The 71,494-nt window shown below is 46.5% G+C and overlaps 1 protein-coding gene and 2 long non-coding RNA genes across 3 annotated transcripts in view; 2 read left to right on the plus strand and 1 right to left on the minus strand.

Annotated features, from left to right (window-relative positions):
* Positions 1-1,351: 1,351 nt before the first annotated feature.
* LOC129644468 (basic proline-rich protein-like) lies at positions 1,352-45,952 on the minus strand (the record flags this gene model as incomplete). Its single annotated transcript, XM_055570094.1, has 8 exons — positions 1,352-1,505; positions 3,173-3,310; positions 5,193-5,296; positions 6,339-6,377; positions 7,188-7,328; positions 43,583-44,619; positions 44,845-45,435; positions 45,571-45,952. Coding segments are annotated over 8 exons (2,586 nt in total), but the record flags the coding sequence as incomplete, so codon positions are not given.
* Positions 45,953-49,675: 3,723 nt separating this feature from the next.
* On the plus strand, positions 49,676-54,728 carry LOC129644869 (uncharacterized). Its single transcript, XR_008711023.1, has 3 exons — positions 49,676-49,811; positions 53,866-54,028; positions 54,555-54,728. It is a non-coding gene; the product is annotated as an uncharacterized LOC129644869 (long non-coding RNA).
* A 4,944-nt stretch (positions 54,729-59,672) lies between these two features.
* The window catches only part of LOC129644870 (uncharacterized), a 24,139-nt gene continuing 12,317 nt past the window's right edge, over positions 59,673-71,494 (plus strand). Inside the window, exon 1 of the long non-coding RNA XR_008711024.1 lies at positions 59,673-59,897. This is a non-coding gene — a long non-coding RNA (uncharacterized LOC129644870). The remainder of the gene's footprint in view (positions 59,898-71,494) is intronic.

Raw genomic sequence — 71,494 nt, forward strand, 5'->3', positions numbered from 1 at the left:
CCTGAAAAGGCAGGCCATTGCCATGCACCTCTGCTGTGCAGCAGATGGAAACCAGAGACACGTCCTCTGCTCCGTCAGTACCAGTTTGCCAGAAGGAACCAGCACCCTTCCAGTTGCACATTCCTGGGGGTCTGGGCAGGGCCCCCTTTTAAGATGAAAACTGCTCCTCCACGGAGGTGACTCTTGCCTGCTGCCTTTCCTCAAGCCAGCAGCTGGTCTACAGTTGTCCAGTTGCCCGCCTGGGTTCCAGGCTGATGGGGCGGCTGGATAGATAGGAAGCTCCCTGGCAGCCTCCTGACCAACTGGCCACGGCCCAGCACCTCCCTCCTGACTCAGCGTGACTGGAGTGTAGATTTTGGTGAGTGAAGGCCATGCACCAAACTCTTGCGTGGCAACCAGGGACCACCCAGCCCTGAACAGTTGGCTCACCAGGTTTCAGGGAAGGTTATTTTCATGCACGGATTTGTTTTTCCTGGCACTGGGATGGCCACGTGCTTCAGGGCAGTGACTTGAGGCGCCTCTGTGAGCTCTATTTACACAGTGAGGGGAGAGAGATACACTTTTTTGTGTCAACAGAAGGATGCTTGGGAACAGAACCGTTTATAACCCGTTAAACGGCCTGTCCCCACAGACGCCGGGCCCCTCCTGTGTGCGCATAATGTGTACAATATGTGGAGCGCTTTGGGCGGGCCGGCAGCACGCGCTGGCCAAGCACTTCTGTTCTGTATAACCCTCTGCGGCAGGGCCAGCTGATTCATACCAGGGAGAGGCTTGCATGCCTTGGCGCCCAGAGAATCCCAGAATCCCCAGGAAGTAAGGGGGATCCCCGGGAAGTGAGGAGGATCCCGAAAGTCCTTAGCTCGTGATTCCCTTTAAAGAATCACCTCCTCCCACCAAGTGTGTCCAGTCTGAGCATTTTAGAACACCTCCAGGCCATGGACTCAGCTATTCTTTGTGGGTTTGCTCAGCTTGTAGAAAGCTCTCTTGGAATAGTCGAAGTCTGTCCTCTAAATACCCACATTCCCCTACAACCCTTTGGGGGTCAGATGAGTTGCAAGTCCCTCTCCAGGACTGTGCTGAGGAAGACAGTTCTCTCCATCTGGGGATCTGGGTTGAACTGCCTGAGTCTCTTCAGCTGTTTCTCCTCCCATCTGGTTCTGATTCCACCACCATCTATCTGAGCCCCATTTGATTCCCTGGAAATGTGGGTTCCAGAGAGGGCCTGGGAGAGTCCCCACAATCTCTGAGAGGCAGGCGGGCCCCTCTACAGAGAGAGAGGAAGAGGGGTTGGCTCCAGGTCCCCTCAGGTCACATGCTGGAGATCCACTGGGGTCCCACTTCTCCCCTGTTCTCAGGCTGCGAGTGTCCACTCTGCCAGCACGTGGGGCCCTGGAAAGAGCATTCCATGGGTCTCGGAGCTGATGGTTGAGGAAGGCCTGGGTCTGCCGACCAGCTGCTCATACTCTCCCCGTCCTTCATCTCCCTTCGTGTGGGAAATGCAAGTTCTAAACCAGATCAATAAGATGTTAGTGACAACAAGAAACCCTCATTTGAGCATGTGCCTCAGGCTTACTCTCTAAGGCTCCAGCCACCTGGAGCTGGGCACAGCGGGGCTTCCCACCCTAGTGCAGCCAGGACACTGAAATCCAGGGGGTGACACGATGTGGTCATCCCACAGGGAGATAGCAACACTGCCCAGGAAGAGAGACCAGATTAAATGCGTCTCCCTGCCCTCAAGCAGCTCAGCCTAGCAGGAGAGCTAGGCTAGGATGTCACAAGCAGACATCCAAAGACTTGGGCATGGGGTGGGGTGGGAGGAGGCCTCAGGTTGGACCCCTTCTCCGCTCCACGAAGCCCCCTTTAGTTCACTAGGCAGTGGTCTAGGGTAAGGGCTGGGTGCTGTGGTCCCCAGGCTGCAATGTTCTGGGTCAGAGACCAGGGCCCGGCTGTGCCCTGCCAGGGCCTGGGGTGAGCCGACCGAGGGTGGTGGCGGGGGCCTGCTCTGCCACTCTCTTAGATGCCCGGAAGCCTGAGGGCATGACGACTGGCTGCTTTCCCAGAAAATACAGTTCAGTTCGTTGTCTGCCTGGCCTGTCCTTGAGCCCAGGCCCAGCTCTGTCCCATGGCGGCAATCAACAGTGAGCCGCCCCTGCTACTGGAACCCAGGGAGGAGAATAGGCTCCCAGAGCCTGAGAGACCCTCCTTGTGGGACCCTGGGCTCACCTCTCCAGCTCTGCTCTGCAGGCGAGGTGTCAGTGGAAGCTGAGTCTCCAATCCAGACCTCTGGGGCCTTCCCTGGGAACTGGGGATTTCGAGGGCTGGTTGCTGCTGCATTCAGAGCAGCGGGCCAGCCTCTGGAGAACTCAGAGGAAGGACTTTGTTTTCAGGGAAGGAGAGAGGGCAGGGGTCGCCTCCCATTCCTTGATGAGTGAGTGGCCCCTTTCCAGCCTGTCTCTGCCAGGGCGGGGGCATGGGGTCGATGGCGCTGGAATGACTCCCTGCCACCCCCACCCCTCAGTCTTTGAGCAATGGGCTTAGCACAGCTTGTGGTTGGTCATCCAGAGGAGACTTTCTGTGCCCTAGATCTGACCACAGTGAGCAGAGGGCGTTTTTCTGCTGGGAACAGTGGGGTAGGCCTGCTGATGGAAGGGAGGGCTGACTCTGAGATGTGCGAGTTTAAAAACACAGGGTGATCTTGTAGGAAAGTGGGAGCGGGGGTTGGGGGTTTAATCAAGTTACCTGTAGATATGGAAGTTCTTATGATTGAGGGGCAAGGAAAAGAACGCTCAATTTTCAAGATGGTGCGATGTTTGTGTGAGGGATGGGGGTGGAGAGGGGTGGGCAGTGGGCAAGGAGGTGGCCATGTCTCCCTCTTTGAGGCTTCTGCACTGACCAAGACCCATGAAAGGGAGAATGAAAAGACCTGATTTCTAGTCCCAGCTCTGCCAAAGACAGACTGAGCCTGACTCAATGTTCTCATCTGTGAAATGGGTTGTTAAAAATGTGCGGCCTGAAAAATCACCAAGCGGTGGCAATTGGATGTGAAGCTTTTTCAACTGTGAGGTGCTGTAGATTGGGACTGATGTTGCCGTCATCGGAGAGACCTGGTGAAGGAGCCCCACCTTTGGGGACAGGGATGGGGAGGGGGAGGGGCAGTTGAATGGGCACTCACATCATTCCTTCCCCGCTAGGAGGAGCACTTGGCACTTCCAGAGGGTGGATTGTCTGTGTGGCTGGATGAGGGGGTGGAGGGGAGCAGAGTCCGCCCTGCTCCCCGCTCTTCCCGCCCCCACCATCGCCGCAGGCTTCCCTTAGGGCAAACGTCCATCAGAGCAGGACCTTCCGCCTCCCTCTGCCCGCTCCCCACCCCGCCCTAGCACTGGCAGGGTTTCAGATACCCGGGGCGGTGGGGGTCGGGGATGGGGGAGAGGGGGAAGCCTGGCCGCCAGGAAGGGTGGGGCTGCCAGGCAGGCACCGCCCAGCTGCAGTGTGACCCCGCCAGTCCCGGAAACTCTCCAAACCCAGGACCTCAACGGACGTCCGGCAACTCAGAGGGGAGGCAGCAGGGCCTGCCAGGACGGAGGGCGTGTGGGACGCCTCTGAGGTCCCGTTGAGAAAGGAAGAGCTGTGTTTTATCCTACTCTAGAGTCAGAAGGCTGTGTGATGTCCTCCCAGTGTTAACAGAAGTAGCTGGGCGGCCTCCAGAAATGCTTTTCATCCCCAGATGCTGGCATTGGGTGGTGCACATATCCTGGATTTATTAATTTTTAAAAAGTTGCCACTTGTTGAAGAGTGTTTATCATGTGCTGGGCACTTGCTCAGCTTGTTCCCTACATGGATCCTTCACCAGCTCAGGGAGACACAATGACGTTATCATTGTGCCCTTTTCTTTCTTTCTTTTTTTTTTTTTTTTTTTTATTTTTTTCCCATCCTGAACCCTCTTCCCTCCTCCCTCCCCATTCCATCCCTCTGGGTCGTCCCAGTGCACCAGCCCGAAGCATCCAGTATCGTGCATCGAACCTGGACTGGCAACTCATTTCATACATGATATTTTACATGTTTCAATGCCATCATTGTGCCCTTTTCATGGATGAGGAAACTGAAGCTCAAGGGCAAGGGTTACTTGCTCAAGGTCACAGAAATACTAATTACTGGAGTCTGGATTCAAAACCAGGTAGGTCTGGCTGATTTCAGACCCCAGTTTCTTAATTTTCCTAGAAGGCAGGAACCGAAGTTCATACACCCTTGTGGAACACCTAGTACCTGACAGGTACCCAATAAAGATGCATTGAATAGTGCTTGACACATTTTGGGGGGTCTGATTCTCTCCATTATAGTCTGATGAAATGACAGACTGGGCAAAAGTACCTGTCTCAGCGACAAGCATACAGTTGGTCCACATACATCTAAAGGTAAGACCCAGCTTTTCTCCTTTCTACATGCGATATCTGTGCTCATGAATAATATTTTCAGAGAACACAGCCTCCCCGTGGGTCTCTGCCCAGGCAAGGCTATTAAAAGTCCCCATTAGACCTCGCCTTAGCGAGTGAAGGGCTTTGGGAGTGGGGTTGGGGGAGGTAAAGGAAGAGGCTGTGACTCTCTTCTCTTGGAGTCCCAGATGTCGGGAGTCTGGCAGGGGGGAGGAAAGACACCTGCTTTCTTTGCTGATGCCGCTGAGGGAGCCCTTCTGTCTGCCTGGATGGAGGTAGCCTGGAGGCTTCTGGACCTAGAAGCTTGGCTTGCACAGAGCTCTGAGAGGCTGGGCCTCGCTGTCTGGCCCAGGTGTGTGAGATGTGATGACTGTGTCCTGCAGTGAAGGATGCTGGGTGAGTCGGGTCTTGTGAAAGAGGAAGGGGCCTGTGGTGGGCCAGGTAAGCTGACTCCAGGTCCTCTCGTCCCCCCGAGGTTCACTTGGCCTGCTTCCTCATTCCCTGCCTCCTGGCCTGCCTGTCTTCAACTCTCCTTGAAGTGGTCAGGATAGTACTGTTCCATACTTCCAACAGTTCAAGCCTTTCCGGCTGGGTCTTATCCAATCCACATTGACGTGGAATCAGAGTCCAGGCAGAAAACATAACCTATTCCAGAAACCTCAGCCGAGGGAAACCAGTTATAAAGGCATTGGAAGAGATGAAAGGGCAGATGTGGGTGAAAGCTGGCCTTGAGAGTAGCAGCCACGGGAAAAAAAACGACACCATGCCTGGTGGAAGTCTGGAGCAGAGAGAGTGTTTCCAGAACCCAGGGAGAGCCAGAGTCCTGGCGGAGGTTCCCTGGCAGGAATGGGGACCCCAGAGGTGATCTGCCAGATAGAGGGAGAGGGTGTGGGGAGAAAGCTCTGGTTTTTACCCTCCTCTTCCTCGTAGTCTCCTGATTGGTTGGGACTTGAGCAAATGCAGCCTGTAGGGGTCAGTCCCCCGTGAGGGAGGGCAGAGGAAGTGTGGAGGGGAGGGCAGACGGGCAAATGACCTCCTTACCTCCAGCTTGTCAGACCTTCGGAAAAGAACACATCTTTCCAAGCAGTAATCAGGAGCGTCAGCCCTGGAGAGTCAACTTGCCTCTGGAAGTAGTCCCAGATCCAGTGATGGTTACTGCAGTTAGTGGTGATGCCCAAGTGTTATCCCTGCTGGGAGTGAGCCAGGGAAAAGGAGGATTTGTGTGGGTGTGTGTGTGTGTGTGCGCGCGTGGTAGATCTGTCTCCTTACCTTTTTCAAAGGATAGGAGTACCTCCGTGCTTTTAATAGAGCACCAGTTTTCATGTTAGGTCATAATAGCAGTCTCTGGGGCAGAAAGCTCCATGGCAGGCCGTGAGGCAGACGAACATGCCTATTAGGAAGAGGCACTGGCCTCAGGAACAGGATACCTGAGGCTAAGTCTCAGCTCAGACAAGTCGCTTACCATCTTTGAACCTCAGGCTCTGTGTCTTTCAGAAGGGGACTGTACATTTTACAGGGTTCTGCAGAAATGCAGGACAACATGTATGTGTGGGGGTTTGTAGACTACAGCGGGCTTGGGTAGAAAAGCCTGTGCCTGGGACACACACCATCACAGGAGAGTTGCTTTGTCTGCTTGTGGATTTGATGAGTCCCCGTGGAGTGGGCGCCTAAAACCCTCGTTTTATAATCGCAGAGTCAAAAAGATCATTGCAGTCAGCTTGTCCAAGCTCTCTCCTAAAGGAGAGTCAGTTCTCCAGAGTTCTTGGAGATGATCCTTCCTACTTTTCCTCCTTCCTGCTTTCTCTCCTTCTCTCTTTGCATTTCTCTCCCAGCACCCCACCCCCCCACCCGCCTGTTTTTCTCATTCCCTCTTCCTTCCTCTCTTCCACAAATATTTGGAGCACTTACTCTCTGGCAGGCAGTGCGCTGGATGCTGGATGCTGGATCCTGCAGCAGGAATGGAGACAGAAGTGCTCATGGAGCTTACGGTCTAACACTTGAAAGTCTGCAAACAATGTCTGTTGAATACCTCTAGTCACAGGATACAGGATGCTTACTACTTTAGAAGACAGTCTATTTTGTGGGTTCATTTCCCCTTATTTAAACCAAATTCTGCCTCCACGGAATGCTTGTTCTGATCTTTGGAACTAGAGAGAACAAGTCTAACCCCATTTCCTATGTCACCGCCCTTAAAATGTGGGAAAATAAACATTGAACACTCAGAAAATATTCGCACTCTCCAGTTTCCACTTGTGAAGGGGGAGCTGATTCTCCGTGAAGTTAAATTGCTTAAGGGCATGAGGTCAGAGGCAGGGTGGGCTATCACCTGGGTGCTTGGGCCTGGTTCCCAGGCCACCTGGGGCAGAGGGAAGCTGTGTGGTGGAGACTCACAGAGGGACGCAGACGGAAGTGCGCAGGTGGCCAAGGAGGGGGGCGCATGTGAAGCAAGGGGGTCGGTCAGTGTGGAGGGTGCGGTGTGTGTGAGGCATGCTCTGGCTGGCTGCCTAGGACAAGCCTGAGCTCCAGCGTTTCTGGGCTGATTCACTGCTTCCTCTCTCCCCAAAGGAATCCCCTTTATAGCTCTCCAGGCCGGACCCCTGGATCCCTGGGAATGCTGTCTGACAGCTGTGTGAGTGCAGCCGTGGCTCCTGAACCGGGTGCCAGCTGGGCGTGCTCTGGGAGCCACCGCTTGGGATGTCAGAGGCGAGCTGCTGCAGCCGCCCTGCCCTTCCGTCAGCAGGAAGCCCAGCCGCATACACTTGGACAGGAAGCCCCGGCGCTGGCCAGCTGAGCAAGCTCTGGTTTCTCCTGAGTCTGAGGCTTTGGCCCAGCACAGAGGGAGGCGAGCCAGGTGCTGCGGCTGGGCGGCACTGACAGCTCCGCGGGCTCCACCTCGGACTGGGGATATGGGTTCAAGGGTGTGAGCAGAAGAGCATCATGGAAGCTGGGCCAGAGGAGTTGCTTCCTGGAGGAAGGGTGAGGGAGTGGGAACACAGTGTCTAGCAGAGTTGGGCCAGCTGGCTGAGGATCTGCAAAGACTTTTGTGATGGTTCCAGACAGAACGTGTTCCCTTGGGTTCAGACCTCCAACATCAACTCACACCAGCTCCAACCTCCGGGCTGCCTCCACCTCCAAGGAAACACAGGATCATCTCTTGGGGTGGGATGTCCACACATTCCCAGCTTGAAAATGACTCCTCTCGGGGAAAATTCTTTTGTAATATAGCAAGCTGCATTCTGAGTGAATTAATAAAATATGGAGTGTGCTCAGCTGGGGACAAAAGCAATTTCACATTCAAGGCTGATAATTTTGCTTCTGAGTGCTACATGTGAGGATCTTCAAGGCAGTCTATGTGTGCATACAACCACCCCAAGGACCCCCAGAATTTGCAGAGTGCTTCAGTTTTTCACAAGTCACTCAGGGACTTTCACCCCCACATTTGGGTTTTACTACCTGATAGGCCAGTAAGAGATAACTGATATCTGAGGATCAGGAGGTAAGTAGATCGGCTCAAGGTCCGGAAGCCCAGCAACGGCAGAGCCAGAAGCACTCCATAACTTCTGATGCTCTGGAAAGCGACCTAGACAATTACTTTCCAGGGGCCTGAGCATCTCCTACCCTGCCCTGGACTGTGTGCCTTCAAGCACAGGCACACGGTGGGTTGGGTGGTGCTCCAGGCTGGAATCTGTTCCTGATAGCCTGTGGCTTTGTCAAAACCTCCTCCTGGGTGAATCGTGTCTGTGGCTTTAGTTGCTGTCCTTGGCATCTCCACAACTTTTAATTTGTGCCATTTTATTTAATTTTTTAAAAATATTTTTCGATGTGGGCCATTTTTAAAGTCTTTATTGAATTTGTTACAATATTATTTCTGTTTCATGTTTCTTTATTATTATTATTATTATTGGTCATGAGGCATGTGGGATCTTAGTTCCCTGACTAGGGACCAAACCCTCGCCCCCTGCATTGGAAGGTGAAGTCTTAGCCACTGAATCACCAGGGAAGTCCCTATGCCATTTTAATAATCTGCTGCTGCTAAGTCGCTTCAGTCGTGTCCGACTCTGTGCGACCCCATAGACAGCAGCCCACCAGGCCCGCCTGTCCCTGGGATTCTCTAGGCAAGAACACTGGAGTGGGTTGCCATTTCCTTCTCCAATGCATGAAAGTGAAAAGTGAAAGTGAAGTCGCTCAGTCGTGTCCAACTCTTCGCGACCCCATGGACTGCAGCCCACTAGGCTCCTCCGTCCATGGGATTTTCCAGGCAAGAGTACTGGAGTGGGGTGCCATTGCCTTCTCTGTTTTAATAATCTAGATTTCATCTATAGTTGATGCCTCTGTGATTCTGATTCTAGACCAGAGGTAGGCAATTTTTTTCTAAAAAGTGCTAGATAGCAAATACTTTAAGTTTGTGGTCCATTTGGTCTCTGTTGTAGCTGCTCAATTTCACAGTTGATGCAGAAGCAACATAGACATGTCAACAAATAGGGTGGCTATGTTCCAATAAAACTTTATTCGCAAAAACAGGAAGTGAGCTGGATTTGGTAGCTAAACTGTAGTTGGCTGACCTCTGCTTTAGAGCTTCTTGAAGACAAAGGCTCATTTGTTCATATACAACCACAACCGCTCTCCCCGCTCTCTGCACCCACGTTGTGTTGACTATGTTTATATGTTTATACTTTGAGCTTAATAGGAATTCAGTGTTAATTCAGTGAATGAATACATGAATGAGTTTCAAATGAAACCATTATAGAACTTGTTAGATTTCCATTCAGATCCTCGTCTGGAAGCAATATGATATTGTTGAGTCTAAGTTCATTGGGAAGAAGGGCTTCCCTGGTGGCTGAGATGGTAAAGAATTTGCCTGCCAATGCAGGAAATGCAGGTTCGATCCCTGGGTTGGGAAGATCCCTTGGAGAAAGGAATGGCTACCCACTCCAGTATTCTTGCCTGGGAAATCCCATGGGCAGAGAAGCCTGGTGAGCTACAGTCCATGGGGTCTTAAAGAGCAGACACAACTGAGTAACTAACGCTTTCACTTTCATTGGGAGGAATTTGAAGGCTCTGGTTTCAACACCAATTCTGCGACTTTCTAGCTGTTAAAACTTGGGCATGTCAGCTACTCTATCTCAGTCTCAGGTTGCCCATATGAGATATAGGATGATAACTACCTCAAAGCATTGTTGTGGGATAAACAGAAAGCATGGAAAGCTGGGGACCCAGTGTTGAACAGACAGCAAGTGCTGAAGAAATTGTGACAGTCGCTCCTAGAAGGAGGTGGTGTTACCGCTGGGAGCCCAGCTGGGCCTCAGCACCCACCTCTGACACAGGAGAGGACATTGTGAGAGTAAGTAGAAGGATATCCCTTGGCCTGGAAAAAGTAGGGTCATGTAGACCCAGACAGTTTTACAGAGGTCTCCCATGTGGCCCTCCCATAAGCATCCTAAACTCACTGTCTAGAACAGACCTCCTCATCTTTATCCTCCACTTCCTAAGCTGCTCTATTTTTTTAAAGTCTTTGCTGAATTTGTTGCAATATTGTTTCTGTTTTATATTTTAGGGTTTTGGCTGCATGTGGGATGGAATCCTCACTCCCTGCCCTGAAAGGCAAGTCTTAACCACTGGACGGCCAAGGAAGCCAAGCTGCTCTTCTGTCTCCATCTCTCCAGATCCCAAGTCAGAAATCTGCAGGTCATCGGCAGATGAGGCTTGCTCCCTCCTATCCCAAGACCAGCAGCCACCAAAGAGCCACCCTCCCCTCCTCCTGATACCCCTCCTGTCACAGTCTTACACCTATGCAGTTGCGGTAGCTGCTTCCAGTGACTCACAGCTCTATGCATTCAACCACTATGCTGTTATGTTTATGCTTCAAAATACACACTAACCTTGTCCCGCTCAGCTTCTAAAATCTCCAATGCCTCCCCATTCATAGTAGACCAAAGTCCAGTTTCTTAGCCAGAGTTGTTCTCCACTGATCTCTGTTCGTCTCTCCAGCTTCATCCCTTAGCATCCTTTGCTTGCCATGCCACTTGTCCTAGCCTCACAGATGAACTTCACTCTATTCATTCGCCTCTTTTGTATTTTTATGTTGTTATACCTTCTCATACCCCAGAATTCCCATCCTCTCCAAAATGTCACAAATCAGGCATTAAATACTATCCTGCAGCCCTAGAGTTTTTAAACACTGTATTTAAAGGTACTTCACTCAGTTCTAGTTAGGAACTTAGCTCTGGGAAAATTTGTGCCAATGGTATATTAAAGTGTGATATATAAGTTCCCTCTTTCTCCAGTGGTCATGTATGGATGTGAGAATTGGACTGTGAAGAAAGCTGAGTGCTGAAGAATTGATGCTTTTGAACTGTGGTGTTGGAGAAGACTCTTGAGAGTCCCTTGGACTGTAAGAAGATCCAACCAGTCCATTCTGAAGGAGATCAGCCCTGGGTGTTCATTAGAAGGACTGATGCTAAAGCTGAAACTCCAGTCCTTTGGCCACCTCATGTGAAGAGTTGACTCATTGGAAAAGACTCTGATGCTGGGAAGGATTGGGGCAGGAGGAGAAGGGGACGACAGGATGAGATGGCTGGATGGCATCACTGACTCAATGGACGTGAGTCTGAGTGAACTCTGGGAGTTGGTGATGGACAGGGAGGCCTGGCGTGCTGCGATTCATGGGGTCGCAAAGAGTCAGACACAACTGAGCGACTGAACTGAACTGAGTTAATTGAAAGGGAACTTATATATCAGATGCCTTCTGTCTAGAAGCGTCCCTGGTACATCCAGAAAAGAAATGTGCTGGCATTGGACTTATGGATCAGCTCTCTTAACAGTAAACGCGAGGCTTCCAACCCAGTAGAATGATGATGCAGCCGGTGCTAGGTGAGTGCTATGTGACTAAACTGTTCTTCCAGAGTTCCTCTGGTGTCACAGAGGGCTCCTCCCAGCAACAAAAGAACCTGTCACTGTGACCAATCATGAATTCAGCACTGTAACGGAGTGGCCTTCCCCCACATCCTCTGCTTTAGCTCCCCTCTGAAGTACCTAGATAACAGTATTTGATGCACATTTCCTGAGTTGTGTGGCAGATATGAAAACCCCCCACTGCATGGAAGATGTTGACTACTTGACTATCCTGAGCACACAGCCCCAGGCTTCCTGGAGCCTAAGGACGGATAAGGTTAACCTTGTGACCCCACCGTGTTCCTTCATCATCAGCCCGTCAGACACGTGCGCAAACTGATTTTGAGACCACTCTCCCTCACTTGGCCTTTAAATATGCAGTGCTGAAACCCTGTGGGGAGCTCAGGGATTTTTACAGCGTGAGCCACCTGTCTTGCGGTGCCCTGCAGTAAACCTTTCTCTGCTCCAAACTCTGACATTTCAGTTTGTTTGCCCTCACTGTGCGTTAGTCACATGAACTTGCGCTAACAGCATGATCAGCAGCTGGTTCTTGGTCTCCTACAACTTCAAAGCCTGGCGAGCTTGGAATGAAGGATGAGGCCTCCAGGGTACAGGATATGGAAGGGTGAAAAATCACATGGACGTTCTCCTTGACTTTCTGCTGATGGGTGATAGCAGCTCTCCTCAACCTTGGAAATGGCCTCAAGTGGAAACACCCAGGACTGGTCCATATTGGTCCTCTCTGGACCTCTCTGCTCCACCCCAGCTCTATCCCTGGTCTTACCTGCTACCCACTCGGGGCTTATTGGAATCCTCTTGCCTCTCTTGCTCCCCTAAGAATAGGGAACCAGGACACGGTGCCTCACACGGTGTTGATGGGACTTTGAGCCCCATCTGTTTGCACCCCAGGGTAGCCTAGTGGCATTTCCAGAGGCACAAAGGTATTTTCTTTTACAGAGCAATGTAAAAAGGCATAATTCTTCTCAGACATCAGCAAAGCAGAAAACTTGGGTAAATGAATTGAAATCTTTTTCTTAAAAATAAGAGAAGAACAGTTGTTTTTGCTTAAAATATGCTGTTACTAACCTCTCTAATATAGAATTCCTTTTTGGTTTAGAAGTAGTGAAGTGTAATGGATGGAGAATGACATGGAAAAATTTCTCTTAATCATCTCATCTCTATCTTATAAAATGCTCCTTTTGGATGCTAACTCACCTATACCCTAGGACTGTTAGGAAAAACATTGCTGGTTGGAATTTCTACAGTGCTTTGAACTGTTAGTAAGAAAGAACTGTGAGAGGCATGTCTGGGTTTTAGAAACTTGAAATATTGAAACCTCAGCTTATTAAACAAATGGATAGATTTAGACATGGTAAAATAATCTACAACATTGAAAAGATGAATATCACAATGCATTTAAAATGTGATTAGATTTACTGAGGTTTAACAGCATTTTAAGTGAACCTTCTGTGGTAAAAGCAGTTACAGGACTTCTCAATATTGTATTGATTAGGATTTGGTTTGTGTTTAAGCAAGGTAGTTTGTTTCTCTTTCATGTAAAAGTTTTGGTGGGTGGTCTGAGTTGATGTCACCTCCCTAGTATCAGAGATCCAGATTTATTCATTCATTTCATCAGTCAGTCAGTTAGTCAGCAAAATTTGTTTAGCACCAATTAGGTACTGGCATTATAGAAATAGAGGAAGGGAAAAAAAGGCCCAACAAAAATCTTTGCCATCGTGGACTTTACATTTTGTTGTTCTCTTGGGCATGGCCTTGACTTTATTGCCTGACATGGCAATATCTTTGCATTCTAGGCAGCAGTCTAGAGGAAGGAATGAAGAAGGAGGCAAAGAACGCACCTGTGTAATCTCTTAAGAAAGGATCTTGGAAGCCACATGACTCTTTTCCCTACATTTCATGCAATGATTAGTCACGTAGTCCCACCTAACTGCAAGGGAAGCTGGGAAATGTAGTCTTAATTTCAGCTGACTACCATATGTCCAGGTGAAAGTCTATTATTAAGGAAGAAGGGGAGATAAATAATGGTGGAGGCAAGGGACTACAGGTATCTCCCACAAATAAGACTTGTAATTAAAAAATTCATTTTATTTAATTTGATGTGTTCAAAATATTATTTTTCCAGCATGCAGCAAATTATTTCACATTCTTTTGTTTTGTTGCTCATCTTTGAAATCTGGTGTCTTTCTTACATCACTTGCATTCTCTCCTTCACTCATCTACATCTCAGTTTAGATCAGAACATTGCAAGTGTTCATAGCCACATTGGATAATGCATTCCTGGAGCCTGGCAACTTGAAATGTGGACCATGGTTCAGCAGCATCCACAACACTGGGAAGCTTGTTAGAAATGAAGACTCTCAGGCCCCACTCCAGACCTGCTCAATTAGAATCTAAGATCCCCATCTGACTGGTGTGCATATCAAAGTATGATAGGCACTGTTCTGTAATGCTTCCATGAGAACCTATTGGCAGTTTCCATGAGAACCTAATAAAAAGTCTAGAGAAAAGAGAAACCACTCCCAGTGAACTCTCTGGAATCAAGTGTGAGAACTGGTCAGGCACCATCTCTCCTTTTTCTGATCCCATTAGACTGTTAATTAGACCTTCTTAGAAGGGACACTTTTAAAGATGTTACATTTAAATTAAATTAATTTTATTAATTGACCAAGGGAGAGACGTTAAAGAGCAAACATAGTATTGTTGGGTTATGAGTGGATTTAATTTTCAAGGGTATCCTCCAATGCCATGAGCACAGCTTTAAAATACATTAGATTTCTCTCAAGCTTGTTGCCTGATTTTTTTCCCACAGCTTTGCTGCTAAGATGCTTCAGTCGTGTCCGACTCTGTGCGACCCCATAGACAGCAGCCCACCAGGCCCGCCTGTCCCTGGGATTCTCTAGGCAAGAACACTGGAGTGGGTTGCCATTTCCTTCTCTAATGCATGAAAGTGAAAAGTGAAAGTGAAGTCGCTCAGTCATGTCCGACTCTTAGCGACCCCATGGACTGCAGCCTACCAGGATCGTCCATCCATGGGATTTTCCAGGCAAGAGTACTGGAGTGGGGTGCCATTGCCTTCTCTTTATTGAGATACAATTCACAGGCTATACAAGTCACAGATTTCAATTGCATATTTTTTGTATATTCACAGAGTTGTGCAACCATCACCAAAGCCAATTTCAGAACACTTTCATCATCTTTAAAAGAAATCCTATACCTCTCGGCCATTACTCCCCATTTCCTGCTAGCCCTAGGCAATCAGTAGTTCACTTTATGTCATGATAGATCTGCCTATCGGAACAGTTCATATAAAGAAGCATACCATCTATAGTCTTTGGTGACTAGGACTTTTCACTTAACAGTGTTTTCAAGGTTCATCTATATTGTAGACGTGTGTGCCCACTTGCCAAATCTCTTCAGTTGTGTCTGACTCCTTGAGACCCCATGGACTGTAGCCCACCAGGCTCCTCTGTCCATTGAATTCTCCAGGCAAGAATACTGGAGTGGGTTGCCATGTCCTCCTCCAGGGGATCTTCCTGACCCAGGGATCGAACCCTCATCTCTTACATCTCTTGCATTGGCAGGCAGTCTCTTTACCTCTAAGCCACCAGGGAAGCCCCATATTGTAGATGTATTGGTACTTTATTCCTTTTTGTGGCTGAATAATATTCCATGGCATGGATATATCACATTTTCTTTATCCATTCACAAATTTGTAAAGTGTTAATACAAAGCCAGCAAAAAGGGGGAAAACAGTAAGTAAATCTCAAGGAAGTAACAGCTCCTACAGGGTTCAGAGTCATAGAGAATCAGAATGAAAAAGAACCTTAAAAATCACTCAGTTCTTTCTTTTCCATGTGGAAAACCTGAGACCCAGGGTAGGAAAGCCATTTGCCCAGGGTCCTTCAATATCAGGGTTTGAGCTGGAATGAGGTCCAGGTTGTCCTGACTCCAAGTCCCTGGCACCACCTGTATCCAGGGTCTCGGGGTTCCTCTCCAAGGTGGGAACGGTAGTCCCTAGTGACAGCAGGGAAAGGCACAAGTCTTCTGTCTCAGTCTTGGTCTCTATTTTAGAGAACTGTTCTGAATTCAGAGCCCCAAGGTGGGTTTGAAGTTACTTCTGGAGAGCTGTTTAGCAGCACTGGTACTAGGAAGTTTGTCTGATATTCTAGAACTCTCTCCACTGCACCTTCAGCCACTTCTCTCAATCATCAGAAAGAATGTATGAAAAATGCAGGAACCAAGTGCATCAAAGCTGGAACAGACCTCGCATCATCCGCTCAGGCATGAGCCTGTGATGTGGGGCGTGGAAGTCTGTTCCCTTTCAGCCTCCATCAAGGAGACGGGGCCATGGCTTTCACCTATTTGGGGATTCTAAATTAGGAAGACTGCATGCTGGGTAGTCAAAAACAACAGGTGTCCACAACCGTTATAAATCTAGTGTTCTCAAATGAGAAATAAATGGGAAGCTCTCTTCCAGCAAACAATGCCAGGGTTGGGAACTGACATGGGGGCAGCAGGAAGGTATTTGAAACAAGCCTGAGTATCCTTCTAGGGGCACATGTTCCCTTCTGACTGTCTCTCAGAGAGACAAAGGCAAGTTGAGTGGCCGACCAGGGTCCAACGGGTGATGAACCCACAAAGAGCCAAGACTCTGGGTCATGTGAGGAACAGCAGAGGTAACACAGGCCATTTAACCCTGAGAAGAGTCAGGCTCTGGAGAACTGGGAGAGTGTATTCTCCTGTCTTTAAATATTGGTGGAGCTCCCAACGAGTCAAGGTGGTTGGGGGAGGGGGTGGGCAAGACTAGAATTGAGAAGCGGGAGCGTACAAGGAGGCAGGTTTCAGTTTGGTGTGAAGATGTTTCTAGCAACCAGAAGTGACCACCAAGTGACAAGAGTGATTCCAAAGGTGGGGACCTCTCCTCCCCAGAAGTCTTCAAGCTGGGACATAGGAGGTCAGTGGATTAGCCTCTAAGATTGTGCTGTCCAATGCGGTAGCCACCAGCCACATGTGGCTTTTGAGTACATATAGAAATGATGGGCTTTATATAGAAAAGGGGACATACAGAAAATGATGGGCTTTTGAGCACATATAGAAATGATGACCTTTTGGATATATTGGCCAAGGCCAGAAGGCTGCCCCCTGCAGACACAGGTTCTTCTTCCAAACTTACCCCATTAGGTGAATCCTCCTCCTCAGGAGAAAAGGGAGGCAGGGGTGCATTTCTCCCAGTGCTACCAGAGTCAAAAGGGGTGGAGGGATGAAGGTTAGGTGCGCCCAGGCTTATAAGTCCCGTGTAAGCCAGTGTCTAGTGTTGTGTGATGGAAAGAGACTGGGGTTATGGATTAGATGCCCGGTAGACCAACCTGTGTAACCTGTGTCTTCCCACTGGTGCCAGCAATGCCCACGTGGGCAAGAATGGTGACTGCGCACGTAAGGGCATGTGGCCTTGCTGAGTGCAAGCTCAGGCCTTGATGCCACATAACTATTGTTCGAGTCCTCGACCCCACACTCGGTGTCTCACCTGTGACATCCAACACTGGTTTTCGGGGCTGGGCTTTTGTCTGTCTCTTAGCTGCTGGTCTTGTGTCTGAATTCTAGAACTGTGTGATTTCAGAGCTGTTAGAGCTCCCAAATACCATCCTGGCGTGCTGCAGATTAGGTAACTGGTCTGTAAGAGGGGAAGTGAGGTGGCAGCGAGGAAGAGGGCTGCAATGGGGGTTGTCCGTGACATGTGTGACTTCTCCACCCCGCCCCCACCCTGTCACCACCACTTCCTAGACCTAGTAATTCAGGAAGGCAGTCTGTCTGACCAAAAGGCAGGAAGTCCGGGCCACTCCCATCCCGGTGGCAGCCGGTTCTATTTTCAGGCCATCAGGGACCACACGCCCTCCAGGCCTGTGATACAAGCCCGGACTGCTCACTTTGGTTCTAGGATCTGCCGCATTCGGTCTGTTAGTTGTTTATGTTTTTCTTGCATTTTATATCTCTCTGACAACCTCAGGTCATCTCAGGTTCTCATGGATGTCTTCCAGACCCAGCATCTGGGAAGACACAAGGAGATATTTTCGGGATTTTTGTTATCATACTTTTCCCATTTACTTTATAGTTCATTGCGTACGTGCTAAGTCGCTTCTGTCACATCTGACTGTGTGACGCTGTGAACTGTAGCCCACCAGGCTCCTCTGTCCATGGGATTCTCCAGGCAAGGATACTGGAGTGGGTTGCCATGCTCTCCTCCAGTGAATCTTCCTGATCTAGGGATCGAACCCTCACCTCTTACATGTCCTGCATTTGCAGGCGGGTTCTTTACTACCAGCACCACCTGGGAAGTCCCTTATTGTTCATTAAATGCAACATATTAAGTTTAATATTTTAATGCAAATCTATTTCCAACTCCAAGAACTGATAATAAAATAACTTATTTTTTTCTGAAAATACCTTTAAAAACAAATCATTCATGATGTAGTCAATGGAGTACATATTACAAAATCAGTTTTATCATAAATATATTTGAGCCCAAGTTTCACTAGCCATGAACCAGAAGTGTGATATGCTTATTACTAGATTGCCTCTGTATATTGTGTTTATCTCATATCCTTTCTGTATATGCAAAATGCATTATAATCACTGATTCTAGATAAATCTATTTCTTGGAGAGTAATCAACAGGCCAAGAGGATGTTTTTTTATATGAAGAGGAATACAGGCAGAGGAGGCTGAGTATGCTCACGGTTCATGTTCACAGCACAGATGAGGAAGCTCTTCAGAGCTGGAGCCAGACTCCCGGGTTCTTTTCTTAGCTTTGCTGCCATAGAGCTGGCGAGCTCCGGCAAGGCAGCTCCCTCTTGGCCACCTCTTCTCCAGCCTCAGGGACAGCTGAGTTGAGTGAGACATGTCACTAAGGATAGCCTGAGATACAGGAAAGGTGCTGACCCTATCTCAGGGTGCCATGGTGAATTGTTCTGGGGGGCTCAGCCCCCCAGCATCAGCATGGGTTACCCCCATCATGTGCCAGGAATGTACTATTAAAAGGCCTTCTGCAGCTGACTGTCCACAATCTCTGTCCTACCATGAAGGTGGGTGAGATCTCTTCCAAGCTGTGAGCTTCTGACAGTTTTTAGCCAAAAAAAATAAGAAGAAAAAACAAACAAACCAGTCACTCCAGATTGGCCTTGCACCCTGTCTTATTTGCTGATGAAGCAGCCTTTCTCACGCACAAACTTTTGAAACCTACCTCTTCACAGGAAACCCATCTTAAGGGGATAAGCTTTAGCACTGAAAATTCTCTTTCCATCTTTGCTTGGTGCTTTGTTCTCATTTATTCCAGGCCCTAAACTTCAGCCTGATTTGTGCCATCTGAATATTTGGTTAAGCAGTCAGTCTGGACTTCATCAGAATGGCAGCCTTTTAGGGAACCCTGTTGTAGGGCCAATGTCTGGGGTTTCAAAGAGCGTGCACTTCAAGCCTCTGACCTGTGCTCCAGAAGGGTAAAGGTTGGCACTAAAAGCTGCCATCTTTATGGGGGATATTAAGCAAATGGAGTTTTCTCCTAAAGCAGCCGAAAGGGGCCAGCAGCAATTCGGAAGAAACTCGGTGGGCCCAAAGCTGCACTCACCACCTGTTGTCTCTTACTTCTCTTGAGTGTCTGCATGCTCCGGGAGAGTATTTCTGGAACGTGTACTATCAACTCTATACTGAGGGCTGAGTGGAGGGCGGGGGGAGGGCGGGCAGGCCTGACACGAGTATTACTGCCACAGTGCTGGTGGCTCCTCCCCAGCTTCCCTGCGTGGGTTCAGGCACCCAGGCCTGACCCGTCCGCCAGCAGAAGGGGACTGGCCTTTGTGTGGCTACAGTCCCAGTACCTGAAGCACTTGGACCAAACTGAGGATTTTGCCTTTAGTCCTCCAGGTCCCCCCAGCACTAAAACTCTGTCCAAAAACCCCACTCAGCCCAGGCCGCTGGCAAATCTCTTGCCACTTTCTCGAATGTTCTCTGTGTCTTCAGCTGGGGCTCTGTTCTGGTCTGGATGGTCACCAGCTCTCACTACACAGCCCAGTTTGGATGCTGGCTACTGCCAGTGTCCCGCTGGCCCTGAAGATAAGACTGGTGCAGACTCCTCATTTCCCAGCCCCCTCAACCTGCTTCCATTTCTGTGACCCTCCCCAGCAGGGATGGGCTCCTCCTCCACTCAGCACCCAGCTAGAAACCTGACAGTCAGCTTAGATCATTCCCTCCTTGGTCCATCATCCAATTAAAGATAGTTCTCTCACTTTCAAAAATACTGATTTCTCTCCATTTCCACTGTTACAACCATAGTTCAACCACCTGTAGCTGTCTTGCTCACCACTGCAGTCTCAGCTTCCAGCAAAGGACCTGTCAAGCTGTTGCTCATAATATTTGTTGAATTGATGAGTGAGAGTGAGTGAACCAATGTAGACCATCCATGGTGATCTATCTAGTCTCATCTCTCCCCTCACTCCTGACACCAGTCCTGAACTCCTTTCGGCTCCCTGTCCATCCACCTCTTTTGGAAGACTTCTCTTGTCCTCCTGTCTGAATGAGATGGCTCCTCTGTGCCTAAGAGCACCACACGCCAAGCCCATTTCTATAGAGCACATGTCCCACGGCATTGGCGTGTGTGTGTATCAGTTGTTTTCACTTGACAGTTCCATGAAGCAGCATCTGTGTCTCACTAGTCTTTGCATTCCCAGCACTCAGCACACAGGAGGGGATCCTCATGCATTTGTTGACTAAAGATCTAGAAATGCCTGCTTCCCGACTTGACTCCTTGCCACCCTCATGGTTCCCCCATGCCTCACGCCATCCTCCCAGGTTTTGGCACTGGTCAGATGTGCATTGTGGTCCAAGAGTCTCAGGACAGTGCCACTGGCAGTCTCTATCTGGGCACTGGCAACACCTATCCCTGTTCTTGTCCTGTATTAGGGTGTCCTAACCTGGTAGGCTGCAGTCCATGGGGTCGCTAGGAGTCAGACATGACTGAGTGACTTCACTTTCACTTTTCACTTTCATGCATTGGAGAAGGAAATGGTAACCCACTCCAGTGTTCTTGCCTGGAGAATCCCAGGGACGGGGGAGCCTGGTGGGCTGCCGTCTATGGGGTTGCACAGAGTCAGACACGACTGAAGCGTCTTAGCAGCAGCAGCAGCAGCAACCTGCACAGTGGGGTGTGCTTTCCTGCTTCTAACCTCTCAGAGTCTATCCAGAGCTCATGCCCTGTTCTGGCATTTTCTGACCGGATCTCCTGTAGTGTTCTGTGTTAGGCTGACCCCTTCACTGGGCCACGAACCCCCAAGCAGGGTGACATCTAATTCATATCTGACCACTCTTTCCCATGCCCCCAGCACCCAGAACTAGGGCCTGTTGGTGGACAGAATGTTCCCAGGAAAGGACAGATGGTGCCCTTGGACAGATTAGAGGCTGAGGGACTCAGGGAGGAGTGGGGTTCTGGGAGTTAGGATGACTGGAGGGAAGCCCCAGAAGTGAGAAGGGAGAGGAGTAAAGGGGAGCTATTTCTCCCCAAGAGCGTGGGTAGAGGATGAGATGGTGTGGCAGGGCCAGCAGGGGGATAAGGTGTGTATGGAGGAAGGGAGATGGCAGAGCAGATTGTCGGTCTCAGCGCCTGTTATACATGCCCAAGCCCCCTCCACCTTCCCAAGGAAGCCAACTGATGGGCCTGTGCCCACAGAGCTGTGCCCGTGGGGGCCATCTGCCTGTGCCTCTCCTCAGCCACTGCAGCTCTTGCTCTCCCCATGTGATGTAAAAGGCTTCACATCCTTTATTGTGCTAAAAATCCAGTCAGAGAAATGCTTAGAGAAATGCTTTCTGTTTCCTCTATGAAGGATGTGAAGCGAAGGTTAGTCATCTTCCCCACTGCCATCCCCTCGCCATTTCTTACATCTCTGTCCCCAAGCATTCACCTTTATTATCTCATTTTGATCATCACAGCTGCCATTATTTACACTTCCTGGTTAAAGACACAGAAGTTCAGAGAGGCTGAAGGGCTAACCCTAACCCCAGGTCACACAGCTAGCCTTGCGGGGTGGTGGAGGTATGGATTGCGAAACACGCTCTGGAATTCCTCGTAGAAAGTGTGGGCTGGGGCACAGCCCAAATCTACTTGTGTACACGTGGAATGTGCCCGTCCTGGTTTCCTCTGTGAGCACCTGTGTCTGTTCACACCTCTGCACGTCTAGGGGTGCGTGTCCGGTTCAGGAGCCTTTGCAGGTGTGGATGTGTGGAACTGCACGGGGGGCAGCATCGGAGTCGCAGGCGCGTGTGAAGGTGGTCTGGGCTCCTGCACGCGCGTGCACACAGGCACTCTTCCCCTGCTCAGATGTCTTGGCTGAGGGTTTGACAACTGAAACCCAGCTGCGTTCTGGCCAGGAAACATCCGCAGTGGAAACCTAGGAGGAGCTGACAGTCCCTAAAGAGGGGTTCCACACGCTGCCAGCAAGCGCTCCTGGCCCGCTGCCTAATTCCCTGCAAATGCTCTTTAAATCTGTTTCTAATTTGGACTCTGCCATCCCCTGCCCCCATCCAGCCCTCTCCACTCTCCCGGCTTGCCTCAAACTTGCAGTCAAATTATGCTGAATAATGGCTGCAGAATGGGGAGAGTGCTAAAGGTCGCCAGTGGGCTGTTGCAGGGTGTAATAATGTCACATTTTAATTTACGCGGGAAACGGTGAGGGGATCAAAACCAATAAATTTTGGCTGCACTCACAACCTCAGGCAACGGTTAACTCCTGCAGGTCATGCCACTTCCAGGGAAGAAATTACTAACTGTCACACCCCACGATCCATGGTGCTGGAGAAAACCCATGTGCATTTGTACAGATGCAAAACACGGCATTTTCGTCTGCAAGGAGACATGGACTTGGAGACTTGCAGCGTCAGCAAGAATCTCTCCGGTTGTTGCAGCATCACCCAGATGTTCTGAGTATTCAGATTCTAAAACAAAATATGTCTCCCATGTATTTTGCAGCCCTGTGAAGTATTCAACATCGGGATGACCCAGATCCATGGGAAAGTGTATACAAAGTGGAGTGAGAAGAGTCAAGAGCAGAGTTGTATGTACACATTGATGGCAGCTCTGAAAGCTTATTTACAGGCAAGAACGGTAGGGAGGGGTTACTGGGAGACATCTGTTGGAACTGGATTTGTGTGGAGGGGCTGGGGATGTGGTATGTGATACAGTTGTTTTAATAACTAATATGGACTTAAAGCATGAATTCTTAGAAGGCAGAGAGCTTGTGTTACTGACCTATTATGGTCCCTTGAGGACCAATGCAGTCCAGAGATCAGGAGGTCTAGAGATTGTTCTCACCTGTGCTACATGGCCAGGTAGATGGGAAAATCATGGGCAGGACAAAGCCGTGGGTTGTCGGTGTCTGGAGGTTTTTGCTAAAGAGGCTGTGATCATGGTGATTTGGTCAGAGCCCCTCCCCCTTCCCCCAAGAATCCTGAGAGTCTACAACTGGCGTGTGCTCCAGGGGCCTGGCGCACTGCCCATCCCTCAGCTGGCTCTGCAACCGCAGGAAGGTGGGATCTGCAGTCCTGGGGGCCACCGCTGGGAAGCTGTGAGGCTGTCAAGACTCTGGAGCACACACTGCTCCATCTGGCTGGAAAGGAAGTGGGAGGGGGTGAAGCTGCTCTGGGTTGAACGACACCCTGAGGGGTTGTGTTCCCCATTCCCGCCACACACCAGACAAGCGGCCACCAGGATGCCTTGGGAAGAAAAAGGAGGATGGGCCCACACGTCTGCAGTGCCCCGGGCCTGTCTCTGATGTCATCTCTCAAGGCACTTCCCTTTCACATCCTTCTCCTTTTTAAATGGTTGCCATTTATTTAGTTATCTGTGATGCTTAAGACTTTGCATATGTCAAAAGCCTCACTTAATCCTCAGAACACATCTGCAAGGTAAGTGTGGCAGAGATGGCTAACCTTCAACCGAAATCCCTACTTCCCTTTCTTTAGGGTTGAGTTCTTGCTGGGAAGTAGCTGCTCATTCAGGGACTGCAGTTTCCAACTTTGCAGCTAGTTGCACCCAGAGAACTGGGTTCTGACCAGGGGATGGTGAGCAGAAGTGAGTTGCTCCACTACAGAGCCTGGCCCATGAAAACCTCCCAAGAAGCCCTCTCTAAACTCTGTCCCCTTCTGCCTGCGTGGAACAGGGGCTAGCCCCAGGATGACCTTGGAAACCATAGATTTAAAATGACAGAATATCTTTCAGCCTGTGTGAAGAAAGATTGCTCAGTTCCTATGTTCCCTGCCCAGTCCTGAGCAAGATGTAAACTTATACCCTATTGTTTCCAAGCCCTTAGACTATTGGGAGTCTGTTTGTTATAGCAGTTAACCCTCCCTAGGTATAATAATTAATTATGAATTCCCATTTCTATTTTACAGATGAGAAAACTGAGACTCAGAGAGGAAAATAAATTGCCCAAGGTCATTTATTCAGTACTAGCGGGGTCACCATGCAAGTCTAGCCCTCTCTGGTTCCATGCTCTAGTCTTATGAGTTTCCCCAAATATGTTCCACAGAACACTATTAACGCAACAAAGACACCCCAAAACATCTATGCTCAAATAAGTTTGGGAAATGCCAACTTAAAGAAAGCAGGCTTCTTCTTGCAGTTCTTTTAAGGGTGTTTATATGCTAATGACCTCTGAGATTCACCCACCATGAGGGCCAGCAGGCAGGGAGCAAAGGGTTTCCGAATCTTTGAGACCACAGAAGCCTTTTCTCTGCAGAGCTTTGTTGAGAGGAGCACACTGGGAGCACACTTTGGGAAAGGTTGAACTTCAGTATGCTCCCCATTATGGGTTGGATTGTGTCTCCCTACCAACCCCTCGAAAAGAGATACTGCAGTCTTAACACTCCTTACCTCAGAATATGACCTTATTTGGAAATAGAGTCTTTGCAGATTTAAGCAAGCTAAGATGAGGTCTTTGGGTAGACCCTAATTCAATATAACTGGTGTCCTTGTAAAAAGGGAAATTTGGACCCAGACAGACAGGAACAGAGATGTGCCAGGAGAATGCCGTGGAAGGGCAAAGGATGGGAGAGATCCATCTCCAAATGAAGGAGAACCTAGCATCACCAGAAAACACCAGGAGCTATCGGAGGTGAGGGAGGACTCTCCCCTAGAGCTGATAGAGAGCGGCCCTGCCAACAACACCTTGATCTCAGACTTCTAGCCTCCAAAACTGAGAACGAGCACATTTCTATTGTTTTTAGGTGCCTGGTTTGTGGCACTTAGTCCTGGGAAATGAATACACTGCCTCAAGCTCCTTTCAAGACTGAAGTTTCTTGACATTGGTACCTTACAGATGGGGCTTCCTTGGTAACTCAGATGGTAAAGAATCCAACTGCAATGCAGGAGACCCAGGTTCAATCTCTGGGGTGGGACAATCCCCTTAAGAAGGGAATGGCTATTCCACTCCAGTATTCTTGCCTGGGAAATCCCATGGACAGAGGATTCTGGCAGGTGTCCATGGGGTCGCAAGGAGTCAGACATGACTGAGTGACTAACACTTTCATCTTACAGATAACCATCCACATGACTAACCAAGGTGTCTTCAGTTTACCAAAGTTGAGATGGGGGAAAAGAGAGGTGGGAGGGACGAGTGGCTGCTAAGAGCTTCAGCCTTGATGCCAGGCTCTGTACCCCATTTTGACTGCCTGATCTCTCTACACACAGTGTATTCTTTTGGAAGGTGGGCAAGACTCACACTCACTTTAGAGACTGAGAGGAGAGTTAAGTGAATTAATACACCTGAAATATCTAGACTGGTACCTGACAGACAGCCAGTGTCCATTCCTTTAAAGTTATCCAGGCAGTGGACTTCCCTGATGGTCCAGTGGTTAAAAATCTGCCTTACAATGCAGGGGACATGGATTTGATCCCTGTTTGGGGAACTAAGATCCCACATGCTGTAATGAAAGCCTGGCACAGCAATAAGTAAATAAATAAATATTCAAAATTATCTAGGCAGGATGGCATGGTAACTGGGCTAGGTGGAGTGGCAGATGGTGGAGTGGGAAGGTCAACCTGTGTTTGAATTAAAACTCTGCTTTTTACCAATGATGATACCTGGTAGGTAAGCTTGCTTAGCTTTTCCAAGTCTCAATCTCCCCATCTCTACAATAAGAGTCGTGTCTGTTGCTACCAGAGGGTCTTCAAAGAAGATAAAATCACAACCCTCACACAGATAACAAATGAACACTGACGAATGGTTTTATTTAATTTATTGTTAATGAGTGAATTGGAGAGATGTTACAATTGGTTCAAGGGAGAATCTTAAAAAAGAGACACATGCGTAGATCAGAAATCTTGAAACGCATCTTCAAATGGACACAGCCAACTGGCTTTTGCACCGTGGATGGGGGCTGCCCAGCTTGTGTGCATGTCACCGTCAAGAATCCCTGTGTGTCCTCTGTTCCCTACAACTTACAGAGTTGCAGAAAGAGCACAGAGACTAGAATCAGCCCACAAAGGTATGCTCTAAATAATATGTACTTTTCTATTAGAGACACCTAGTAATCATTTTTGCTTATTCCAGATTTCCTTATGGTCTTGCCACTGAATTGGTTATCCTGACCCTAGCTGGGGTCCTAGCCTGGGCTGAGACCCCCTGTCCTGGCCAAGGAGGTTCTTTTTCTGTTCATATTCATGTAGCTAATAATGAAACCAACGCTGACGCTGGAATAGCATGCGCTGTACTCAATGTACAAAGAATGGGGAAAAGGGAATCTAGTTCACAAACCAACTTCTCAACCCAATTTGTGTGGAGACACCAAATATATAGGAGGGTTGAAGGAAAAGAGAAGGACTTAAAAAGAGTGGGGGGAATATTCATGAATTATCCCAGAACAGGAGTATGGTTTGGACCCGGAAATGATGCAATTCTCCTTTCCATTCCTTGTATGAGCTTTCTGGATTGCTGTCACAGAAACTGTCAACTGTCATGGCGCCTGTGGCTGTGCCGTTTAGAAGCTAACACCACCGAGAGAGGAGACTGGTGGGCTACAGTCCATGGGGTTGCAAAGAATTGGACGCAGCTGAGCAACTAACACTTTCACTTTCACTTTTCATACTACACTGAGCATATGAGGCTCAAGGTCTGCTGGAAGTTAAATCCTTTGCCATCTTGGGCCTCGTTGATTCTAATCAGTTCTTGTTTTTCACTCTTCACCTCCTGAAACTTAGATAAGAGTGATTGTTTCTTTTTGAGCAAGGGTTGGGGTATGATTCTGGGGCAGCAGTCTCTTACTTATTCATATATACAAGATAAGAAAAAGATAGATGAATATGTGAAAAAGTAAGTTACTGAATAAGATACGACCCTGTTTTCATAGAAACAAACAAGCTGTATGTGTGTGTGTTTGTGCATGCATACACACGAGTGGGTGTGTATACATAATGCTGACTAAACACAGACCAGTGTCAGGGAGAACACACAGACTGCAAACCTTGCCCCCCAGGAGGGCAGGCCCCGCTGGGATGTGGATCCTGAGCTTCTGTCGTGTGAATAAAAACCAATACCTGCTTCACAGTATATTGTGACTGAGGAGTGTCTGAAAGAAATATACTTGTAGTACTTTGTGCAATGCCTAGCATTCGTAAATGGTAGATTTTCATTTTTTTAATGATAGGATTTGTGGTATTATTAGCATGCATTCGAAAATCCTGGAGCTCCCGGGAATGTTCTCGGAAGAAATGACTAAGAGAATCAACCACACTGCTGCCCAAGGCCCTCTCCCTCTGAAAGAAGCTAGTTTTGAAATCCTGGGCTTGTGTCTGGGGACTCACCTGTGTGCCCCTAGCCCAGCTGAGGGTTGGAGGGGAGCTCCCTCCTGAGTTATGACCTGGGGGTGGCTCCTGTTTGCTGTGCTTCCTCAGCCCACTGGCACCCCTAATCTCAGTCACCTGTGTTTAGCTTGACAAGCTACTGGGCCACAAAAGTGGTGACTGGCTGGACCAGACTCCAGACAGAAGGTCTGCCTCTATGCCCAGTGCCCCCCTTCTGCCTAGGCTGGGGTCTGAGCCACCCTTAGCTCCATATGAGTGCCATCCCCTTAGCTCCATATGAATAGCATCCCCCCACTAGGGGAAAGGGGTGCTGGTCACAATGTGCAAAGAGACAAAATAGAGGTTTTGAGGATCTAATTTTAGCCTCCAACTCATCCCTAAAGAATAGCCTTATGCCCCAGAGAGGACTTGGGAAGGGATCAGAGTACTCAAATCTGGTGAAGGCTTACCCACTAACTGGCTTCATCACCATGGACTGGACCTTAGTGTTCTCATCTGCCCAGTGGGAATAAGACTAGTGTTTATCTCCCAGGGCTATTGTGAGGCTCAAATGAGGTTGTCTGTAAAGGTGCTTTGTGAGGCGTGAAGTTCTGTAGAGATTTAGTTTTGGATGATGCAATGAGGTGCTGCAGGAAACTGAACGTGCTCTGTGTGTGTATGTGTTAGTTGCTCAGTCATGTTCGACTCTTTGCAACCCCATGGACAATAGCCTGCCGAAAGCCTCTGTTCATGGAATTCTCCAGGTAAGAATACTGGTCCGGGTTACCATCCCCTTCTCCAGGGGATCTTCCTGACTCAGGGATTGAACCCGGGTCTCCTGCATTGCAGGCAGCCACTAGGGAAGCTCCACATGCACTATAATGACAGCAAATATTATATGGCACTTACCCCATGCCAGGCCCTTTGCATCTATATAGTCATTTAATATTCACAGCGGCCCCATGAGGAGTGTGCTATTATTCAATCCTCATTTGACAGATGAGAAAACCGAGGCAAAGAGAAGTAGCTCCTCAAACCCTCCTGTGGCAACAGGCCACCTGGACAGAATCCTTCCTGTAGAAACTGTCTCATCACCGAATCCACACACTCAACTGGGTTTTCTTTACCTTTTTATTGCAGAATATTTGAACATATATAAACTAAAAAGAATCTTAGCATAAAATCACATGAATTCTTGTTACCCAGATTTACTAATTATCAACTCATGGCCAATTTGCTTCATCTTTATCCCCTCCTTTCCCTGATTTGGGCTTCCCCAGTGACTCAGATGGTAAAAAATCTGCCTGTAATGCAGGAGACCTGGGTTCAATTCCTGACTTAGGAAGATCCCCTGGAGAAGGGAGTGGTGACCCATTTAGTATTTTTGGTGAATTCCATGGTCAGAGAAGCCTGGCAGGCTACTGGGGTCCATGGGGTCACAAAGAGTCAGACATGACTGATGACTAACACTTTCACTTTTTCCCTGGTTTATTCTGAAACAATCCCAGAAATCATGTGTATATATATTTATTTCATTTTGTGTTTTCACAAGATAAAGATTCTTCCCCAAACATTTACCATAAAACCATTGTTGCCTAAAAATTTTTAATAGTCATAGCATCAACTATTCAAAAAGTTTACTTGAACTGAGATACAAATCTGGTTCATATATTGTAGTTGGTTGATAGGTCCCTTCAGTTCAGTTCAGTCGCTCAGTCGTGTCTGACTCTTTGTGACCCCGTGAATCGCAGCACGCCAGGCCTCCCTGTCCATCACCAACTCCCAGAGTTCACTCAGATTCACGTCCATCGAGTCAGTGATGCCATCCAGCCATCTCATCCTCTGTCGTCCCCTTCTCCTTCTGCCCCCAATCCCTTCCAGCAACAGAGTCTTTTCCAATGAGTCAACTCTTCGCATGAGGTGGCCAAAGTACTGGAGTTTCAGCTTTAGCATCATTCCTTCCAAAGAAATCTCTTGGGCTGATCTCTTTCAGAATGGACTGGTTGGATCTCCTTGCACTCCAAGGGACTCTCAAGAGTCTTCTCCAACACCACAGTTCAAAAGCATCAATTCTTCAGCGCTCAGCCTTCTTCACAGTCTAACTCTCACATCCATACATGACCACAGGAAAAACCATAGCCTTGACTAGATGAACTTTTGTTGGCAAAGTAGTGTCTCTGCTTTTGAATATGCTATCTAGGTTGGTCATAACTTTCCTTCCAAGGAGTAAGAGTCTTTTAATTTCATGGCTGCAGTCACCATCTGCAGTGATTTTGGAGCCCCCCAAAATAAAGTCTGACACTGTTTCCACTGTTTCCCCATCTCTTTCCCATGAAGTGATGGGACCGGATGCCATGATCTTCGTTTTCTGAATGTTGAGCTTTAAGGCAACTTTTTCACTCTCCACTTTCACTTTCATCAAGAAGGATAGGTCCCTTAAGATCTTTAAAATCTATACGCTTCCTTCTCCATTTTCTTTCTTGTGTTTCATTTGTTCATTGTTGTTGTTTGAAGAAACCAGGTCACTTGCCCTGTGGAGTTCACCACAGTGTGGTTTTTGCTGAATGTACCCCTATGGTTTGTTTATGGCTATGGCTCCTCTGTCCCCTAGATTTTCAGTAAATTGGTAGTTTCATCCAGAGGGCTGCCGGATTCCATTTCTTTCTTTCTTTCTTTTAGCAAGGGCATTTCAATAGATAGTATCCTTTTCTTCCTTTCAGTCCCCCACCTATTGATCTCTCTTCTTCCCAGTTTCTGGGGTATGTCTTGAAGAATGTGTCCTAGGAGTAGGCACACTTGGATCTAACGGGGACAAAACTGAAAAGGAAATGGTTTAAGACAACATCTAGAAAACTCAAAGTCTTTACCTGTATGCACTGTTTAGTTAAGATGGTCCCCTTCATCGTAATAGTAACTATAACTTCTTGAGTGTTTACAATATGCCAGGCCCTGCTTTGATTGCTTGTAATGTAAAAACTGCTTTTTTCTTCTTAACAACGCTGTGCAGTCAGTACTAATAGTATTATCACTTATAAAAGGGGACCAGGCCCATAGAGATTAAATCACTTGCCCCAAATCTCACCATGGTGTTTGCCAGGGAGAACAGTTCTGTCTCTGGGAGTCCTTGACTTAGGGACTCTCTAGACCCATAACATTAACACACTGTGAAATGCTGCGTTCTCACTCTATTGACCTTTTGTGATCTCAAAATAGTGTGTCAAATACAAATTCCTCTTTTATCTTTCAGAGAATTTGCCTCTGTGACAGCTGCTCACATCCAGATTCCTTGTCTCGAGGTCCTCTTGTAGACATAAGAACTATGCTGCCTTCTCAGGCAGCACTTTGCAAGATTCAGGGAAATGGCCCATCCACCTGGAGTCCTTGACTTTTTCTTGATGCTAGAGGACCACAGTGATGCCTTCCTATAAAGGCAACCTGTTAGACACTGGTTTGTTTATTTATTAATTGATCACGTTACAAAATACCCACTCCTCACTCCACCTGATAAAACCAATTCTGCTAGTCCTAGGGTTGGAGTTGTTCCTACCTAGCTCTGCTGCTGCTGCTGCTGCTAAGTCGTGTCAGTCGTGTCCGACTCTGTGCGACCCCATAGACGGCAGCCCACCAGGCTCCCCCGTCCCTGGGATTCTCCAGGCAAGAACACTGGAGTGGGTTGTCATTTCCTTCTCCAATGCCTGAAAGTGAAAAGTGAAAGTGAAGTCTCTCAGTTGTGTCCAACCCCTAGCGACCCCATGGACTGCAGCCCACCAGGCTCCTCCATCCATGGGATTTTCCAGGCAAGAGTACTGGAGTGGGGTGCCATTGCCTTCTCCCTACCTAGCTGTGGGCTGTGGCTAAACTGGGCTATGCCTAAACCAAGAATCTCTCTGTTTGACCCACACAGGGATAATGATCTTTGCATCTTTCAGGGATGCCTTTTGTCTAAGGCTCCTCACCAGAAAAGGGAACCCATGATGTGTCATGTGACAGGTTCAAGAACCGTTCTGCTGGGAGCCAAACCTTGGGGTGGTGAGGTGGGGCTGGAGGAGGGCAACAGTCAGCAGTGGCAGAACCAGCTGCATCATTTGCAGGGTTTATTGCAAAATCCCAAACACAGGGCCACTTGTTTCAACATTATCAAGAATGGCAAGGCAGTGACAGAAGAACATTAAACCAAACGTGGGGCCCTTCCAAGTCGACCCTCACGGGGACTTTGAGACCCACCCACAACACTTTTATAAATGGCGTGCTATCTGTAAAATGAGACCAGCTGGGCTGGGCTGTATGTGCTACTACGTTACACAGGGCCTCAGTTAACTCTGAACTGTGGAATATTCCAGATGGAGCGATGGTGGAAACAGAGAACATCCAGAGGGAAAGTCTTGGGTGTTTGAAGACCACACCATGGTGAAAATGGTCCAGCAGTGATTTCTGCCTCAGAGTGAGGGGATGGGGGCAAGCAGAGTGTGAAAAAATACATACGTTGATTTAGTTATAAATGCAAACCATAGAAAGTAAAGCTCCCACTGTAGCTTCTTGGTCTGTTCAAGAGGCAGAGAAGGTAGGTAAGAAAGCCTGGCACTGTATTGGCTTAGGGAAGGTAGGGAAACAGTGTCTTGATTCTTTTTGAAAAACAGCAATGCAAGGAGATATATTTGGTAGATGTTTATGAATATAAAAGAAATCTGGAAATATGGAATGACAGATTCCAACAAGCTTTCTTTGAGGAGAACCCACAGCAGAATAGAAGGAGGGCACCAGCTGGCCACTTCTCCTGCACAGGAGTTAGCTACTCTATGGATGGGGCCATACCCATGGGCAGGAATGTCTGGAGTCTGTGAACCATGCAGTTTTTTCCCAGCTAGCTCTACAGGCTTCCAGAGGCACTTCTTCCAGAAAACCTAGAGATAAGGATACACGCTGCACAATCCAGGGGCATTCTTCATCTTCTAGTTCAGCAGAGGTGCTATCCACCAGAACATCTTTCCCACTCCCTGTGACACGACCAATACCCCGCTGATTTTCCTGAGCGGGTCAGCGTCTCTCTCCTCCATCCAAGGTGAAGGCATTCTAGCAAACAGAGGCTTTCCCACTGGTGGTCAGTGTGGTTCTCCATGGGACACCATCTTGACTTCCCAGCACAGCTAGGCCTAGCTGATGAGGGACACCCTGTGTCCTCCTCTCTCTTCTGCTTTGCCCCACAGCATTGCCCCTGAGTTCCCAATGGGGATGAAACCAGCTTGGAGCCAAATCACCCTGACTCCAGAAAGTAAAACTTGGTCTTCCTGAAAAGTACTTCATTTCAGCTCAGTTGAGTTGCTCAGTCATGTCCAATTCTTTGCGACCCCATGGACTGCAGCAAGCCAGGCTTCCATCTCCATCACCAACTCCCAGAGCTTGCTCAAATTCATGTCCATTGAGTCGGTGATGCCATCCAACCATCTCATCCTCTGTCGTCCCCTTCTGCTTTCAATCTTTCCCAGTATCATGGTCTTTTTCAATGAGTCAGTTCTTCACATCAGGTGGCCAAAGGATTGGAGTTTCAGCTTCAGCATCAGAAAAGTACTTAATTTTGTTCTAATGCTCACTTAGTCCTTAAGTTTGGTTATCTTTTTTCCTGGCCTGGTAGTAATTTGCTATGACTGTCAATGGCAGGTTGAGAATTGCAGTGACTGAGAGCAAAGAACCTGTAACCACACTCCTAGAGGTCAAATTTCACTTCTGCCAATACTACCTGTGTGAACTTCAGCAAGTTATTGAACTTCTCTGGGCCTCAATTTCCTCATCTGCAAAATGGGGATATTATGAATTATAAGGAGAGTTATATGAATTAATACAAGAGAAGTCCTTCTGTCATGGAATAAATGTTATTATTATTATTAAATGAGAAAAATGATTAATTAAATATGCACAGTTACTATCCAATAAAAAGATGAACTTACTGGTTTCTCTATGACACCAGTAATTACATGGGGAAATTTTTTGCCCTGTGACTGAAATATTGAGTATCTTAGTCATTCAGTTGTGTCTGATTCTTTGAGACCTCACAGACGTCTGTCCATGGTATTCTCCAGGCAAGAATAGTGGAGTGGGTTGCCATTCCCTTCTCCAGGGGATCTTCCTGACCCAGGGATCAAAACCTGGGTCTCCTGCATTGCAGGTAGATTCTTTACCATCTAAGCCACGAGGGAAGCCCAAAATATTGAGTATTACTACCTTAAAGCATCTTCCTATTCGCTCAAAAGTCAGTATACCTGTGTCTAGATGAGCAGATTCTTGCTTGCTTTGAAATAAAAATGGAAAGGAAAGAAGTGATTTCTTGTGTGGGGTTGGATTCTGTCCAGAATTGTATGGCCATACTTTAAATTGATGAATGGCTGAATTGCCAGCAAAAATTCTGACAGGCAGGGACTGCTGGGATATTAAAATAAAATGATAGAAAATGAAGACAATTCAGCTAGAGTTTCCTCAGGGGCATTTGATCCGACCAGACTTCTTGCCAGAGCAAATGAGACCAGAGTGAGTGAACACCTGTAACAACATTGCTGTTGTCCCTGCCTGAAGGGCGGCCACTATGAGATGGAGAAGGAAATAAATGGGGCGGAGGGGGGTCAGACAGAGGAAAGGCACAGGCCCGGGGCTGGAGCATTTATGCTGCTGTTAAAATGACAATGGGGTTTTTAAAACTGAGCAACACTTAAAACAGGAAAAGAAGTGGCTCCAAGCCTGTAAAGATGATGCCTGGTCCCAGATCAGCCAGGTATGGACTCACCCATGTTGGCGCTGTGTGTGGCCCATCAGGTCCTATCGGGTGGTCTCCCTGGGGCAGGCTGCTCTCTGCTCTCTTCATGGAAGTTAAAACTCTGACACCGTAACTAATTACTAAAGTTACCGAATTTAAAAAGTGTATTTTTAAGGGCTTCCCTGGTGGCTCAGTGGTAAAGAATCTGCCTGCAATGCAGGAGACACGGGTTCAATCCCTGATCCTGGAAGATTCCACGGAGCAACTAAGCCCATTCATTCACCACAACTACTGAGCCTGTGCTCTAGAATCCAGGAGCCACAACCACTGAAAGCATAAAAAGGGGGGGGAAATATATATATATATATATATATATATATATATATTTAAAATACATGTTATTTGAAGAAAGCTTAGCAAATATAGAAAAATCAAACAAGAAGAAAAAATTTTTCAAATCTCACCACCTAGAGCCAGTATTTTTGCTAATAGTTTGGGGGTTTTCATCCAGACTCTTAAAAAAAGCCAGAGGGACATGCTTAAAATATATATACATATATAGTTTTTATTATCTCTAGTATTTCATAATCATTCTATATAGTATTATAAAATTTTATAGATACATCGGATGAGTGTACAATATCCTATCAAATAGTCATCATTACTTTTTTTATCATAACTTTCAAAATAAAAGGACATTTTGAATATTTCCTTTATAACTAGTACAAACAATAATACAATGAACACTTTTAAAATAACTGCTCTTAGATGAAATTCATGTACCATAAGATCCACTTTCTAAAGTATACATTTCAGTTCAGTTCAGTCGCTCAGTCGTGTCCGATTCTTTGTGACCCCATGGACTGCAGCACGCCAGGCTTCCCTCTCCATCACCAACTCCTGGAACTTACTCAAACTCATGCCCATTGAGTTGGTGATGCCATCCAATCATCTCATCCTCTGTTATCCCCTTCTCCTCCTGCCTTCAATCTTTCCCAGCATCAGGGTCTTTTCAAATGAGTCAGTTCTTCCCATCAGGTTGCCCAAGTATTGGGGTTTCAGCTTCAGCATCAGTCCTTCCAATGAATATTCAGGACTGATTTCCTTTAGGATGGACTGATTGGATCTCCTTGCAGTCCAAGGGACTCTCAAGAGTCTTCTCCAACATCACAGTTCAAAAGCATCAATTTTTTGACACTCAGCTTTCTTTATAGTCCAACCCTCATATCCATACATGACTACTGGAAAAACCATAGCTTTGATTAGACGGACTTTTGTTGGAAAGTAATGCCTTTGCTTTTTAATATGCTGTCTAGGTTGGTCATAACTTTTCTTCCAAGGAGCAAGCATCTTTTAATTTCATGGATGCAATCACCATCTGCAGTGATTTTGGAGCCCCCCCAAATAAAGTCTGTCACTGTTTCCATTGTTTCCCCATCTATTTGCCATGAGGTAATGGGACTGGATGCCATGATCTTAGTTTTCTGAATGTTGAGTTTTAAGCCAACTTTTCACTCTCCTCTTTCACGTTCATCAAGAGGCTCTTTAGTTCTTTGCTTTCTGCCATAAGGGTTGTATCATCTGCATATCTGAGGTTATTGGTATTTCTCCTGGCAATCCAGCTTGTGCTTCATCCAGCCTGGCATTTCTCATGATGTACTCTGCATATAAGTTAAATAAACAGGGTGACAATATACAGCCTCGACGTACTCCTTTCCCAATTTGGAACTAGTCTGTTGTTCCATGTCCCATTCTAACTGTTGCTTCTTGACCTGCATACAGATTTCTCAGGAGGCAGGTCTGGTGGTCTGGTATTCCTATCTCTTTCAGAATTTCCCACAGTTTGTTGTGATCCACACAGTCAAAGGCTTTGGCATAGTCAATAAAGCAGAAGTAGATGTTTTTCTGGAATTCTCTTGCTTTTTTGGTGATCCAGTGGATGTTGGCAATTTGATCTCTGGTTCTTCTGCCTTTTCTAAATCCAGCTTGAACATCTGGAAGTTCACAGTTCACATACTGTAGAAGCCTGGCTTGGAGAATTTTGAGCATTACTTTGCCAGCATGTGAGATGAGTGCAATTGTGCAGTAGTTTGAGAATTCTTTGTAGTTTTTAGTATGTTCACAGTTGTACAACCATCACCACTATTTAATTCTAGAAAATTTTTATTAACCCCCAAATAAACCCTGTACCAAATCTTTCTCTCCTCTAGCTCCTGGCAACCACTAATCTACTTTCTATTTTTATGGATTTGCCTATTCTGAACATTTTATATAGTCTTTTGTGTCTGGATTCACTTAGCATATTTTCAAGGTTTATCCACATTGTGTGAAGCATGTATCAATAGTTCATTCCTTTTTATGGCCAAATCTTATTCTACCATGCTGCTGCTGCTGCTGCTGAGTCGCTTCAGTCATGTCCGACTCTGTGCGACCCCATAGACAGCAGCCCACCAGGCTCCCCTGTCCCTGGGATTCTCCAGGCAAGAACACTGGAGTGGGTTGCCATTTCCATCTCCAATGCATGAAAGTGAAAAAATAAAGTGAAGTCATTCAGTCGTGTCCGACTCCTAGCAACCCCATGGACTGCAGCCCACCAGACCCCTCCGTCCATGGGATTTTCCAGGCAAGAGTACTGGAGTGGGGTGCCATCACCTTCTCCATATTCTACCATCTCTCTCTCTCTCTAAGTCACTTCAGTCGTGTCTGACTCTATGCGACCCCATAGATGGCAGCCCACCAGGCTCCCCCGTCCCTGGGATTCTCCAGGCAAGAACACTGGAGTGGGTTGCCATTTCCTTCTCCAATGCATGAAAGTGAAAAGCGAAAGGGAAGTCGCTCAGTCGTGTCCGACTCTTACGGACCCCATGGACTACAGCCTACCAGGCTTCTCTGTCCATGAGATTTTCCAGGCAAGAGTACTGGAGTGGAGTGCCATTACCTTCTCCGATATTCTACCATATAGATGGCCAAATAGTTTGCCGGGGTCCAGCCCCGGCTGATCCAGGGTATTCGAAGGAGAGACGGCATAGACGAGGGTCAGGAAACAACTGCTTAATTAAACGTTAATTAAGGATATAAAGAGTAATAGAATAAGGATAGCTCAGTGAGGAAATTCAGTGGAGAAAAGAGGCTGAAATAAGGATAGCTCAGTGAGGAAATTCAGTGGAGAAAAGAGGCTGAATAATTCAGCCAGAAGGTGAGAGAAAGAACGACATGGGGAGACCAAGTTTTGGTGAACAAAGCCCGCACTTTATTTTCCAAAGTAGTTTTTATACCTTAAGTTATGCATAGAGGATAATGGGGGAAGGGGTGGAGTCATGCAAGGACAGCAGTTCCTGGTTCTAATCTAAGCCAGGCTTTCAAACTTATCATATGCAAAAGTTCAGGTGATTGACATCATCTTCTGGCCCGGAGGCCTGTTAACATTTTGAGAAACTTATTTTTCTCTAAAGGTGATTATTCCAAAGTTAGGCACCAGCCTCCAAAAAAGCATTGAACAAAGCTGCATTTTACATTTCTATACACCCATTATATCAATCAATACACTGCCAAGGACACAGTAGGTAAGGAGTATGGAGACTTAGCAGCAAACATTGGCTCAACAAGTGAAAAAACCCTTCACCAATACAATTTCTAATCAATCTTTTAACTACTCAAAGGAATCTGTGTTTAGGCAGTTTAGAACATCTCCTGCCTCTCACAGTTGGGAGGCTCTGAACAATCACATGTGGCCGGAAAAACCTATTCAGGCAGGCAGGCTAGAGGATTTCCAAAGGAGTTTGTAGGTTGAAACACTGTCACACCCAGGAATTATTAACTGGAGCTGTAAGCTAACTCTTTTTTCAGAGAGAGGTAGTGGGGGACAGCCCCCTGTAAAGTCAGAGGTGTAGGTGAAAGCACAAAGCAGAAAGTAGGCAGACTCTGGCTTGGGGGGTAGATGCTCGAGAATTTCCAGGGGGACTCCTGAGGCTCGATCCCGCCTTTGCGTATGCCGAGCCTCCTTCCTCATGACCTTTGTCATGGGCGGGGTTCCTCACGCTGGCTCCCGGCAGTGATAGAATTCCAGTTGAGCTATTCCAGATCCTGAAAGATGATGCTGTGGAAAGTGCTGCACTCAATATGCAATATGCCGGCTCCCGGCAATAGTTCATTCCTTTTTATGGCCAAATCATATTCTACCATATAGATGTACCACATTTCATTTATCCATTCATTAGTTGATGGACATTTTGGCTATTTCCACTTTTTTTTTAATATTATGAATAATGTTGTTATGAACACTTATGTACAAGTTTTTGCGTGGACATATATTTTCAATAACCTTGGAGATATACATAGGAGTGAAATTGCTGGGTCATATGGCAACTGTTTAATTTTTTTAAGAATTGCTCTTTTACATTCCTACCAGCAATGCATGAGTTTCCTAACATCTTTATTTTTTTTAATTTATTTTAAAATTTTATTTTAAAAATTAAAAAAAAAATTGGCTGTGCTGGGTCTTCATTGCAGCATGTGGACTCTTTGTTACAGTATGCAGACTTTCTCTAGTTGTGGCGTGCAGGCTTAGTGTCCCTAGGCATTTGGGATCTTAGTTCCTGGACCAAGGATCCAACCTGTGTACCCTGCATTGGAAGGTGAATTCTTAACTACTGAACCATGATGGAAACCCCCCAATTTATTTATATCTTTACAAGGTGAAGTCGCTCAGTCGTGTCTGACTCTTTGTGACACCATGGACTGTAGCCTGCCAGGCTCTTCCATCCATGGGATTTTCCAGGCAAGAGTACTGGAGTGGGTTGCCATTTCCTTCTCCAGAGGATCTTCCCGACCCAGGGATTGAACCCAGGTCTCTCGCATTGTAGGCAGACGCTTTACATCTGAGCCACCAGGGAAGTCTCTAATCCTTTTGCAGTAGAAATAAAATTTTTCTAGCATGACTCCATTGCCAGCAATGGGATTTACCAAAACTACAAACGCCAGCACATTGAATATTTCAATACTGTACTCAATTGTTCATATTTTAGCTATGAAACAAACCAAATGTAAATGCTTAATATATAATACAAATCCACAGATTCTTCACAGAAGAAAAAAATGGAAGACTGATTTTCTACATGACACCTGTTCATTAGTTCTTCAATAATATGTCTTGAGTTATTTCAAATATAATGTATACACCACTACCTATGTTTTTCAATATTTTCTATCTAGGTCCTAAAGGGTATAAACAAGGATGCATACAGTCCCCTTATTAATTTCTGTTTGTTTTTCACTAGCTGCCCTAGTAAGTGTTAAGCATCTTTTCATGTGCTTATTGGTCATCTGTATATTTTCTTTGAAGAAATGTCTATTCAAATTCTTTGCCTATTTTAAAATTGTGTTATTTTTATTTTTATTTTTTTAATGTGGACCATTTTTAAAGTCTTTATTGAATTTGTTAGAATATTTTTCTGTTTTCTGTTTTGGTTTTCCAGCTACAAGGCATATGGGATGTTAGCTCCCTGGCCAGGGATTGAACCTGCACCCCTTGCATCGGAAGGTGAAGTCTTAACCTCTGGACTGTCAGGAAAGTTCCTATTTTTATTTTTAAATTGTAAAAGTTGTTTTTATATTCTGGATGAAATTTCTTATCAGTTATATGCAGAAAATTCAAATGTTTTCTTCTGTTCTATAAGCTGTTTTTTCACTTTCTTGATAGTGTCCTTTGATGCATGAAAGTTTAAAATTTTGATGAAGTCCAATTTATCCATTTTTTTCCTTTGGTTATTTATTCTTTTGGTATTATATCTCAGATTCCATTGCCTAGGCCAAGGTTGCAAAGATCTACACCTATTTTTTCTTCTACAAGTTTTTTAATTGTTATAGAGAATTTGTTCACGAGATTATGAAGGCTGGAAAGTCCCAAGACCTGCAGTCATCAATCTGGAAATGCATGGAGCTGATGGAGTGGTTCCAGTCTGAGTCTGAAGACCTAAGAATCAGAAGAAGTAGCGGTGTGAGTTCCTGCCTGAAAGCTGGCAGATTCCAAATCCAAGAAGAGCAAGTGCTTCAGTTTGAGTCCAAAGGTGAAAAAAATGACTGATACCCTGCTTAAGCCATCAGTTAGGGGGAAATTTCCTCTTACCCAAGGTTGGTCAGCCTTTTTATTCCATTTAGGCCTTCAAGCAACTGGATGAGGGTCACCCACACTAGGGAAGGCAAGCTGCTTTATTGGACTCACCCATTCAAATGTGAATCTCATCCAAAAATACCATCACAGAAACAGCCAGAATAATGTTCAACCAAATATCTGGGCACCTGGTAGTCTAGTCGATAAGTAAAATGAAACACCACACCTAGGGTTGATGAAGGCCTACGGGTGACATGAGAGCTAAGAGTGGGAATATTTGGGGAAGAGTTTTTGAGGTACAAGGAATAAGTTCTGATGTGAGAATAATCTATAATACTCCAGGAATAGTAGAAGGACGAGTGCAGTTGGAAGGAAATGAGCCAGGAGGAAAGGAAGCTGAAGATGGGGACAGGGCCACATTCTGTGTGGTTTGTAGACTGTGGATAGAAGTTTGGATTTTATTCTAAGTAAAGTGGGAAGGCACTGGAGTGATATCAGAAAGATCTAGGTGATGAAATGAAAAGGGTGTGTGTGTGTGTGAGTGTATTGGGGCAGGGAGACCAATTCAATTGCACAGTCACGATGGTAGCAGCTTGAGTCAGGGTGGTGGCTGTCAAGTTTATGCCAGAGGTGAGATATATTTTGGAAGGAGAGCTTGAAGGACTTCTTAGAGGATTGCATGTGAGATGTGAAGATAACAGAGGAATCAAATATTACTTCTAGATTTTGGCCTGAGCAGCTGGATGGATGCAAGATGGGTAAATGTTTGCTGGGGCTTGGGGTGAGGAATGGAATTTTGGAGAAAATCAGTTCTCTTTGACCTCATTTAGTCAGTGTTTGTTACATCTGACTAGAAATCAGTTCTTTTAATCAGGACAGGTGCTTTTCCTATAATACCACTATTTATCTGCTCACTTAAAAAAAAAGCACAACATGAAAGCTGTGGGTTAAGTTTTATTGTGGATAAAATGAGGACTATGGCCTGAGAGACAGTCTCTCAGGCAGCTCTGAGGAACTGCTTGGAAGAGGTGAGGGGGAGGGGAGCGGCGGTAGAGGGGTGGGTTCAGTATATATGTGATTTTGGTGAAGGGGGTACATGCAACCAAGCACACATTTTGGCAGAGGGTTGCTGCTAGTCTGGAGGAGCAGTTGCTAATGATTTTAGTGCTTTTCTAGATATGAGAATGTATAAGAAACTGGGCTCATAAAATCTTCTCCTGAAAATATCTATCTACTGTTCTGCCAGTTTTTTCCAGAGCACAGAGCGCCTCACTCCTGGTCTCCACCTCTTACTCCTTTCAGGGTATGTTGAAGTTCAAAGACGACAGTGACTTGTGACTTCAATCTTATAGAACCAGATGGCAGGTGACGATTTTTAGTCTCCGCATCCATTCAAAATACATGTATCGAGCACCTGTGTACAAAACTCTGTTCTAGATGCTGAAGAAAGCCCTAAGTGAGCCAGACACAGCAGAAGTAGCTGCTCTCTCTTGAGTTTGCTTTGTGCTGGGCTTTGTGCAGAATACAAAATGAATCAGACACATCTCCATCTTGCCAAATGCTTTCACCTTCATTGGGTAGTGTAGGCAGAGACAAATAAATAACAGTTGAAAGCCATAAATGCCTTTATTGAGTACCTGCTCTATTTCAGGCACTCTGCTAGCCATGCCACGTGTTAGAAGTACAAAGATGAATTAAGATGCAGTCCCGTTCCCAAAAAACTTATTTTCCAGTGGAAGAGACAGACACCTTTAAGGGGAGGAATGACTAAACGGTTCTAATCCATTGTGGTCAATGACAGGGCACTGTGAATGCACAAATATGCTTAGCAGAAGCCATCATCCTGTCTGAGGATGGCCACCTAGGAGAAATGATAATTCTTAAAGGATGAGTCAGACCAAGGAAGGATGAAGGCATTCAGTACTAAGGGACGCACGAAACAGAATAGTGAGCTGCCAGAGTTTTCAGCAGAGAAGTGGATGGCCAGCCTTGCACTTTGCAGCTTCATATATGTAGAGCAGTGGTGGCTGAAATGGGGGCAGAGGGCAGATGGGGCCGGGAAGGACTGGAGGCAGCAATGCCAGCAGGAGGACGTGGTTGAGGATAACATCTAAGAGAGGAAAGATGGGAGCTGGAATGAGCGGCTGGAGGGTTTCAGCCTGGTGAGGGCGCGGCCAACCTGCATGAACACCTGGGTAGTCAGGCAGCTTTCACCAGGTAGGGGGCACTGAGAAGGGCCAAAAGGGACACCTAGGGGGACTCAAACCTAAAGCAGATCAAGAGGCTGGCAGAGAAGGTTCAAGGAGAGGTGATAACAACCAACAGGGACTTCCCTTCCTTGGTTAGCATTTCATGACATCAGGTAATGTTAAGGCCGCTGGTAGGCATACACTCCATTTCAAAGGCAAGGAAGTGAAGGGTCAGAGAGGCTGAGTGGTGGGCCTGGGGTCAGATACCACACAGTGCTGTAGGTTTTCATTTTGTCCTGTGTCTCCCCTGCTGTAATGGAACTGAGAAAACACCACCCCCAGAGACAGCCTTGGCTTTATACACAAAGAGCCCCAGGAGCAAGAAGCAGCATGAGACTGGGCAGAGCCTGCAGAGTTCCTGCCCAGCACTTAGGCCTCTTCCAGCCCTGCAGCCCTGCCCTCACTCCCCTGAGACATGTCTCCTGCCTTCCCTGACCCCGGCAGGCCTGACAGCCGTCAAGCTCATCACCTCCAAGATCAGAAAGACTGGGAAGTAGACATTAGTGCCTGTGAGCTGAGGAAACACACAGAAGAGCAATTAAAGCAGCGCATGGGGGTGAGCTTGCCTTTAATGGTTTGCAGCTGCAGAAAGCCGTCACCTCCCCCTTTGGGCTCTGCCCTGCTGCTGGGCTGCCTGTCTGTATTTCGCATCCTGACCAATTAGATCCCCATGTGTGCTGCAGGCGTGAAAAAATAGAAAGTGAATAATCCTTCATTCTCTGCATAGCAAGCAGCTTTGATCCTCTGTCGCGGGGACCCCATTCCATCAGAAAGTGCATCCCTTCTCAGTTTGCTTGTTTTTTGGGTTTTTTTAACCCAGCTTCCTTGTTTCAAAATGACATTAACCTCCACCCAGAGACCTGTGAAATGACCACAATTCATCTTCAGATCCTTGTGATCAAAGCTGGGTTGGGTTTTTTCTTCGTCTCTTTTTTAAACTCTTGTTACACAGTCCTTCTTTTCTCACATTGGTTTGCTGCCAATGTTTCCAGGCTGAAATCAAAAGGAATAGTCTATTAATATCAGGCTCCTGCAACAAGGCCACCATTGTCTGCCTCGTTTCAGAGTACCTATGGTCCTGGTGTGAGAGAGATGGTGAGTGTGTGTGTGTGTTCAAATAAGCAATTTCTAAATAAGCAGGAAGAGAGGGAATTAACAGCCCTAATTTATTTCAAATGTGAGGTGAATTTCAATGACTCTATCTATAGATTCAAATTGATCACCTGTTTAGCTTTGAAAGTATTAAGCTCTAGGAAGCATATTTGGTAGGAAAACTTCTTTTAATGCTATAAATAAGGTGGTGGTAAAGGTGACAGTGTAGGCTTACAGACAATAAAGGGGGTGCTGGTGGAGGAGGTAGGGGAATTAAAAGCGGTGTGGATGGTATTGGCGATGGCGTGGAGGAGACAGAGGTAGAGCCGGTGGAGGGGTGCCAGAACAGGGTGGTTGTACTAATGATGGTGTGGAAGAACTGTAGGATGGAGTGGTTATAGAGGTGGTGAGGGAGGAAGTAGAGGAGGAGATAGTGGAGTGGTCTGGTGTTGGAGGTGGGAGAAGTAATGGAGGGAGTGGAGGAGGAGGTGAAGGATGTAGTCATGGTAGAATGGAGGCAGTGGCAGTGAAGGACATGGAGAGGGGGTGCAGAGCACAGTGGTGGTGGAGATGGTGGAGGTGGTGGTGGAGATGGAGGTGCTGGAGATGTTGGTGGTGATGGAAGTGGTGGTGGTGAAGGTGGTGGTGGTGGTGAAGGTGGTGGTGGTGGTGGAGATGGTGGTGGAGATGGCAGTGGAGATGGTGGTGGTGGTGATGGTGGAGGTGGTGGTGGTGATGGTGGAGGTGGTGGTGGTGATGGTGGAGGTGATGGTAGTGGTGGTGGTGGTGATGGTGGAGGAGGTGGTGGTGATGGCGGCGGTGGTGGTGGAGATGGTGGAGGTGGTGGTGGAGATGGAGGTGGTGGAGATGTTGGTGGTGGTGGAAGTGGTGGTGGTGAAGGTGGTGGTGGTGGTGGTGGCAGCGGCGGAGATGGTGGTGGTGGTGGAGGTGGTGATGGTGGAGGTGGTGATGGTGGTGGTGGAGATGGTGGTGGTGGTGGTGAAAGTGGTGGTGGTGAAGGTGGTGGTGGTGGTGGTGGAGATGGTGGTGGAGATGGTCGAGGAGGTGGTGGTGGTATTGGTGGAGTAGGTGGTGGTGATGGCAGTGGTGGTGGAGATGGTGGTGGCAGTGGTGGTGATGGTGGAGGTGGTGGTGGAGATGGTGGTGGAGATGGCGGTGGAGATGGTGGTGATGGTGGAGGTGGTAGTGGTATTGGTGGAGGAGGTGGTGGTGATGGTGGTGGTGGTGGAGATCGTGGTGGTGGTGGTGGTGCTGGAAGTTGTTGAGATGGTGGTGGTGAAGATGGTTGTGGTGGTGGAGGTGGTGGTGGAGATGGTGGTGATGGTGGGGGTGGTAGTGGTATTGGTGGAGGAGGTGGTGGTGATGGCAGTGGTGGTCGAGATGGTGGTGGTGGTGGAGATGGTGGTGGAAATGGTGGTGATGGTGGAGGTGGTGGTGGTGATGGTGGAGGTGGTGATGGTGGTATTGGTGGAGGACGTGGTGGTGATGGCGGTGGTGGTGGAGATGGTGGTGGCAGTGGTGGTGGAGGTGGTGGTGCAGATGGTGGTGGTGGTGGACATGGTGATGGTGATGGTGGTGGTGGTGGAGATCGTGGTGGTGGTGGTGGTGATGGTGGTGGTGGAGGTGGTGGTGGTGGAGATGGTGGTGGTGGTGCTGGAAGTTGTTGAGATGGTGGTGGTGAAGATGGTTGTGGTGGTGGAGGTGGTGGTGGAGATGGTGGTGATGGTGGAGGTGGTGGTGGTGATGGTGGAGGTGGTGATGGTGATATTGGTGGAGGACATGGTGGTGATGGCGGTGGTGGTGGAGATGGTGGTGGTGGTGGTGGAGGTGGTGGTGGAGATCGTGGTGGTGGTGGTGGAGGTGGTGGTGGTGGAGATGGTAGTGGTGGTGGTGCTGGAAGTTGTTGAGATGGTGGTGGTGAAGATGGTTGTGGTGGTGGAGGTGGTGGTGGTGTTGGAGGTGGTGGAGATGGTAGTGGTGGAGGTGGTGGTGGTGGAGATGCTGGTGGTGGTGGAGGTGGTGGTGGTGGTGGAGGTGGTGGTGGTGGAGATGGTGGTGGTGGTGGTGCTGGAAGTTGTTGAGATGGTGGTGGTGAAGATGGTTGTGGTGGTGGAGGTGATGGTCGTGGTGGAGATGGTGGTGGTGGAGATGGTGGTGGTGGTGGTGCTGGAAGTTGTTGAGATGGTGGTGGTGAAGATGGTTGTGGTGGTGGAGGTGGTGGAGATGGTAGTGGTGGAGGTGGTGGTGGAGATGCTGGTGGTGGTGGTGGTGGTGGTGCTGGAGGTGGTGGAGATGGTGGTGGTGGAAATGATGGTGGTGGAGGTGGTGGTGATGGTGGAGGTGGAGGTGGTGATGGCGGAGGTGGTGGTGGTGTTGGTGGAGGTGGTGGTCGTGGTGCTGGAGGTGGTGGAGATGGTGGTGGAGGTGGTGGTGGTGGTGGCGGAGATGGTGATGATGATGGTGGAGGTGGTGGTGGAGGTGATGGTGGTGGAGATGGTTGTGGTGGTAGAGATGGTGGTGGTGGTGGAGATGGTTGTGGTGGTAGAGATGGTGGAGGTGGTGGAGATGGTGGTGGTGGTGGAGGTCATGATGGAGGTGGTGTATGTAGAAAAAGTGGAAGAGGATGCAAAGGGGGTATAGGAGGTGATGGTGTTGGAGGACATGAAGGGTGAGCAGAGTTACTGAAAGTGAGCTATCCTTGCTTCCTTCACTCTGTCCCAGCAGATCCCAGAAGCTGGGAAGACTTAGATACTTATCCCAGGAATCCTTGTTTCACCTGCTGCTGCTGCTGCTGCTATGTCACATCAGTCGTGTCTGACTCTGTGCGACCCCACAGACAGCAGCCCACCAGGCTCCCCTGTCCCTGGGATTCTCCAGGCAAGAACACTGGAGTGGGTTGCCATTTCCTTTTCCAATTCATGAAAGTGAAAATGAAAGTCAAGTTGCTCAGTCGTGTCCAACTCTTCGCGACCCCATAGACTGCAGCCCATCAGGCTCCTCCATCCATGGGATTTTCCAGGCAAGAGTACTGGAGTGGGGTGCCATTGCCTTCTCCGTTGGTTTCACATAGCGGTGTGCAAATCTTTTCTTGCATACCTGGGCAGATTTTGTGTGGTGATAGCTCCCAGCTGAGGCCTGCTTGGATAACCTTTGTTGGAAACAGTCCTCCCTGGATCAGTATCTCATAGATGTAGGTCCACATAATCCAAGTTCGTGGCATGCATCTGCTACAGGCTAACCCTTCTGGGAGTGATAGTTAGAGTTTGGGTACTAGTGGGGTAGAGATCAACTGAATCACCCAAATCAAATACGCTTAGGGCTCTTGAGTGAACTGCATGATTCAGTAAGAAAAAAGAACTGGGGGTCCCAGAGCCTGGATGCTAGCCATGTCTCTGATAGCTCTGTGACCTCCATGGGCCACTTTCCTCTCCATTCCCCAGTCTCCATTTGTGTGAAATGGCATCATCGAATTAGAAGAGTTCTGCCAGCTCTGACCCTTGGATTCTACTTGGAGAAATTAAGACAAGTATTAGAGCTTTGCTTGAGTTCTGTCCTTTCTGAAGGATGAGTTTTATTTTCCGTTTCTTCTGGCTGAGTCTTTTTCTGAAAGTAGAGCAGAGTGGCCTTAATTCACCCATGTCAGCCTTGGGTGAGAGAGAGGGTGGGTCACATGACCCAGTGCCCATTTCCCTCCAGCCACCACAAGAACCGAGTTCAGATCAAAATCAGGTTGATTCTTCCCACAGCTGCCTTAGAGGAAAGGTTACAAGTTCTGGTGAGAGGGTTCCAAGTGGCCTGCTATCTTCTATCAGTGCACATTGCCCAAGGTGAGAAGTGTAGATCAGAGCCCTAGAATAAAGCTGGACTCCCCCACCAGAGAGTAAGCTACTGACCTTGGTCTAAAAAAGCTGGCAGAGACAGGACAAGGGAGGGCATGCGGTAGGAAGGCCAATTAGGGTAGGGAGGTTTTTGTTGAAATGTCACCTCCTCAGATGATCAGATCTGCACCTCTCCCAACAACTTCCTTTCCTTTAGGTGACTAGAGGTGTTCTAGTCACAATCTGTAACGATTGTTGTTGTTTAGTGGCTCAGTCATGTCCGACTCTTTGCAGCACCATGGACTGCAGCATGTCGGACTTCCCTCTCCTTCACCATCTCCCAGAGTTTGCTCAAACTCATGTCCATTGAGTCAGTGATACCATCCAACCATCTCATTCTCTGTCGTCCCTGTCTCCTCCTCCTCCTTTGTAATGACACCTTTAGCCGGTTGGGCTTCCCAGGTGGTGCTAGTGGTGAAGAAAATGCCTGCCCATGCAGGAGACATAAGAGACACAGGTTCAATCTCTGGGTGGGGAAGATCCCCTGAAGGAAGGCATGGCAACCCACTCCAGTATTCTTGCCTAGAAGAATCCTGTGGACAAAGCAGCCTGGTGGGGTCTACAGCCCCTACTGTCCATGGGGTCTGCCTGAAGTCCTTGGATTTTTTTCAACCAAATTTGAAATCTGAGGCAAGTGGTTCAGCCTTCTTGGGCCTTAGCCTCTCAGAGCATTGGGCTGGGTGATCACTAAGGTTTTGGCCAAATGTGATCGTTCCATGTTCATTCAGGAAGTAACAACAGAGCACATCTGTGTTTCAAAAACTGTGCCACAAACTAGGAATACAGCAAAGGACAAGTCACAGTCCTTTTCCTCATGGAAGTTCTAATGCAGGAGACAGAGATTAGACAGTTACACAAACAAAGAGCTTCCCAGGTGCGTCAGTGGCAAGCAATCCGCCTGCCAATTCAAGAGACACGGGTTCAATCCCTGGGTTGGGAATGTCTCCCTGGAGGAGGAAACCCACTCCAGGATTCTTGCCTGAAAATTCAATAGACAGAGCAGTCTGGTGGGCTATGGTCCATGGGGTCTCAAAGAGTCAGACACAGCTGAGCATGCACGCATGCATGTTTACACAAATAAGCATGTCACACAAATTGTTCTGGGAAGAGGAAGTAAAAGGTGCAATGAGAGTTGATAAATGAGCACCACTGATCATTTATAAACTATTGGGGTAATTGTAAGGTCAGATAGACCTACTCCCCCCAAAAGAGATATTTTCTTAATTTTAAAAATGTTCAGGCTCTGGGGGAAGGGACAGGTAGCTTTGGGAGAGTTTCTGGCTGAGTCTCTGAATATGGGCTGTGCATCTGGGTAGATGCTTTCTCCATGGTAGGGATGAATCTCATGGCTCCTGGTACATGGCATGTGGGTCCTCCTGGAGCCAGGAGGGTGTACTTATGGAGTCATCCCTTGGCCGAGGGGCGATGGGGAGTTCACTGCAGTGTGAAGACTAGTTTTTTTCTATGCAGCAAATAAAGTGAAACTTGGTGTTTTCAACTTTTTGGGCCAGTCCCCTCAACCCACCTGGCCAAAGCCCCACAGGTAGCAAACAGAAGTTGGAGGTGGAGGGACTGTCCATTCTTCCCTTACTCGGTATGTGATTTTGTGGTGGGTATGAATCTTATGCAAATTTATTTGTGCAAGAAATACCACTTTATTTTTTTTTTAAATCATCTTAAATCTTTCTCGATGCCCTCATCCTTCCAGTTGGAGAAACTCAATCCCTATCATTGCTTGACTCTCCTCCACTCTCCCTGATGGGTCCTGAGGAGGCTGAGATACTCCAAGCCCTCTCAGGCTTGGTCTTCCTGGGGCACCATAGAGCTGTGTGAGGAGGCCACCTTCTTAAAGGCTTGAGATTGCACAGGACTCCAGGGGCCTCTCTCCATGGCTGGAGAAAGTTCTCATCTCTCTCTCCTAGTCTGCTTTCAAAGGTCCCTCCAAGATACCTGCATCTCTCTGTGCTTTGACTTCTGCAAAAGACAGTAAAAGACTCAATTTTCAGGCTTTGGTGCTTACTTCCCTGTAGAAACCCTTGGCCCTATTGTTAAACTGAAAGCCTAAAACCTGCTGCTGCTGCTGCTCCTGCTGCTGCTGCTGCTGCTGCTGCTAAGTAGCTTCAGTCGTGTCCAACTCTGTGTGACCCCATAGACTGGGGGATCTTAGACCAACAATATGTTTTTGGGGGGGCAGGGGGAAAAGGGGACCATTTTTCTTTTTTATAGAGGTAGAAAATGAGGCTCAGAGAGGTTCCGTAGTTTGTCCAAGGTCATGTGACCTGTAAGCACATAAGCTGGGATTCAAAGTGGGCCTGGCTCAGGCTAATAGTCCTACCTAGTCACCCTCAGGAGACAGCACCTGAGAATTCTCGTGCCTGGGGATTCTCTCCATGATGTTCTACCTCCTTCTCCTTGTTCCAGACTTTCATGGTTCATGGAACCCACCCCTCAGGACTCCCCCGCTTTTCCGGCCACGGCTGCTCAAGGCATTGGCTGCCCCTCCTCCACTGCAAACTTCCTCCCAATCGTCCATCTCAGCGGGCCAGCAGGGCCAGGGCATCCCAGGTGTGTGATGAATATTTCTCCTTCTGACAGTCTCCCAAGGACATTGTTAACCCCTTGGCAACAACACAAAGTCTATTTTTCAAATTACATCAGTCAATGACTTTTTAGTTTCTGTATTTATCAAAGTTTCACATACACATAATGGGGAGAGTCAAACAGTTTTAAGAGGGTGGCCCTTCACATGCTTGTGTTTCTGTTCTGCTTTTTCAGTTTTAAGCACTGACTCTGGAATCCCCACCAGGAAAGAGGAGATTTGCTCTTTCATCCCCTGCTCTAGCCAGCTCCCCCTCCCTTTTTACTCACACTCCTTTTCTAGTCCAATCTTCCCAAGATGGTAAAATGCTAATATAGTTTATTCTGGATTTACAGTGTAAAAAGCAAAATTCAACCCAGTAGTGTTAAAGATCTTAGTGGTTCTCTCTATTCGATGATCCATGAGTTAAGCAGCAACCAAACTAGCAGATAGAAAGGAGATCTAAGAGGCTGTATGAAATGAAAGTCGTTTATAGGCAGAAAGGAGCAGAAATAAGAAGTTATACTAGGAAGGTTGCTTTCAGGAATGGCACAAGTCTATCAGGCAGATTTCCAGCCTGGTAACTACTCAAATGGTTTCTGATGGACTGGTTTACAATTCCAGTTTCTGGGAGAATCGAAAATTAAAATGGAGCCTCAGTTTGATGACATGTAGCTTAGTATAAGTGACTCCATTCTGGGCCTGTTGTCTTGTTTTTAACAACATTATGAAAATATAAATTATATTTATAATGGAGCCTTTTGGTAAACTGTGATTGATTTCCCTTTCTGGAGTTAGTAACTGCTTTCTTTTTTTCATTTGCTTTGTTTCCTTTGTATTAAGCAATAATTAAAATTCAAACTCTTTGCCAAAGATCAAAATACCCGCCACAGTTATTTGAACAACCAGTTCTTCTATCCAACTTGCCTCTGTGCGAAGCCCCTTCTGGAGTTCTGTCCTGCAGTGGTGCGGGTGGCTTAGGGTCAGCACCCTGAGGCTCCTTCCTTTCCAGGTTGGAGCTCTTGGATCCTGCATTCATGTCTACCTCTTTCTTGGTTTGCTCTTGAATTTATGAGACGCTCATTTCAGTAACTTTGTAAGAAAGAGGGCCTGCAGCCATGTGCTTTTAATCTCAGCATCCCCAGCACTTGGCATCACAGGTGCTCAGTAAATGTTTGTTAAATTGATGAAAGAATAAAGGAAGAAAGAAAGACAGGAAAACATCAGGAGAGAAAAAGTTGTTGTTTAGTCACTAAGTCGTGTCTGACTCTTTTTGTGACCCCATGGACTGTAGCCCGCCAGGCTCCTCTGTGCATGGGATTTTCCAGGCAAGAATACTGCAATGGGTTGCCATTTCCTTTACCAGGGAATCTTCCTGACTCAGGGATCAAATCCGAGTCTCCTGCATTAGCAGGCAGATTCTTTACCACTGAGCCACCAGGGAAGCCCAGAGAAAAAGTTATCACACATCTAAGAGATAAAAGGGAAAATAATAAATCCTGATAACCTGATGTTAAATGACTGACCTAAACTTTTAATTTATGATTTACATAAGTAATAATGAAAGTTCACAAGAACACCTGGATATAGGGAACTCTTCTCATTTTTCCTAAATCCACCGGGGAAAGAATATAAGCTATGAATGAATTACCTAACCTTTCTGTGTCTCTGTTTTTTCCATCTATAAAAAATAGGGATGATAATGCTTACCTAGGAAAATAGTGGTGTTGAATGAGAGCTAATAATTGCTGAGCACTTTCATTTGCTTACCCATCTAAATGACATTTAAATTAAGTTAAATGTATGCAAAATACCTAGCTCAGTGCCTAGACTTTTGCAGCACTTGGTGAATGAAAATGACTTCCCTTCTTTCTCAAGAGCTCAGGGCCCTCTGAATTGCTCAACACAATAGTATCAGCGGTGTTGAAAATGGTTATAAAAAGTTATGGATTGGATTTGGATTCTAGAGTGATGGAGAGATGCCCATTCTAATTTTGACTTTCTACGTGACTCGTTGTGTACCCTTTGGCAAGCCCCTCCTCGTTCTGAGCCTCAGTGCTTTCTTTAGCAAAACCTGGGGCTATGTGGATGGCAACTCAGGTCCCTATCGTCACCCAACTTCGTCATGCTAGAAGCCCATCCTTCTAGAACTGATTCCACCCAGGGGCTGTGAGCTCTGATTGCCTACAGATAGAGGCCACCGCCGGCCCTGGCACCAGCTCCTGCGGGACTGGGGCTGTGGATGGTGTCCTGAGGTTGACTGGGGAGGAACCAGTGCATTCTTCCACAGTTAATGCAAGACAGCTCTGGCCTTGTCTCTGGCCAGCACCAGGGAAGTGGACTTCATTGCAAAAGCCACCTTGTCAGAGTCAGGTCAGAGTGATTAATGACTCTTTAATCCCACAGCAGAATACCTGACAAAATACGCTAGGGCCACATAGGCAGAACAAACCGAATTAGCCTGGTCGACCCACTCACAAGGTGTGGGTTGCTAAGGATCCTAAGAGCTTGGAAAAGGAAGCCTCTCCCTTTAGGTCTGTGAAAGCATCAAGTGGCCACAATGGGGAAGGGACTCCATTAAAAGGAGGGGGCGGCCAATGAATAAACATGCAGGTTACCGTGTTGATATTTCACTGAATGCCCTTCTGAAGTGGGGTGCTTGGGGCCTCGGAGGCCGGTGCCCCTGGTATTGTGCTGGGGGAGGGACTGGCCATTTGAAGTCAAGGTGAGGACATACTGGGGGCAGATGGAACCTGCTTTGTTTGTGAAAGAGTTTTTCTGCTATTTATGCTAATGAGTGGGAAACACTTCTCAAGCATTTCAGATGATTCTGTAATGAGGCCGGGCAGAATGTGCCAACATTGTTGGCCCAGGACGATTTTCAACTCCCACTCGCCACATTAGCAGCCCCTTTCTTTACATGAAGGCCCTTGGAGGGTAAAAGGGGACAATGAAGGAAGAGTGAACACATCACAAAGAGCGGCTTTTGTTTCGCATTCCTTTGAACCCTCTCAAAAGCCCGGTTTCAAGGGGTGTGTTGGGCCTGCCTTTCAACGTTACTGAACCCAGAATCCCCTGTTGTTTAGCAACATAGAAAGCTGACCTTAATTGACTCCACTTCTGAACAGGCTTTGTAAATCACTCTGCCCCAGAGTGAAATTTCCTGATGGGGTCTGTATGTGATACACACCGTTTATACATGGGATACTAACTAACGTGGCTTCACATGTATGCAGTGATTTTCAGCTTACACTCCATTTTATGGCCATTGTCTAGTTTAATTCTCACAAGCACCTACCACTGGATGAGGAATTGTTGCTCTCATTTTACAACTAAGAGAACTGAGGTGCAGAGAGTTAGGTGGCTGGCTCAGGATCACACATCGAGAAAGAACCAGAGGTTTGACCAGAGCTTGGGTCTCTCTGGCTTTCCCCACCCTATCACTAAGGTTCCTGCATGGAAAGTCATGCAGATGTGTGTGCCAGAGAAATACCGTCAGTGATGAGCTGCTTAAAAACAGTGTTTTTTGGAGAAAGAAGGGCACCACTGGATTATGGTTACATTTTTGGATTTCCAGCTTAATTTTTGAGCATGATAGCATTTCCTGGACAAGATTTCTCCTATATCTTAGTCATGCCTAAATGATTTGTACATTCCCCACTCCGTTCCTTCTCACTCCTAGGCCACTCAGCTGCAGGCACATGGCTGTCCAGTGGAGTAGCCCTGGATATCCCATCTTCTCTATAGGATGGTGCTTCTCTGCGCCTCATCAGTGGAGTGTGTTGTAAGAAAGGGGTCCACCCTGGAACTTGTCCAGAAGTGTGGCTATAGTTCAGGCCCAAGAAACATATCTCCATCCTCTAGGCCTCTAGACTACCAAGTATAGAAGTTGACTTTGACCTCTGACCAGGGCCAGCTTCACAGACATGTGACCTGTGCAGTTGTACAGGATGCTGTGCTCGCAAGGGTCCTGTGCTTGGTTTCATGCTCTGCTATCACTGTGTCTACAGGCTTAATGATTTCATCTTCTGTTTTGTAAAGTGAAGTCCAATAAGATGATGGAGCAAGGAAAAGGCATGCAATGTGCTTGTCCACTGCAATTCCTTGCTTGCTGTTCACACATAGAACGCTCCTGAGCCCCAGGAACACAGAATCCCTCTAAGGGGGCCCACAGTCGTGGAAGTTCAGTGACACTGAAAGCAAGGTAAGTGTGCTGCATCTGCAACTGAATAAGTGGGGCATTGGTGGCCCCAAGAGGCTCATGCTTTCTGTTCAAACCAGAATGGAAGAATGCAGAAAGAAGACACAGATGTTCTAAGAAACACGACTGACAGACGACCCCATCATATCCTTTTTGACTCATGAGACTTCCCCCTATTGACCAATCATTTACACTGAAAATGATGAAAGAAGGAAAGGGAGAGAGAGGAGGACGCAGAGTGGCTAGTCCTTTCAGCAGCAACCTAAGACAGAGTGAGCTGGGGGAACGGGTGTGTATTAAGAAGTAAAATAAAAAACACTTGAGTTAGTTTTGAGCAGCACTTCTGCTGTTCTGGTAAGAACAAAAAACATGTACATGTGGGATATAAAATCAAAATTCTATGATTTTGGTGATTCTGCATAAGAGTAAAATGCTCTTGTATTTGCATTAAAAACTGGCCTTGTACAATCTAAAGCTGAATGGTAAAGCTCATGCTAATCATTTAAAAATTTCATTTTGCTTTACTTAGAATGGCAATAAATAGAAGATCAAAATCACCATGAGAAGCTGAAAGTGAGACCACAGATGAAAGGAAGAACTTTATATTTAAGACCTTCAATGGCACCTTTTCCCGACTTTTCAAACAAGGGGCTCCCTACTTTCCATTTTGCACGGGGTCCTGCAGATTATGTTGCCAGTTTTGTTTCTGACAGAAGACATACAGAAAGTAAATATTAGGTGTTTAAAAAACATGTTCCGTGATCACAGATCTCATGATTCACTCATGGTGTGGAGCCTTCTGTTTTATTTGGGTGTGGTGTGGGCTGGGCGTGTGCTCTGTTGCTCTGTGGGTGGAGGGTGGTATGGTGGCCGTCACACGGATGTGTTCCCTATGTGAACATGGATAAGTGACTTATCCCAGGCTGTTTTCTTCCTTCTTTCCTTTTTTCCTATCTCTCTCTCTCCCTCTTTCTTTCTTTTTAGTGAGGTATAGTTAATTTACAATGTTGTATTAGTTTCAAGTGTACAGCAAAGTGATTCAGTTACACACACACACACAGATATAGATTCTTTTCCTTTATAGGTTATTATGAGATATTGAGGCTGTTTTCTTAATCTGCAAAAGAGATAACACATGCTTTGCCCATTGGTCAGGGGTTCCAGTAAAAGAATGGATATAAAGATATTTTGAAAACTGTCAAGTGTGTGTATGGATAAAGTACTTTATACATTTTAGTATTATTTAAAAACCACAAAGTAGGAATAGTGGTATCTTTGTCCCCTCCGATTTGCAAATGAATTCTGAATGAATTCTTGCCAAGTTCGCATAAATCCAAATTCATTTCATTTTTTCTTTGACATAAATCTGTTAATAACTGTTTGGAAAAGAGTATGGAATTTCAATGTGATCACAATTTTTTTTTTTTCCCTTTGTAGTCATGCAATATATATCAGTGTTTTTAAAGGCAAGAATGGTTTGGCCAAAGTAAGAAGGTTTTACTCAAAAAAACCCAAAAAAAACAAAATATAAAGTAGATGATACAATATTCTATGATTACACAGCTGTCAAACCAATGTATAGAAAAAGTGACAAGGAAATAAACCAAAAGCCCAACAATGAGATAAATAAACAACTTGGAGGACAAATCAGCCATAATCACGTAGGATCCTAGCATGACATGGTCTACTGTTTTTATCACAGAGTTTGGATGACTTCTGGATTCAAAGGTGTTTCTCTAAATGTAACAGCTGCTCACAGGCCAAATCTGACATATCAACCCACAGCAAAGGTGCTAATCATATCCCTCAATACTAGCATTATAAATAGTTCTCTGTCATATAACGAGGACTTTGTCATAAATGGCAGACTGATACAGCAGAATAATGGTTGTACTAGAAGGGCAAACATTTCTGCCTGTGGCCTTGGGGAAGGAACTTCTCTTAGCATGGGCTTCAGTTTTCCCATCTGTCTTTGGGATGGAGTGGACCGTGAACTTGAAAGGGCCATCCGGCACCAACATTTTGTGCTTTGATGGCTTTGATGTGATCTTCAAAGTCTCACTGCCCGTGTCACCTTCAGGGCCATCTGAAAGAGGACATGCATAGACATGGGCTCATCCAGTGTGAACAGGTTCCTTGTCTCAAGGTGACACAGCAGATGTGGGCTCTCAATAGTTGTCCCAGTTCACACCAGCAGAGCAGTTGACCTGTGAATGTTTGTTGAACACGGAGTTATGGTTTCATAATTTACACCTCACTTAATTCTCCTTTTAGACTGCAAGCAGGTTAAAGACAGGCTCCTCAGATTCCTCTCTCTCTTCCCATAGCCCCCAGTGCACCCACAGGGCCTGGCACATGGCAGGAGCTCAGCAGGTGTGAATTTCAACATTTCAAGTAGATCTAAATGATAACTAACAACCCTTTTGCTGAGATATTCTCAGGAAGGGCCCCAGTTGCAGACAGCAGTCCTGATGGAGCCTGCTGCCCACCAGTGGGAAGAATAGGGGTACAACTTGTGTTTTCTGGGAAAGACGTGCAAACCAGAAACTGTCAAGTCCCAGAAAGCTTTCCTGCCTTGACTAAAACCATGCCTTATGGCTTTGGGCTTTTCCCTGCTTTGCAGTCCAGTTCAAAATGACATTTAGAATATACACTTTGAGCCAGCACCAAAAAATTGTGAGAGGGTGCTGCTAGTAGCGGTTTGCATTAATAATAACCTCAAACTGGAAACACCCCAATGTCCATCAGCAGGAGAGCAGGCAAACATGAGGTGTTTTATCCTTATTGGAAAAACTATTCAACAATAAAAAGGACAAACTACAAGGATGGGTCCTAAAAGCACATAAAGTGAAAAAAAACCAGAGACAAAAGAGCCCATACTGACCAATTCCATTTAAACGCAGACAAAACAGACAAAATGGATCTAGAGTGAGAGACATCTGAACAGTGATTGCCGGGGGTGGGGTGGGGGGAGTGGGCATTTTGACTGGAAAGAGGGCAAAGAAACCTCTCTCTAGGCTTTTCATTATGTTTCTGTCTTGACTGGGCTGGTGGTTACATAGGTTACATTTATGAAAACTCATTGAACTCTACACTTAAAAAATCTATATGTTGTATGGATGGTAAATTAACCCTCAGTTCACCTCCTCTCCCAGCAGTATTTGGAACTGAAGCTTCTCAGCCTTTCAGTGGCTGGCTGTCTCCTGGCTCTGGGCAGGGAACTGGGATTCCGGTGACTGTGGCCATACTGCCTGAGGATTTCTTCACATCCGCCCAGGGCGGCCGCAGCACGTGGCCCATTTCTCATCCAGGCACTCTGCTGGCTTTCCCTGACTGTCTGTCTCTCTCTGGGCTCTCCGGGGACCCATGCAAGACACCCAGCCTCCTTCCGTTTAGTATTTCTTTAGATCTCAAGTTCTCTCTGCATTTTCTCTTCTCCAGACTAATCCTCAGTTTTTTTCCATTCATGCTTCACTGAACATGGTTTCCAAATCCTTCCTCCTCGGAGAGTCTCTCCCCTGGATCCTATCCAGCTGCCTGGGGCCCATTTAAACGATTCTCTGAACGCTTGGGCTGACAACACGACTCCTACCTCCCAAGTGACTGCAGCAAGAGGTGGCAGGCTACAATCCTTTGTCTGAGCAACCCAACAGGTTAAACTTTATTTTTTTTTAAGGGAGAGAAATGAAAACGTGGTGGGTATTCCACGAAGGCTCCTGTGAATGATTGACATACATTTAAGGGGATGATGTATTTGTGTGATGCCAGGGGGCTGATACATTAATAGATATAATTTGTAGGCTCCCAAGGAGAGGTTAAAGAGGAGAGCACAGATTCCTTTGAGCTGACTTGGTGCTCCCATGTCATCTGTCCCGGCCTTAATCAAGTTATCATATCAACCCAGTGTCTCCTGGACCCCAGCTCTCTGTCTGAATGAGGAAAAAAATTGCAGACAAATTTCTAGCAGCAGGAAGTTGGTTCTCTCCTGTGAGGCTGGATAAAAAGTACCTGTAACCTCTCCAGGCCTCCCTCCTGCTCCTGCTGGGAGTTCAGTTCAAGTGGTTCCCTTATTTGATTACGCCTCTCAGGCTTTCTCTGGTGTAGGTATCCAATTCACCGCCATGACCAGTGGCTCCCTACGAAGCAGAAAACATTAGAGTCACTCTTTTGTGAAATTACAGGGAAGCTGAGTGGGCCAAGCTCTTGTGGGGGATGTGTGTGTGTGTGTGAGAGAGAGAGAGAGAAGACGCACAGATGTAGATAAAGAAAGGAATGCTGTTTGTTAGCAAATGTGGCATTGATTTATATTCGCTTCCTTTAGTCACAGAGCAACTGAGTGGCATCTCCAAATTCTCACAATAAAAAAACAAGAGGTAGAGGAGAAAAAAGACTCCTGCTAAGTGCTATATATCATTACTGTTTTTTTTTTTAGTGTTTGCAAAAGATTTAGAACACGCAAAATTTAAAATCAGTGGACCAAGTTCTCCTATTATGGATGCCTTTGCTTCATGACTATATAATTCAAATTATAACGCTAAATATTATTTATGAATGTGTGAATTATGATGGTCTTTGTAACTGTTTTCAGGGTATTATTGGAATGATGCTGATAGGTTGGTGGATCTGTGCATCTATTTCTCCTACACATTAATTTTTGAGTGGACAAAAAGATCTTCCCTATAGCTCAGACGGTAAAGAATCTGTCTGCAATGCAGGAGACTTGGGTTCAATCCCTGGGTCAGGAAGGTCCTCTGGAGAAGGGAATGTCAATCCACTCTAGTATTCTTGCCTGGAGAATCCCATGGACAGAGGAGCCTGGCGGACTACAGTCCATAGGGTCATAAAGAGTTGCACACAACTGAGTGACTAACACTTCTGCTATTACAAAAAGAGTGGAAATGATGTATATTGTCAGCATGGGTCTACTCTACATTATCTTTAAAAAAAATTGGTTTTCTTTAAAAGAAACATTTATTTCCACATGTGTGTGTGTGCTCAGTCATGTCCAACTCCTTGCAACCCTATGGACTATAGCCTGCCAGGCTCCTCTGTGCATGGGATTCCCCAGGTAAGAATACTGGAGTGGGTTGCCATTTCCTCCTCCACAGGATCTTCCTGACCCAGGGATCGAACCCACGTTTCCTGCATTGGTAGGCGGGTTCTTTACCACAGCCACGTGGAAAGCTGGTTTCCCCACACAAGCACCAAAAAAAAACCACAAAAAACAAAACAACCCACAAAAATACAGACAACAAAAAACCACACTCCCCTGCCTACTGTGGACAAAACTTGGCAAGGCGAGGCAATATTTTGTGTCCATTTCAGGAAATCTCAACCTAATCAGGTGAAATGATGGTACCATTGTTTATCTTCAGGTGCCTAAGACACCTGAGAATCCGGTGGAAGAGGAACTTTTTCAGATTGGCCTGTGGCTTCCGGCAGTGTCGAGGAGCTGGTAGCGCTGAGCACTCAAAGGATGAAATGGATTTACCCGCAGGCTGAGGGCAGCGCTGGGTTGGCGAGCCGTGGAGTCAACATCCATCCATTCATTCCTAAGGGGGGAGAAAGGAAATACACTATCCGAACTCAAGAGGCCTATTGATTTATCCCCGTTAGCAGGCAGGATACTTGACAAGCCCACGTCTTGGGGCTCGATAGCGTCTTTATTGCGAGAAGATCTCGCCCGCGAGTTCCCACGGAGGCCAGGAGTCAGCGGGGCGCACTTTCCTTAAAAAGCCTTCTTCACAGAGTGGGCTGGAATCGCAACCGTTAAAGAGGCCTCACCGCACAAAGGGGCGTCCCGGCGGTAATCGGTAATCGGGAAATAAATTTGATTTTCTGAATTCTTCGGCAGCTGGTGACAAAGGAGCAGGTATGGAGCGCGGCGGGGGCGATCCTTGCAGAGGCGGCCGCCTGGAGGGGCGCGCGAACCCGCGTCTCACAAAGGCAGCTGGCGGCGGCACAAAGGCTCGCCCGGGGCTCCGCGCGTCGGGGCCGGTCGGCCGCGAGCGGCGCGGGGCGCGGACTGGCCTCGGCGGAGGCCCTGGATCGGCCGAGGCTGCCTCGCTGCTGGCCCGGCTGCAGGTACTGAACCCTAGGACAGCAACTGCCTTCATCCTGGAACTTCTGCTAGGGCCACAAGCAGCAGGGGACTTTGAAATTTTCAATCGGTTCATCAAGAAGTGTCCACAACCCTTGCCTAACCCAAAGTTTTGCTGTGATTTGGAAGGGATCACCAGAAATTCCCTGAAATTTCCCTAAGTTCCTCTCGTCTCAATGGACTAGGCCTTCCCTTGTCTTTGGTCATTTCCTGAGTCTTGTCCTGTCTCGTAAGTTTCTTGAAGGGCAATGGTGTATCTTATTTTTCCTTTGGTGGCTAAGTCGAAGCGCTAAGGGAAAACCCCTGGGAAATGGAGCTGTTAGGCTTGTAAGGGCAGGAATTAATGCTTTGTCATTCATTCATTCAAAATTATTTCCTGAGCACTGCTCGCTGGCCCCCCAGCCCTGTGCTGACTTTCGGACATTTTCACCTCTTCTGGCTCCTGTCACATCTTCCTAAGTCAGCTACAGTAGTAGCACCTCCCAAACTCTCCTGGAACAGAGTGTCTGGCTCCCCACCAGGCCTAGAAAGTCCTGCTGGTAAAGGCACAGATTTGCTTCTCCTCAAACTTGAAGATGTGTGTGGGCCGGATTTCCTCAGCACCACTCTGGAATGTTCTGACAGTCATTACCCTAGACACTAGCCAAACTTTGGTCTCACATCATTCCTGTCCAAAATGAGGCCATCCATAACATTGCTTTTGTTTGTAGAGGATGTCAGGACTCCAGAAAAGCAGACTCAGAAAGGAACAAAATGTGTTAAATAACACACAGCTTACTATTCCCACTCTCTTTACCTAAAAAGAAGTCTAATGTCTTTGTATTAGTCACTCAGTCATGTCTCTTTCTGACCCCAGTGTCTTTTGCAGCTATTAAAATACAAGTGGCCATTTTAAAAGATATTATAGAAGTGGTGCTCCCCTGCTAGATTAATTCTGCCTCAGGCTTAATTCTTTTTAAAAAAAACTTTTGGTGGCTCAGATGGTAAAGAATCGGCCTACAATGGAGGAGACCTAGGTTCCATCCCTGGATTGGGAAGATCCCCTGAAGAAGGGAATGGCTACCCATTCCAGTATTCTTGCCTGGAGAATTCCATGGACAGAGGAGCCTGGCAGGCTACAGTCCATGGGGTCGTAAAGGGTTGGACACTAACACTTTCGTAGTTGATTTACAATGCTGTGTCAGTTTCAGGTGTACAGCAAAGTGATTTACTTATACGTATACATATATCTGTCTTCCCTGATGACTCAGAGGCTGAAGAATCTGCCTGCATTACAGAAGACACAGGAGACATGGGTTCGATTCCTGAATCTGAAAGATCCCTGGGTGGGGAAGATTTCCTGGAGGAGGAAATGGTAACCCACTCCAGTATTCTTGCCTGGGAAATCTCATGGACAGAGGAGTCTGTCAGTCTACACAGTCCAAAGGATTGCAAAGAGTCGGACATGACTGAGCAGGAACCCTGTGCCTAGTATCCATATATCTTTTCCTTTTCAGATTCTTTTCCCACATAGGTTATTACAGAATACTGAGTAGAGTTCCCTATGCTATACAGTAGGTCCTTGTTGGTTATCTGTTTTATATAATGTAGTGTATATGATGGGACTTCCCTAGTGGCTCTGGTGGTAAAGAATCTGTGCTCATCCCCAACCTCCTAATTTATCCCCACCCCCTCACCTTTCCCCTTTGGTAACCGTAAGTTTGTTTTTGAAGTCTGTGAGTCTGCTTCTGTTTTGTAAATAGGATAATTTGTATCATTTTTCTAGACTCCATATGTAAGTGATATCATAGAATATGTCTTTGTCTGATTCACATCAGCTAGTATGATAATCTCTGATCCATCTATGTTGCTACAAATGGCATGATTTCATTCTTTTTTGCGGTTGAGTTGGCAGATTCTTTTTGTTGTTGATATTCAGTTGCTCAGTCCCGTTCAACTCTTTGCAATGTCATGGGCTGCAGCATTCCAGGCATTCCTGTCCTTTACAATCTCCCAGAGTTTGCTCAAACTCATATCCACTGAGTCAGTGATGCCATCCAACCATCTCATCCTCTGTCATCCCCTTCTTCTCCTACCTTCAATCTTTCCCAGCATCAGGGTCTTTTCTGATGAGTCAGCTCTTTGCATCAGGTGGCCAAAGTATTGGAGCTTTGGCTTCAGCATCAGTTCTTCCAATGAATATTCAGGGTTGATATCCTTTAGGATTGACTGGTTTGATATCCTTGCTGTCCAAGGAGCTCTCAAGAGTCTTCTCCAGCACCACAGTTTGAAGGCATTAATTTTTCAGTGCTCAGCTTTCACATCTGTACATGACTACTGGAAAAACCATAGCTGATTCTTTTACTTGACCCTTTCTCTCAGAATCAATTACCAGATAATAATACCAATGCCTCATGTTACATGCCCTTAGACTCTGTCTCAGGGGAGTCCTCTTTCTTGCTGGAGTCTTTTTATTTCAAGTTAATCCCTAATTAAATTCAATGTAATGTGGGACCTGTGTGTGTGAATGTGGGTCTGTGCATGTGAGCAAGGTGTTTGCAATCAGCACCACAAAGCCTGAAAATGAAGTCTGATTAAATGAGAATCTAAATATAGAACACATACCCTAGGAGATCTAGGAAGAAAAATTATTCTCACCCCAGCACAGGGACAGCAACCTACAGTGTGTGTGTGTATGCGTGTGTGTGTGATGTTGGAGCAGTGTGATGCTGATAGCAGAAGAACATAATTATCAGACTCATAGGACGTCAGGCAAGGAAGATTCCCCTGCTTCACTGTATTAGTGATCTACTGCTGCATAACAAATTACCACAAACTTTATGGTGCACAACAGCACTCATTTGTTATCTTACAGATTCTGTGGGTCAGGAGGCTGGGGCAGCTTGGCTGGGCTTCCCATTTCAGGGTCTCTCACAAGGCTTTCATTCAGGAAGCAGCCAGCCAGGGCTGGGGTCTCATCTGCAGCTTGACTGGAGAAGGATCAGTTTCCTGGCTCACATGGTTGTGCACAGTTCCTGGAGGGTTATTGGACTGAGGTCCTTGACTCCTTGCAGCACACTGGCCAGAGGCCACCCTCAGTTCCTTGCCTTATGGACCTCTCTATATGGCAGCTTACTCCATCAGAGCCAGCGAGGCAGGCAGTCAATACAGAGAGTCTGCTAGCAGGGCAAGTGTTATAGGCTTATGTAGTGTCATCATGGGATTGAGTGGCATCCCACCATTTGTTGTATTCCATTGGTCAGGAACAAGCCACAGCCCTACCTGCTCTTAAAGGGAGGGGATTATACAAGAGTGTGGACACCAGAAGGTGTGAACCATGGGGGTCTCCTTAGAGTTTGTCTACCACATTTATCTCACCCTATAAATAGACTAGGTTGGGGATGTGCCCTGGTCACAATCTCAGTGGTTAGTCTAGTGGCTGGATGTTCATCTCGCTAGGATTTCTATTTTGTCTGTGCTCTTTCCTCTATGGCATGTCTCCTAGATACAGGTGTAACACCTGTGAGGCCCCTGGTTCTGGAAAGCAGGCTGGTCTCTACACAGCAGCCTTTGATGGCTTCCAGCTTAACATCCATTCCCCATAATCACTGTGGTCTGCTCCCAAGGAATGCAAGGAACCATTATTTCCCTGGCCTCCACAGAATATCCCCAAACCAACACAGTAGAGAGAATCTCATTTCCAGATCAATTAAATGGGGACATTTTGAGAATATCAGGATTTTTCTAGTCCCCTACTTCTAACCTGCTCCAACTCCTTTCAACAGCTGAGACAACTGAAGCTAGGAAGAAGTAATTTCTTCAAGCCCCCATGGACACCGCCCAGCTCTCTTTCTTTCTGACACATATGAAGTGTCAGTGAGAAGGTACTGCCTTAAGCAAGTAACCATAGGACGGGCTGGCCTGTAGGTCAACTGGAACTAGGACTCAACACCCTCAGAGTTGCTCCTGTAACCTTGGAGGTTACTCCTCCATCCCTCCATTGCAGCCAGAGCTCCAGGACCCCAGCCCCATCCAGGCCCCAAGACCAAAAGGAAAACCATCAAGAAAACAACAGTCCTCATCCCATCAGGTCATGTTGCCTCTTGAGAGGGGGAAAAAAAAATTACTCAAATCATCAATTCCAGACATGCAAATCTGCTTAAACAGCTAGTTCCCCAGGGACCACACATCACTGATAGAATGCAGTGTAATAGAACCCTAGCTTTGCCTCTCTAATTTCAGTAGGAAATTACTGAAGTGGGAGTTACTTCTAGATTGACATGGGGAGAGAAAAACTGAGATTCCTTTTTCTGGGTCCAAGTCTTTGTCTCACCTCCCCTCTGCACTAGAGAGAAGAAAGTAGTATTTTTTGATCTTTGGTCACTGCATTTGGTAAAACAGCCTCCCAGGAAGCCATGAACAAAATCTCCTCCATCTGTGTTCTTATCAAAGCAGCCTCTGGCTGCATCTCCTTCCATAGTCCTCAGAGGATAACCGCTGGAACTAGTGAAACAGGGTATAAGGAGTTCTTATGTTTAAACAGGGTATCTTGAGTTTAGAAACCCTGAGCTGTCTCCTTGCTGGCTTTGAAAAGCTGAAATGACTCCATGTGTGGAAGTAGTTCAGAAAATACATAGAGGCTGTGCCTCGGATCAGCTCATTAAGTAGTGCTGATCCTGGGCTGTCTTTGAGTCTTATTTCCTGGGATCAAATGGACTTTCTTTTTTTTTTTAATTTTTGAATTATTTTTAAAAATTGAAATATAGATGATGCACAATAATTTGGGTATACAGCAAAGTGATTCAGTTTCATATATATATATGTACACACATATATATATATATACACATATACATATTCTTTTACATTATAGGTTATTGTAAGATTTTGAATATAGTTCCATGTGCTATGCAGTAGGTCCTTGTTTATCTATTTTATATACAGTAGTCTGTATGTGTTAATTCTGAATTCCTAACTTATCCCTCCTCTGCTTTCCGCTTTGGTAACCATAGTTTGTATTCTATATCTGAGTCTATTTCTGATTTGTAAATAAGTTCAAGCATGTAGACTTCCTGATGGCACCTGTTTTCCAACAGAAATAAGAAATAGACTTCAGGAAAAAAAAAAAAAAAACATTGAATGGTTTGGGAAGAAACAGAAAAGGTAACACTTATTTTAGCAATAAGATGCACAGAGTTGGTTGGTTTCCACTCTGGACTTTCACAGCCCTTCTTTGTACCCCTGTCTGGATATTGACAACTTTTGCAATAGTTGTAAACTGTTGCTGGGGAGACTGATGCAGCATGGGAGCAGGGGTTGTGTCTTGTCCATTTCATTTTCCTTTTTGTAGGCCTTACACAGCTCGTAGTGGCACAAGTTTGATGGGTAGTTGAGTTGATAAATTGCTTTGAGGAAAATGTCTTTGACTTAGTTATTTTGAATTTTTGTTAACAAATTGTCTACTAGCATTCCTGTGCATACGCAGTCAGCTTTGAAATGATATAGAGCAGCTATGTGCAGTATATGAACTTTAAAGAAAACAAAGACTTCCACGTGGACATACAGTAAGTCCCCTACATACCGACCTTCAAGCTGGGAACTTTCGAAGATGCAAGCGAACATTCCATCCATGTCAGGTGTGAGTGAATTGCAGCTTGTCCTCTGTCTCCTGTTGTTGACGATCCTTCAGCTCTACCATCTCCCACCACCTCTCCCTCCTCCAGTCAGTGACTCTCTTGCTCCTGTGTGCCAGCTGTTGTACCGTACTACTGTACTTTTCAAAGTATTGGAGTGTAAGATTTTAAATGTTTTATATTTTGTTTGTTTTTTTTATGTATTATTTGTATGAAGAGTATTGTAAACATATTACATATTACAGTATAATACTATATAGCCGATTGAGTTAGTTAGGTGCCTTGGCTAACTTTGTGGACTTACAAACAAACTGGACTTATCAACACACTCTCAGAATAGAACTCATTCACATGTAGGGGACTTATTGTATAGCATAAATGAGTCAGGTCCCTCTCAGGAATTAAAAGGAGATCGTATGCCTATTATTCCATGTTCCTAGTCATTCCCTGTATGTACTGAGCACTCAATGAGTCTACATGGCAAGCTAGAGGCTTTATAGAGACTATCACAAAATCCCTTTAAGGTCCTCTTATGCTCATTTTACAGATGAGAAAACTGAGGCACAGAGATGAAGTAAACTGCCCCAGTCACTACCTGGTGATGGAGCTTGAGTCATCTGGCTCCAGGCCCCAGCTCATGACCTCTGAAGGGTCATGGAAACTTTGTCCCAGCCGTGCATCGACTGCAATTAAGGTCTATGACACACTAGTGTCTGCTCCCAGTGCTTCAAGTACATGAATAAAAGTGATCAGGTTTCTACCCTTGAAGTTCTCTAAGTGGGGTGAAGGTGGGAGCTCAGACAGGCACATATTACTATAATGCAGGATGAAATGAAAGTGTCATCAAGAAGCAGGATGTGCTATGGAGGATTAGGAAAGGTATTTTGCAGGAGATGAGTCTTGAGGGATGGGGAAGTTATCAACAGGTCATTGGGGAGGGATCCAGATAGAGGCCAGAACCAGCAGGTGGGAGGGGGTTAGGTAACAGCCAAGGGACAGGAGGCTGGGAGGTGAGGCAGGGCCAGTGCATGGAGGGTCCGGCTACCTGCCTGGAGGTTGTAGCCATTCTGGTAAACATTGCCAGGGGCTCGTTTAGATGAGCAAGGAAAACCTGAACTCCAGATGGGTGAAACAGAGCCTTGTGGGGCTGACGCTCTAACTACTGGCTTAATGTCTCTGTTAAGGGTTTTCCAAACGTGTCTCTTCTTTCTGAGGTTTCTGTCTTCACTGTTGGTTTCTAACAAGTCTCTGCTCTGGCTCCCACATCCCCTACTCCCTCTGCCCCCATTACCTCTTAATTGTGATTAGAGAGTTCTATGGGACTGTCTCAGTACCCTTCAGAGATTTGCGGTGGTTAATAACTTGCCTGGAGCCTCATTGTTCCAGCTCTCTGATCACTCTCTCACTCGCCCCAGCTGCTCCTCTGCGACCCCAGTAGCACTCAGCCATGGCGCTCCACGTTTTAAATATCACATGGTCCTTTAAATATCAAATGGTCCTTCTGGCCTCTTAGCCAATGTAAACATTATTAAAACCTCATTGTCTAGAAACTGAGTAGAAACTCGCTCATGAGAATCCACTTAGTAGCTTTAAAATGAAGCACCGTTCTAAAAGTTCAGCCTTCAAGGTGTTCGTGGGGAGAGGCTCGAGTCTACCATTCCTGTGGCAGATTACCCTCCAGTTCAGTTCAGTTCAGTCGCTCAGTCATGTCTGACTCTTCGAGACCCCATGAATCGCAGCTCGCCAGGCCTCCCTGTCCATCACCAACTCCCAGAGTTCACTCAGACTCACATCCATCGAGTCAGTGATGCCATCCAGTCATCTCATCCTCTATCGTCCCCTTCTCCTCCTGCTCCCAATCCCTCCCAGCATCAGAGTCTTTTCCAATGAGTCAACTCTTTGCATGAGGTGGCCAAAGTACTGGAGTTTCAGCTTTAGCATCATTCCTTCCAAAGAAATCCCAGGGCTGATCTCCTTCAGAATGGACTGGTTGGATCTCCTTGCAGTCCAAGGGACTCTCAGGAGTCTTCTCCAACACCACAGTTCAAAAGCATCAATTCTTCAGCACTCAGCCTTCTTCACAGTCCAACTCTCACATGACCACTGGAAAAACCATAGCCTTGACTAGACAGACCTTTGTTGGCAAAGTAATGTCTCTGGCTTTTGAATATGCTATCTAGGTTGGTCATAACTTTTCTTCCAAGGAGTAAGCATCTTTTAATTTCATGGCAGCAATCACCATCTGCAGTGATTTTGGAGCCCAAAAAAATAAAGTCTGACACTGTTTCCACTGTTTCCCCATCTACTTCCCATGAAGTGATGGGACCAGATGCCATGATCTTAGTTTTCTGAATGTTGAGTTTTAAGCCAACTTTTTCACTCTCCTCTTTTCATCAAGAGGCTTTTTAGTTCCTCTTCACTTTCTGCCATAAGGGTGGTGTCATCTGCATATCTGAGGTTATTGATATTTCTCCCCGCAATCTTGATTCCAGCTTGTGTTTCTTCCAGCCCAGCATTTCTCATGATGTACTCTGCATATAAGTTAAATAAGCAGGGTGGCAATATACAGCCTTGACGTACTCCTTTTCCTATTTGGAACCAGTCTGTTGATCCATGTCCAGTTCTAACTGTTGCTTCCTGACCTGCATACAAATTTCTCAAGAGGCAGGTCAGGTGGTCTGGTATTCCCATCTCTTTCAGAATTTCCCACAGTTTATTGTGATCCACACAGTCAAAGGCTTTGGCATAGTCAATAAAGCAGAAATAGATGTTTTTCTGGAACTCTCTTTTGCTTTTTCCATGATCCAGTGGATGCTGGCAATTTGATCTCTGGTTCCTCTGCCTTTTCTAAAACCAGCTTGAACAACTGGAAGTTCACGGTTCACGTATTGCTGAAGCCTGGCTTGGAGAATTTTGAGCATTACTTTACTAGAGTGTGAGATGAGTGCAATTGTACAGTAGTTTGAGCATTCTTTGGCATTGCCTTTCTTTGGGATTGGAATAAAAACTGACCTTTTCCAGTCCTGTGGCCGCTGCTGAGTTTTCCAAATTTGCTGGCATATTGAGTTGAGAGGGTAACAGGCAGGAAGGCCAGGGGTCTCCAAATGGAGGAAATAGCCTACAAGTGTCAGACATTTTTCTCTCTCTTAAGGGGCAGGAGGAAACAAACTAGCAATATTTTTTTCCTTCTCTATACAAATTTAAAGAGAGGTTTCTCTTAAAATACTGTGTTGCCAAAATGACACCTGGTTTCACCTGAAGTTAGCTATTCTTGAGCCTAGAGATAACCAATGCCTTTTTCTTATGGAAATGTTTGTCTTAAGCCATGCTAATGTACTACGCCTTTACCCCAAACTCGGTCTCCAAGTCGGTTAGCCTCTGGGCCCAGAACCTACTTGACAAACCAGTATGTTATACTCAGATATTGTTCCCCTAATCTATGTAAATGAAACTATTTGTATGGTGGTCTGCCCTTCTTTAAGAATCAAGTTAATTATTTTATGGCCCAAGATAAACCATTTGGTGCCAAGATTATCCCAAAATGCATCTTATGGGGGAGGGGCCTGGTGCTATTCTGAATTATAAGACATTCCTTTCTTTCATTAACAGACTGCTAGTGACTATATAACATCCAGCTGAAGACTAGCAAGGGGGTACTCTTTCTGCCCCCTTCTGATGCCTATGTCAGAAGCTTTCTCTATCTCCTTTATACTTTAATAAAACTTTATTACACAAAAGCTCTGAGCGATCAAGCCTCGTCTCTGGCCCCGGATTGAATTCTTCTCCTCCGGGGGCCAAGAATCCCGGTGTATTCGCGTGATTCAACAACAACCTTTCAGAGTGCAGCACTTTCACAGCATCATCTTTCAGGATTTGGAATAGCTCAACTGGAATTCCATCACCTCCACTAGCTTTGTTCGTAGTGATGCTTTCTAATAGGGCCCACTTGGACTTCACATTCCAGGATGTCTGGCTCTAGGTCAGTGATCACACCATCGTGATTATCTGGGTCGTGAAGATCTTTTTTGTACAGTTCTTCTGTGTATTCTTGCCACCTCTTCTTACTATCTTCTGCTTCTGTTAGGTCCATACCATTTCTGTCCTTTATCGAGCCCATCTTTGCATGAAATGTTCCCTTGGCATCTCCAATTTTCTTGAAGAGATCTCTAGTCTTTCCCATTCTGTTGTTTTCCTCTATTTCTTTGCACTGATCGCTGAGGAAGGCTTTCTTGTCTCTTCTTGCTATTCTTTGGAACTCTGCATTCGGATGCTTATATCTTTCCTTTTCTCCTTTCCTTTTCACTTCTTTTCACAGCTATTTGTAAGGCCTCCCCAGGCAGCCATTTTGCTTTTTTGCATTTCTTTTCCATGGGGATGGTCTTGATCCCTGTCTCCACCTTTGCCCAAATGTGTCCAGTGGTTATGTTCACCATCTCTGTCACCCTTCCTCCTTCTCAAGGTCACTGGCTGGAAGGGGGCCAAACCCACTGAGGAGCGGAGGCCGCACTTCAGGAATTTGGTACCTTACTCTTCCTCTCAGCCCTGTGGCTTCTGCTAACTCATGTCTTCCACTCCCTGTGGCTTGAGATTCTACAACAATACAAACATTCTTTGAAGGGGGTGCCTTGCTTATTCATCTTTCCGATCCACTTAGCTTGGCACCCTGCACACAGGAATTATTCAGTGAGAGTTTATTGACTTGCTTCTTTCCAGTTCACCAGCCTTCATGGCTTTGACTCCATGCCCCAGTGCCCCTCTGCTTGTCTGGGCACAGGAGTGGTCCCAGGCAGCCTGGCTTCCATCAGTCAACTTTGCAGGTCTTATTTCCTGATATAATCATGAGCTTAGTTCCACTCTGAACCTCCTCCCACTTCTCATGTCCCTCTAAAGCTATCAAGCCTACAACTTGATTCTCAAAATACAGACAGTGGGCTGGAAAATACTTTTTAAACTCCAAAGTGCAATGCAAATGTAGAAAATACAAGTAAAATGATGAGATTTCTATGAAGGACCATAATGGCTAAGAGTAGAGCTAGAATGGTGGCATAAAGGAAGGACTGTACAGACAAGGTAGATAACTGTGAAGTGAGTTTAGTTATCTAGGAAGTCATTCTCTCTTAACAAATATCAGTTGAGACATAACTTATATATTTTCAGTTGGAAAACAAAATGGATTTCTTTCAGGAGGGCATGTGTGATTTCATTTCCTCTACTTCCAGAAACTATTTGAGAAACCTACAATAAGTTATCAGCCAGAAAAGGAGAAAGAATTTACATATTGGCCCCAGCTTTAAAATTCTGTGATCACTTTTCCTCTCTGTGTCTCCATTTGTAAAATAAAGGGTTTAGGATTGGAACAGATAACCTGTAAAGTCCTTTTTGGCACTGGTGGCCTATGATTTGTTGAGAAAATCAAGTTTTCTGTGATTCCTTACACGGCTGAGTTCACTTCCTACGTGTTTCTTCCTGACATACATCTCCTTTTTTGCCTTTTTTTGGTTGTTGTTTAAGTGTAGCTTTCCCCGATTAGACCATAAGCCCTCCCAGGTCAGGACTGTGTCTTGTCCAGTTTTGCGCCATCCTGACTCAGTAACTGGCACATAACAATGATTACTGTTCAATGAAGAGGTCTGAGGTGCTGTCAACATCTTTGTTTTTGGGTGACTGAAGGGCTGGGCTAACGAATAAAACTTGCAAAGGACTGTTACTGGGAGAAAAAGATTTCAAATAGCCTGTCTGAAACATTCTTCAGAGATT

The sequence above is a fragment of the Bubalus kerabau genome, chromosome 2 (genome assembly GCF_029407905.1).
Source record: "Bubalus kerabau isolate K-KA32 ecotype Philippines breed swamp buffalo chromosome 2, PCC_UOA_SB_1v2, whole genome shotgun sequence".
In the NCBI taxonomy this organism is placed as follows: Eukaryota; Metazoa; Chordata; class Mammalia; order Artiodactyla; family Bovidae; genus Bubalus; species Bubalus kerabau.